This window comes from Rattus norvegicus, chromosome 2 (assembly GCF_021556685.1).
Source record: "Rattus norvegicus strain SHRSP/BbbUtx chromosome 2, alternate assembly SHRSP_T2T, whole genome shotgun sequence".
Taxonomy (NCBI): Eukaryota; Metazoa; Chordata; class Mammalia; order Rodentia; family Muridae; genus Rattus; species Rattus norvegicus.
In genome coordinates this window covers 33530536-33592483 of record NC_141535.1, presented here as the reverse complement: position 1 = coordinate 33592483, position 61948 = coordinate 33530536, and the positions used below count along the sequence as shown (strand labels likewise).

At 44.8% G+C, this 61948-nt stretch overlaps 2 protein-coding genes, 1 long non-coding RNA gene and 1 pseudogene across 14 annotated transcripts; 2 read left to right on the top strand and 2 right to left on the bottom strand.

The window, feature by feature from the left end:
- Window positions 1–4486: 4486 nt before the first annotated feature.
- On the top strand, window positions 4487–29388 carry Cdk7 (cyclin-dependent kinase 7). 2 transcript variants are annotated; one of them, NM_001398656.1, is given in 12 exon segments: window positions 4487–4658; window positions 4920–4979; window positions 10693–10726; window positions 12046–12113; window positions 14219–14287; window positions 17339–17449; window positions 18400–18518; window positions 21177–21276; window positions 22825–22911; window positions 26384–26533; window positions 28149–28296; window positions 29193–29388. In NM_001398656.1, coding segments are annotated over 12 exon segments (1041 nt in total). In that variant the 5' UTR covers window positions 4487–4592; the 3' UTR covers window positions 29222–29388.
- Window positions 16051–17020, bottom strand: Kti12-ps1 (Kti12 chromatin associated, pseudogene 1; annotated as a pseudogene).
- Window positions 29389–30748: 1360 nt separating the features above from the next.
- LOC148006643 (uncharacterized) lies at window positions 30749–35189 on the top strand. Its single transcript, XR_015673820.1, has 2 exons — window positions 30749–32585; window positions 32766–35189. It is a non-coding gene; the product is annotated as an uncharacterized LOC148006643 (long non-coding RNA).
- A 411-nt stretch (window positions 35190–35600) lies between these two features.
- Ccdc125 (coiled-coil domain containing 125) lies at window positions 35601–61235 on the bottom strand. Of its 11 annotated transcripts, none has more exons than XM_087630018.1 (13): window positions 60389–60515; window positions 56599–56724; window positions 54070–54382; window positions 52941–52999; window positions 50122–50208; window positions 49685–49762; window positions 48133–48218; window positions 45630–45712; window positions 42846–42958; window positions 40993–41100; window positions 39501–39672; window positions 38270–38400; window positions 35818–36728 (listed from the first exon to the last, which is right to left on the bottom strand). In XM_087630018.1, the coding sequence occupies exons 3-13, from the start codon at window positions 54365–54367 to the stop codon at window positions 36417–36419; spliced, it is 1527 nt and encodes a 508-aa protein (XP_087486144.1). In that variant the 5' UTR covers window positions 54368–54382; window positions 56599–56724; window positions 60389–60515; the 3' UTR covers window positions 35818–36416.
- Between the last annotated feature and the right edge of the window lie 713 nt (window positions 61236–61948).

Sequence of the window (61948 nt, the reverse complement as noted above, 5' to 3'; positions counted from 1 at the left end):
TGACGAAACAAGTCCTTATAATGACATAGATTATACCTTCTAAGGAAGTCATCCTTAATAATGAGTAGCTGTAAGCAGTAGACACTAGAATTGTTTACTTTCATTTTTGTTCAATTGTCCATGAGCTAATCTTGTTTTTTTCCTATCATTCAAGATTTTATTTTTCATATAAATTCTGTGCTACGAATAGGTTTACATATGATTTTAATAGTAAGGTATTCTGGTAACTAATGAAAAATATTCATCTTTTTGGGGTTTTTTGTGACAAGGTCACCATATAGTTTGGTTGGCCTAGAACTTGCTGCATAGACCAGGGTGGCTTCAAACTCAAGAGATCCTGGCTTCAGCCTCTGCAGTGCTATGATTCAAGCCATGCACTTATGTCTAGCTATGATTCACCTCTTTTTTTTTTTTTCCAAAGACGATTATTTGGGGTGAAGACACAGCTTTATAAGTACTGTGCTTGCCAAACAGTCCTGAGGGCCAAAGCTGAAGCCTCAGCACCCATGTAAGAAGCTGGGAGCAGTTATGTACTTGTATTTTACTACTGGGAAGGTAGAAAGGCAGGACCCTGGAGCAGTCCGGCCAGGCAGCCGAGCTGAGTTGGTGAGCTTAGTGAAATACTATCTTGGAAAAACAATTGGGGAGATTGAAGAAGACACCCAATACTGACTGTCCTCTGTTTTTCCTTCTACATATGTACCCTAAACTTACACCACACAGAAATATTCACAAATGACTTAGGGGCTGAGGATACAGCTCAGTGAGCTCTTCCCTAGCATGTACAAGGCCCTGGATTCAGTCCTATGGTTTCAAAACAGAAAGATGAATTTCTACAGCCTAAAGTTACAAAGTTCTTCCACAGGCCTCCCCAAGCATGGTCAGGTTGTCACAGGAATACCCCACTTCTGGTACCAATTTGTTTTAGTCAGGGTTTCTATTCCTACCTAAACATCATGACCAAGAAACAAGTTGGGGAGAAAATGGTTTATTCAACTTACATTTCCACATTGCTGTCCATCACCAAAGGAAGTCAGGACAGGAACTCAAGCAGGTCAGGAAGCAGGAGCTGATGCAGAGGCCATGGAGGGATGTTACTTACTGGCTTGCTTCCCCTGGCTCACTCTGCTTGTTTTCTTATAGAACACAAGACCACCAGCCCAGGGATAGCACCACCCACAATGAACCCTCCCTCCCTTGATCACTAATTGAGAAAATGCTGGATCTCATGGAGGCATTTCCTCAAGGGAGGCTCCTTTCTCTGTGATAACTCCAGCTTGTGTCAAGTTGACGCACAAAACCAGCTAGTACAGGTGTTTTTCTTGGTCCTAGGCAATGACAAAGGACTTCAGCAATAATAGCTAGCTAACCGGGTTGGGGATTTAGCTCAGTGGTAGAGCGCTTGCCTAGCAAGTGCAAGGCTCTGGGTTCGGTCCCCAGCTCTGAAAAAAAAAGAAAAGAAAAAAAAATAATAGCTAGCTAACCACTTTTCAGACATTGGCTTTTACCCATAAAAGTCACAAGCCTTCCAGAAGTGTTTGAGCAGATCCTATCAGAGGAGGAAACTTTGCGCAGATAGAAATAAGTTTAAGTAATTTATCTAGTAATTGAATACTGGTTGGCCAGCATTCAAACTCAAGCCACTACTAGATTATACTAGCATCTTTATTCTTTTAGGATTTATTTTATGTTTATCCGGACTTTACCTGTGTGCCAGAAGAAGGCATCAGATCCCATTATAGATGGTTGTGAGCCATCGTGTGGTTGCTGTGAATGAGATTGGGGACCTCCGGAAGAACAGGCAATGCTTTTAGCTGCTGACACATCTCTCCACCCTATACTAGCATCCTACTAGCATCTTAATAATCAGTCCTTGCATTCTGTTGCTGTCTCCAACCTACCTTTTAAGATTCCTAATGTTTAGAAACCTCAGTTGCCAAGAAAGCCATATTGACAGCTATTTCAACTCAGAACTTTGGGGTCAGCCAGTTAGATTTTTATGTGCCAGGGGTCAACATTGGTAACTCTGGTGAAGCCATCTATTTTACCACAATACCAACAGGCCTTCTTGATTTTCCTTGACCCCCTTTCTGCGTACAGTGTGGTCTCTTAGCAGCCAGAGCAAACCTTTTAAAATAGTATCTGGAGCCAGAGAGGTAAAACTACCATCAAGCCTGAAGACCTAAGAAGTCAGGTCACTGTGGTATCCCCAATATAGTCAATAATCACAATAAAATATAATAAAATTTAATGATTCTATTAGCATTTAGTGGACATCCAGTGGCATCTGTACTGGCCTATTTAAAACTGCAAGACACCATCTCCATCTCAATCCCTGTTAGGGTTATCATCATGCCTCATGTTTAACGTTTTTCTGAGACAGGATCTCACTATGTAGACTTGAATAGTCTGGACCTATTTTTTAATCTTCCACTACACAATGGGATGTCTTGTTAAAAGATATTTTTAGATCTATAATAATGTATGACACATAGAAAGCAATACATTTATTAAAATTAAAATGAAAGTTTTTTTTTTTTTAGTTGTTTTGAGACAAGGTTTCTCTTTGTATCCCTGACTGGCCTGGATTTCCTGAGTAGATCAGGCTGGCCTCCAGCTTGCAGAGATCTGCCTGCCTGTGCCTCCCTAGTGCTGGGATTAAAGTCATGTATGCACTTTAAATGAGTTTTTTACTGAGCATTATGAATTCTAATTACATAGGTATTTTGGATATAGGATTCTAATTATAACCTGGTTAGTTATGTAGTTGCTGAATTTTGTGAATCATGAACTGAGTAGAATTCAACCCAGGATTATCAAAAGAACTCCCAATGACCAATAGCAGAAGTTTTTTTTTTTTTTTTTTTTTTTGGGTGAGACTGTAGGCCAGACTTTCCTGGAAGTTGCAAGTTTCCAGTGCTGAAGTGTCCTGCCATGCCTGGCAGGACAGGGATGTGTAGGGATGGAACAAAAACACAGAACAGTATAGGGAGAATCTGATTGGTTAATTAAGCTCACTTTACTTTTTCATAAGGGTTAAAGCACTTCTTTATGTTACCTAAAACTGGCCAGCTTGGGAGAGCTGGCTGCTAGTTCCTTGGAACGTCAGATTAGTTTCTGTCTAGTATGGAGCTAAAGCATGCGTGGCTCCCATTTTGATACAGTGAATCTTGTGTGGATCTCTTAAATTTTGTTAACGAAGGTATTAAGGGGCTTGGAGATGGCTCAGTTTTGTTTTGTTTTGTTTTGTTTTTAACATTTATTTGTGTATATGAGTGCATGTATGCCTGCATGACAGAAGAGGGCATCAGATCTTATAAGCCATCACATGGTTGTTGGGAATTGAACTCTGGAATAGCAGTCAGTGCTCCGATATGCTGAGTCATCTCTCCAGCCCTTGGTTCAGCTCTTTCAGCTCTTCAGGTTCAGTTCCCAGCACCCACATAGTGCCTCACAGCCATCATTACAGCTCCCCGGGATCCAACACCCTCTCTTGACCCCTATGGGGACTGAACACATGGGATACACAGACATACATGCAACCAAAACATCCATTCACATAAAATTAAAAAGTTATTTTAAAGTAATGGTAATAAAACTGGTTCTTGCCTCCTAAGTAATTTTGTGAAGATCAATTCTTAAATCCACCAGGGAATTGAGGCCTCAACAAAACCACCCTCTACCCTGTATGCAAACTGGAGCGATGTGAAAACAAAAACATGACAAGTGGAAACCATTGCTGGAGCCAGTAGTTGATAGATAGGCTTTTATTAACTACATAGCAGACATTGTTACTATGTCTAAAGGCTCTACTCTTTTTTTTTTTTTTTTTTTTTTTTTTGGAGCTGGGGACCGAACCCAGGACCTTGCGCTTCCTAGGCAAGCGCTCTACCACTGAGCTAAATCCCCAACCCCAAGGCTCTACTCTTAATTCATTAATTTCTAATTTTTAGAAGACCAAAGGCTTATTGCATAGCATTCAGTAGGACTTGGTTTTTTTCCCCCCTGGTCCTGTTTCTTCATAAATCAACCTTGAAGAACTTGGAGGTGGGATGGGGAGGGGGACCCGACTGATAGAAGTGGGGCAGCGATGGGGATGTAAAGTGAGTAAGTAAATATATTAGTGGGGGGGGGGGGGGGAAAGGTGCACAAAAAGAAAAACAAAACAAATGGGTTTCTTTGGGAGGAGTTTGGTGTCCATGGAGACTGAGGCTGCACAGCAACGCAAAGTAAGGCCGATGCCAGGATAAGCCTTCCGCAGTCTTAGACTTCATCTACATTCCGAACTCAGAAACACCCATGTCAGAACGCTGACCTATCCTTGGAAGCGAAGAAAACCCACGTTCAAGACAAACTGACAGGACAACACAGAGCCCCAGGCCAGGATGTGCACGTGGCAGCCGAGGAGGGCAAGGTTCACAGCCCAGCTCAGCTTCCGTAGGGCTGGCCCCGCCCACAGCGGAAGTATGGGCGGAGTCAGTAGGTTATGCGCGTCCAGTGAACGGAAGTAGCTGTTGGAAACTTTCAGACGCTTTAAATTCCTGCGGGGTGGAGGGCTTAGTTTAGCTGCTGGACGCTGGCTTCTCACTCGTATGGCTGTGGACGTGAAATCTCGAGCGAAGCGCTATGAGAAACTGGACTTCCTCGGAGAGGGACAGGTGAGGCCTTGTGCTGAGTCCGGCCGTGCGGCTGTTCTCGCGCAGGCACAGCCTGTTCAGCGCCGGCTGCTGTCCCTTGTCACCATCCTTGAGTTTCCTCCCTTCTGGAGACGAGGCCTCCAGACCACGTAGCAAGCCGCAGCGAATTCCCTCCAGAACCAGGATTTCTTTGTTCTTAAGAAAAGGGGGTTGGGGGTGGGGATCCAGAACCAAGCACCAGATAAAGATCTTTCAGGATTTTGTTACTGTTTTCCTTTCTAGTTTGCTACTGTCTATAAGGCCAGAGATAAGAACACCAACCAGATCGTCGCCATTAAGAAAGTGAGTTACCTTTTTATGTTGTTTTCTCTCCAGTCTTTGTGTCTCGCTCGCCACATAGCCCTTACCGGCACGGAGTTCGCTATTTAGACCCGGTTGTCGTAGAACTTGCTGCAAGCCTTACCCTTCTGCTCCCTGTTATTTGGGGTTTGGGGGTTTGCAGGCATGCTCCACCACGCCAGACAACTCTTAGACAAAAATGCCTCGGCATTCATAGTTGATTGATGGCTGTCTGTCTGTGAGACAGTCTTGCTATGTAGTCCAGATTGGTCTCCAACTCGTGGAAATCCTCCTGCCTCTGCCTCCTGAGTGCTGGGGATTAGACATGGCTTCATTTTACTACCTGTAGTCACACTCTGATTGTGGGAGTTACACGAACTCTATAGACAATAGAATTTATTAGCGTCTGTGTTTCAAGATGGTACTAGAGCTGAACCAGTTTTTGTTCAAATGATATAAGACAAAACGTTTTGTTCCATAAAAGTTGGTTGTTGACCAAGGAGGCAAGTACGGTGTCTCTTTAGTCCCTTTGAATGGCATGGTTTTTCCAGGCCACAGGTCCATAAGATCTGTTATCTGTACTGAAAGGTTTTCATTGACATTAGCAATACTAATAATAGTGTATTTTCTAAGACGAGTTAAGTATTTTTAAAACTTAAATTCATTAACAACACTTCTGACATAATTTCTTAAGTGCCAAACACTTTTACTCACTCCCCCTACCTGCCCCCCACTTAATCTCCAAATAGCCTGTTAAGTAGGTAAAGGGGTCCTTCTTCACCTTTGAGGTACCTGAGTTAGATGACTTTAAGATCACACAGCTAGCAATGCAGAGGCCTTAGAAGGGAACTGTTGGTTGCTCTTTCTTCTGCTACTGAAAACTATAGCCAGTTCATGATGACTCTGTCTCCTCATATAACCTGGGGTCTGTTGTGGTTGAGCTCTGTATTCCTATGCCACTTGGAATCTGCTGTTTCCTTTGTAGTCTCATAACTCCTGTGAAGTGTGGATGATCATGCTTGCGTCTGGCAGCCTCCCAAGTACTCCTTTTCACTCACTAAGTGTTTGGTTTGCTGTCTTGTCAGGGATTTCTGCTGTTTGTTTTATTTTAAGGAATTACTTTTGTATCAATGTTTTCAGGCGGGGGCGCTTGTGTGCTACAACACATGTGTAGGATCCAGGAGAATAGCAGAGCCTGTTCTCTTCCCGCCTTGTAGGTTCCAGGGATTGAGCTCTGGCTTGGTAGCAAGTGCCTTCTCCAAGAAAGTCATCTTGCTGGCCCCTGTTTTATTTTCTCACTTCTCATTTTCTTGTTTTCTAGCTTGTGCTTTGTGATCTACTTCTATATCTCACTCTTTTGTCAAATTCTTCATTCTCTTGGCTGGGCGTGGTGGCTACTCCGAAAGCCGAGGCAAGAGAATCAAATGGCAGCATTTCCCAGCACTGGGGAGGTGGAGATAGGCACATCCCAGAGGCTGCCTCCATGCAGTCTATACATGGTGAATGCCTGTGAGAGACACTTTCTCCCAGAAGCAAGTGGACAGTTTCTGAGGAAGGCCTGCGTGCATGCCTGCACATGCTCACACACAAACATGCATACCTACATCTACATATGTGCTCCGTTAAAGACATACACACATAAAGTTCAGTACTTTCTTGGGCTAAAGAGTAAGTTTCAAGGCTAGCATGGGCAACTTAGTAAGACCCTGCCTCAAAATAGAAAGTAAAAATGAAGCCTGGACTCAGTGGTGGAAGCCCGCTGTTGTGGAAAACAAACACCAGAACAACATTGAAACACCAGAAGAAACAACAAAACACCAGAAAAGTTTCATTTTTTCTTGAGCCAGAAACTGTAGCCTAGGTTGGCCTGAGTTTTGGCCTGAAACTCACTATGTAGCCCAGGCTGACTTCAGTCTTCCTGTTCCAGCTTCTGGTATTTCTGGTGTGAGCTGCTCCCACCCTCCCCTCTTAGCTCTGCTGCTGTCTTTGTCTTTGTTAGTGTTGCCGCACTAACCTTTCTATTCTTTTTTTTTTTTAATTATTTATTATGTGTACATCATACAGCTTTCTGCCTGCATGTATGCCTGCAGACCAGAGGAGGGCACCAGATCTCATTACAGATGGTTGTGAGCCACCATGCAGTTGTGGGAATTAAACTTAGGACCTCTGGAAGAGCAGTCACTGCTCTTAACCACTGAGCCTCTCTCCAGTCCATAACCTTTCTATTCTTTAAACATGTTAGATTTGTTCTAGTCCCAGGATCATTCTAGTTTCTTTCTTTGGTTGCCGTGTTTTCTCTCTAGAACTTGGTGTGCTTAAATTCTATCTCATTCAGATGTCTCCTCCACCTAGAAGTGCCTTTTAGTTAGAGCAAGGCAGGTTTTCCCACTGCTTCCCTGTTCGCAGCTCTTCACTCTGCGTCACCCTCACACCTCTGTCAGATCCTGACATCCTCCACAAGAACCTACAAGCATTATACCTGGGCTATGGCCACCGCATCTGTGTGTGGGCATTTATTTGTTTGTTTATTATGTGCATGGGTGTTTTTGCCTGCATGTGTACCTGTACAGCTATGTGTAGAGGCCAAGAGTGTTTTATCCCCTGGGACAGGTGTTACAGATGGTGGTGAGCTGTCATGGGCACTGGGAGTCAAACCGAGATCCTCTGGAAGAGCAGTCACTGCTCTCAACCACTGAACTGTTTCACCTGTCCTGACTTAGCTGGGTACAGTGGAGGGGACAGGTCATCTGAGTCTAGGAGTTGAGGCCAGCCTGGAAAAAACATAGTACAGGCTGGTATCTGAATCAAAGAAAATCTTGAATCGACTGATACTATCTTTTCATATGGTTGACATATTGGATTTTGTAATTGTATGTACAAGTGGGTTTTCTTGCCTGCTTTTAACATTCATTAGGCTTAAGCATTCAGCCTGTCTTTCCTTTTTTCAAAGCCCTTCTGACCTGATTCCAAAGTTACTATGTGGAGGATGACCTTAAACTCCTGCATCTATCTCCCAAGTGATAGGTATCCTATGTCATTATAATGCTTCCTCCTTGAAGGTGACCTAGATATTTTTGCATTTTATTTCAAATTCATTTTTGTGGTTTTAAAAATTACTAATGAAGCAAAGGGTTTTTTTTTTTTGTTTGTTTGTTTGTTTTTTTTTTTTTTTTGTTTTTGGAGCCAAACCCAGGGCCTTGCGCTTGCTAGGCAAGCGCTCTACCACTGAGCTAAATCCCTAACCCCAAAGGTTTTTTAATATGCTATATTTTCTCTTGTTTTGGCTTTTCAGTTTCATTGACTGAAATTTATGTCCAAAACATTAGAGTGCTTGGTTTGTGGGTCTTCTCACAACTTAGAATCATTTGTATTTGTTCTGTGAACATTTGAGGATTTGGTTCTGTGAGCCTTCCATTTCCAACACTTGTAATTTCTACTGATACTCACTTGCTTATACCGTCTTTAATTGGACAAGGAATTAAAAGCCATCAAACTGCTTTTGCATTTACTATAACATGGGCTTCTTAGGTATAGCTAATGTGACTTAGCAGTGAAGAGCAGTAACTAAGGCACAAGTTTGGTTTCCAGAACTCATTTAGTGGTTAACAACTGTTTGTTCCAGGCAATTCGAGATCTTCTGCCCTCTACAGGCACAAGGCATGCATGCAATCCACAGACATAGATGCAGGCAAAACACAAAATAAATACTAGAAGAGCTAAGTTTTCTGTTTCCCAACTTGCTCAGCCAGTCTGCCTTGGGTCACTGTGTGTGTGTGCGTGCGTGTGCATATGTGTGTGTATGTATGTATGTATGTATGTATGTGTACGCACATGTGTGTGTGCGTGTGTGTGTATGTCTGTGTGTGTACGCACATGTGTGTGCGTGCGTGTGTGTGTGTGTGTGTCTGTGCGCGCACGCGCGCGCGAGTGTGTCTTGTAGGTGTTTGTGGTCCATACATGTGGTTGCTCAGGTCTGCCCGTGCACTAGCTGGTGAGACAAGGTATCATCAGTAGAACCAGATGCTTGTTATTGGGGACCTTTCTGTCCCAGTCCTCCAATGATGGGCTTTAGGCATACACAGCCATGGCTGCTGGTCTTTACGTGGGGATTTGATCCAGATTCTTGTGTGCAGAGCCAGTGTTGCTACTGTGTCATTTTCCCAGGACCCCTGCTCCATATTTAACTTGGAAAGACGGAAGGACAGCTAATTGTGAGTATCACATGCAGTTCTAGAATTTCAGAGGCTGAGATGAGGATTTTAAATTAAGGCCAACCTGGACTACATATTGTAAAACCCTTTCTCAAAAACAAAGCAAAGCAAAACAAACAAGAAATGCCCAAAACACAAACTTAAAATTAAAAAAGGAATAAGGTGAGCGGTAGTGGTGCACACCTTAAATTTCAGCGCTTGGGAGGCAGAGGCAGGGGGATCTTTGAGTTTGAGGCTAGCCTGGTCTACAGATTGAAATCTAGGACAGCCATTGCTACACAGAGTCTTAGTTACCCTGTGTCTTAGTTATGGTTTTACTGTTGTGATCAGACACCATGACCAAGGCAACTTTTTTTTTTTAAATTTATTTATATTATGTACATGAGTACACTGTAGCTGTCTTCAGACACACCAGAAGGGGACATCGGATCCCATTACAGATGGTTGTGAGCCACCATGTTGTTGCTGGGAATTGAACTCAGGACCTCTGGAAGAGCAGTCAGTGCTCTTAACCGCTGAGCCGTCTCTCCAGCCCCAGCAACTCTTATAAGAACAACATTTAATTGGGCCTGGCTTACAGGTTCAGAGGTTTAGTCCATTAGCATCAAGGCAGGAACATGGTGGCATCCCAGGCAGGCATGGTGCAGGGGGAGAGTTCTACATATTCATTTGAAGGCTGCTAGTGGAAGACTCACTTCCAGGCAGCTAGGATAAGGGTCTTAAAGCTCAAACTTCACAGTGACACACCTACCCCAACAGGGCCACACCTTCTAATAGTGCCATTCCCTGGGTGGAGCAGTACAAACCATCACACCCTGTCTCACACAAAAGCGGTGGTTGGGGGGCAGGGGAGATATAAAGGAGACAATTATTTTGTGCACATACATGTACCACAGCATGCTCTGAAGGTCAGAGAGTAACTTGTGGGAATTCTTAATTCCAAATTGTGAGCCATCATGTGGTTGCTGAGATTTGAACTCAGGATCTCTGGAAGGGCAGTAAGAGCACATCTCTCCAGCACCCTTCCCTGCTTTATAAGAGTTGAGATATAAAGGAATGTAGCCCCAGTCCCAGCTGTTTTGATTTATTTGATACAGAATCTTGCTGTATAGCTGGGGCTTTGCCTCCCAGGTGTTGAGACTATGGCATGCACCACCATGTCAGTCCTGCTTGTAGCTAAGTGTCTGTACATATAGATTATACATTAATTTTACACATTCTGAATTTTTGGTTGGTTTTATTTATAAAACATTTATTATTTTATGTGTATCAGGATTTTACTTCCATGTATGCCTGCGTACCACTTGTATGCCTGGTGCCATCCAAGGTCAGAAGTGGCATTGGATCCCACTGGAACTGGCAGTTGCAAGCTGCTGTGTGGATGCTGAGAATTGAACCTAGATCCTTAGGAAGCAGTCAGTGTTCTCAACCCCTGATCCATTTCTTCTATCCTCTACACATGGTTAATATATGTGTCTTGGTTTTGTTCTCCCTGTCTCTCCCAGATCAAACTTGGACACAGGTCAGAAGCTAAAGATGGTAAGTATCACATGTAATTTGATCACCCAGGAGATGTTCTGATATGAGGCCTGAGGAGAATGTCAGGGAGAGTTAATGAGAGTTCAGTAGAGTTATTGCAGTATCTTTAGAGCAGCAGTTCTCAACCTGCGGGTCATGACCTGTTTGGGGTCCCATAACATATTTACATTACAATTCACAACAGTAGCAAAACTACATTTATAAAATAACAACGAAAATAATTTCATGCTTGGGAGTCATTGCAACATGAGAAACTGCATTAAAGGGTCATGGCATCAGGAAGGCTGAGAACCACTGCTCTAGAGAGTAAAGCAAGTCTGGTTAGAAGCAACATGTAAGCATTGCGGGAACATTCAGATTGTAAGTGTAAGTGGGGCAGTGAGGTTAGTGCTTGGTCTGGATGCCCTCGCTACTGCTTCGGGTGCTGTACATCATTGCTTTTGCATTTCTGGTGTTCTGCTTGCTTTGAAAAATTCAAGGGTACATCTTCCTAGAATAACACAAAGTTCCTGAAAAATGGACACATTAGGAAAAGGTTTATTTCTTATTCTCAAGCCTCTTAGAATATCAGGTTCTGTTTGGCCATCAAGTAATAGTTATTATGAAATGTTATGGGCTGGAGAGATGGCTCAGTGGTTAAGAGCATTGTCTGCTCTTCCAGAGGTCCTGAGTTCAATTCCCAGCAACCACATGGTGGCTCACAACCATCTGTAATGAGATCTAATGCCCTCTTCTGGTGTGTCTGAAGTCAGCTACAGTGAACTCATATAAATATAATAACTAAATCTTAAGGGAAGAAAGAAAGAAAGGAAGAAAGAAAGAAAGAAAGCAAGAAAGAAATGTCACCATCGTTGGGGATTTAGCTCAGCGGTAGAGCGCTTGCCTAGCGAGCGCAAGGCCCTGGGTTCGGTCCCCAGCTTCAAAAAAAAAAAAGAAAAGAAAAAAAAAAAAAGAAATGTCACCATCAGAGAAAGTGCCAGCGCTGTTGTAGTTTGAATTTCGACCATTTGTATTGAAAAAAGCTATCGTTCGTGCTAATTTGCTATTAGCACGCATAGCCTTTCTCTGATGTTTGTAGGACAAGAGAAAAGGCCCTATTACCACATATTTGCTACATGTCTGTCTATGCTATTGTAATAATTTCAGAATGATATGTAGAGACATAAGTACTTTGCCATTTTTCATATACTGTGTTAAGCTACCTTAAAACAATGTGGAAAACACTTTCTCATAAAAATAGTTAAATTTGCCCTCTGTGTGTATGTAAAAGGTTTGAAATTTCATAATTGTTGTTCATTTTTTACATTCTTTTTTTATAGGTATAAATAGAACAGCCTTAAGGGAGATAAAGCTCTTGCAGGAACTAAGTCATCCAAATATAATTGGTGTGAGTATGATATAAGCTGTGTACCCCTTGGGGTCCTCCATCATCTGATTATGACGGCTATTGGTCAGAGGCTCAGTGTAGTGGATTGATGTAGATAACGTTGCAGACATTTGAGGATTGATTAGGGTGAAGTGTATTTTCTCTCCCACTTTTGCTGTGAGTGGTATCTTTAGCATTATACATATAAATGAGGAAAGGAATCAAATGTTTCCACACAGGTTGATTTTGTCAGAAATGGTTTTGAGTCCAACTGTTAAAAGTAGCAAATTGCATTTAAGTTGAGAACCTTGTTGCCTGCATGAGGGCTGGAGTGGATTTCAGTGAAGTTACTGTAATTAGAGTACTAACAGTACTGCAAGTATGTATCCTGTACCTGGCAAGAAGTTTTTTACAAATTTGCTTAGGAAATTTTGTTTGTTTTTGTTTTGTTCACGACAGGGTTTCTCTGTGTCTCCCTGGCTGTTCTGGAACTCACTCTGTAGACCCAGCTGGCCTCGAACTCAGATTTGTCTGCTTCTGCCTCCCACGTGCTGGGACCAAAGAAGTGTGCCACTATGACAAGAATTTTCTTTTAAACATTGAAACTTTTTTTTCTTTTCTTAAATTTGAGTGTGGCATGCGTGCTTATGTATACAATTTGCCTATGCATGTGTATTTGGAGGCCTGAGGTTCATATAAAATATCATTTTCTATTACTTTTCTGTCATATTCACTGAGGCAGGGTCTCAGTCAAACCCAGCACTCAGTGACAGGGACAGTTTTTAGCTAATGTGCCCTAGAGAACTCCTGTCTTCCGTCCAAGGCTGGAATGGCAGGCACAGCACTCTTCCTGCCTGGCGTGTGCATGGTTTCTGAATCTGAACTTTGGTGTAGTCCTTAACATTTGGGAGGCGGGGGCTTTTACTCCCGAGCCAACTGGAAACCAAGGTGAAATTTTCTTTTCCCTTTTTTTTTCTCCAGATTTATTCATTTAATATATATAAGTACACTGTCACTGTCTTAGACACACCAGAAAAGGGCACCAGATCCATTACAGATGGTTGTGAGCCACCATGTGGTTGCTGGGAATTGAACTCAGGACCTCAGGAAGAGCAGTGAGTGCTCTTGACCATTGAGCCATCTCTCTAGCCCTCTTCCTTTTTCGAGACAGGGTTTTCCTATTTAGCCTTGGCTGTCCTTGAACTTGCTCTGTAGACCAGGCTGGCTTTGGACGCGGAGATCTTCCTGCCTCTGCCTCCCAAGTGCTGGATTACAGCCATGCATCACCACTGCCGGAGCTGTGAAATTTTCATTAATTTATTTATTCTAATTCTTGGACTTTAGGAAGAGGAGTTTTTTTTTTTTTTTTTTTTTTTTTTTGGTTCTTTTTTTTCGGAGCTGGGGACCGAACCCAGCGCCTTGCGCTTCCTAGGTAAGCGCTCTACCACTGAGCTAAATCCCCAGCCCCGGAAGAGGAGTTTTTAAGTTTTTAGTGAATTTGTTAAGTGGGTTAATGTTTTTGCGCCAGAGAGTACGAATTCTTGTTAACAAATGGGGCAAATGTTGAGTTTAATGAAGGAGTCTCAGTTCACAGGAAATTTCCCGCAGTTTAGGAATGTAAGCCAGGCAGTACACGTTTGTGTTACTTATTTATAATCACAGGGGAGGTGGAGGCAGAAGTAGGATTGAGTTGAAGGCCAGCCTGGGCTACATAGCAAGTTCTAGGTCAGCATGATATATAGTGATGTCTTATCTCAAAAATCCAAGGACTGGGGCTGGAGAGATGGCTCAGTGGTTAAGAGCACCGACTGCTCTTCCAGAGGTCCTGAGTTCAATTCCCAACAACCACATGGGCTCACAACCATCTGTAATGGGATTTGATGCCCTCCTCTGGTGTGTCTGAAGACAGCTACAGTGTACTTATATATAATTTAAAAAAAAAAAAAATCCAAGGACTGGCGGATGTATCTTAGTGGTGGAACACTTGCCTAGCATTCTGAAGGCCCAGGATTTACCGGTAGTGTGTGTGGGAAAAGCAAACATAATTTTTAAAAATTATTCCGACAATAAATTCCAATGTTATTAAATAGAGAGTAACAGTTTGACTTGATTTTTCTTCTTTGCAGCTCCTTGATGCATTTGGACATAAATCGAACATTAGCCTTGTCTTTGATTTTATGGAGACTGACCTAGAGGTAAGATAGAATTCCTGGAGATATCGCTCTACTTAGTGGAAGCAAAACCTGCATACTTATTCTGCTTTAAGAAAAGACTGATGAACAAAAAGTTGCTTAATTTTGCAGATCTCTAATTTCTTTCCTTTTTTTTTTTTAAAGATTTATTTATTATGTATAAGTACACTGTATATTGCTGTCTTCAGACACACCAGGAGAGGGCATCAGATACCATTACAGATGGTTGTGAGTCACCATGTGGTTGCTGGGATTTGAACTCAGGACCTCTGGAAGAGCAGACAGTGCTCTTAACCATTGAGCCATCTCTCCAGCCCAGATCTCTAATTTCTTTACATTTAATTGTATTTCTACTAAGAGGTATAGATTTTATTGACATTTTGCCAAGTTCCTTTTAACTTACTGACATTTTCAGGCACATTAGACCTGACAATTTTATATTCATCCCCATATTATCTATCAAAGGTTAATGTCTTTTAGAAAACCAAGTTTCTCTGTAAAAGTTGCAGGTTTTTTTTTTTTTTTGGTTCTTTTTTTCGGAGCTGGGGACCGAACCCAGGGCCTTGCGCTTCCTAGGTAAGCGCTCTACCACTGAGCTAAATCCCCAGCCCCGCAGGTTTTTTATTAATTAAATCCCCCAAACATTAATAGTTCCAAGTTAAAACTAAAATTCTTATACATTGCTGGTTTGAATCCAAATTTTATATTCACTTTGGAAAGTAGTACAGTTTGTCAAAAAATTAAAGACACATTTACTATCAGATCAAAGGTAAAAAGGATTTTTATGACTGCATCAAGCAGGCAAAGGAATGCAGGACGTACAGCCTTAGTCTAATTACCTCTGTAAGGAAATGCTTAGTCCCTTTAATTCTACCACACTTGCTTGGGTTTCTTCCTTCCTTCCTTCCCTTCTGTCTTTTTTTTTTTAAAGATTTATTTATTATGTATATAGCATTCTACCTGCATGTACGCCTGCAGGCCAGAATAAGGCACCAGATCTCATCATAGATGGTTTTGAGCCACCATGTGGTTGCTGGGAACTAAACTCAGGACCTCTGGAAGAGCAGACAGTGCTCTTAACCTCTGAGCCATCTCTCCAGCCCTGTCTTTCTTTTTCTGATATAGGGTTTCTCTGTGTAGCCTTGGCTGCCCTGGAACTCACTCTGTAGGCCAGGCTAGCCTTGAACCCAGAAATCTGCCTGTCTCTGCCTCCCAGGTGCTTTGATTAAAGTTATGTACATCACCACCCAGCGTTACTTGGGTTTCTTGATTGGTAAGTAGGTTTTAGGTCATAGGTCATGTGTCTGTTTTTTTTTTTTTTTTAATTTTTTGAAAATTTTATTAGAGGAAATATCTAATGGTTGTCGTACACAAATATCGGTTTCTCAAGGACAGAACAACAGATTTATCTGTGTTTGAAGTTCCAGCATAGATAGCAAGAGGCACTGTGCTCAAACATACTTGTAGTATGAAAGGGCCATCATGAGTACAAAGCTGTTACCTTCGGTTTCTACTCACAGTTGACTTAACAATTCTCCGTCCCAGCGGAGGGAACAGAGGATGTAGTACCAAGTGGCCAGCCGCGGCCCCTGGTGCTCAATGCCTCAGCTATGCTGCACACTCAGGGTACAGCAGAGGCAGCTAAGGGAAGGAGTGGGACTTAGCACTCCAGTTCCTCAGTACGCTTTGCAGACCTTCGGACTCTTCTTCCTAGACAGAGTACAGTGGGATTCAGGCGAGAGCTAGCGCTGCTGACCACTACCCCATTAGTGCAAACTCTAGTTCAGATACTGAAGAATCATGTTGGCCAATTGAGGCAGGTTCTCTTGTAGGCGCTTTAGTGTAAGACAAACTGGCATGGAGGGGACTCCATTCTGCCAAGGTCAAGGGTTAGTATATTGGAGGTGCCCCGTGTTGCCAAGAAGCGTTCAGTCTCCCGTACAGCGCTCTTCTGTGCTTCCATCACAGCAGTCAGCACCTGGCCCTGGCCTCATCCAACTGGTGCAGAGAGCTGCCAGAGGCTAGGGGCTGGGACTGCATAGACTGATGGGGTGGGGGAGCCCGATTCTCAAACAGTGCAGACCGGAGCTGAGCCAGGGGCGATAGCTCTTCCAAACCCACCACGGTGAACAAGGGTAGATCTCAGCGGACTCCACAAGTCTGGGAGGAAGGGCAAGGCGCAGTCTCTGCCGATTTCTCAAACTCCAGAGTCATTATAGCCGGAGGATTTGATGGCAGGATTTCCTCTGGATCCAGTGCCTTGGGGACAGCGACCAGGACTCCCCCATTTGCTACAGGACTGGTGGTGTGCTGTTCCTTTCGTTGTTCTCAAGCGTGGCCTCCGGCTCACTGACAGCAGGGTCTAGGCTCTTGGAGGTGCCAGCCACCTGAAGCCCGCCGCTCAGCCAGCCTGGCAGTATGCAGTAAACTAAGCAAAGCAGCAGAACCCCTTGATGTAGTTCATGGAGTCTAGGATGACCACGTCCTGCAGGCTCTGCTCTGCCTCGACCTGCAGCGCAGCATGTAGAGGCTCCCTACACTGTTGAATCCTGCGCACCTAGCACTGAAGTGTTGTCCACCACATGCACCATACGGCTCTCGCCGGTGCCCGACGTAACTCGCATCTGCTGGCTCTTGCCGCTGGACAGCGGCCCACAAACCACGACAAGCGGCATGTTCTCTAGGGGCATCCATGTGTCAGTTCTTAAGCTGCCTTTTTCCTGCCAAGAGGCTACAGTGTGGAGCTGAGGTAGAGATCAGGAATGAAGTGGTTTCCCAAAGTGTGCACTTGTTAGAAGGGGCAAGTGAAACCACAGATACTTGATACTTCTAAGCCAGAGTTGTAGGACACAGTATTGCTTTCTCCCCAGACCAATGATACTCTTTTTTTTAACCACCTAATTCTGGAAATTCATACAATGCCTTTCAAAGGAGAGTTGGATAATCTCCCATAGACTTGTTGAGGATGAATACATTGATTTTAAATCTTTATGTTATTTGCTGACATTCACTGGGAATAGTCAACCAGCTGTGTGTTGCCTGTCTACTTTTCAGGTTATCATAAAGGATAACAGTCTCGTGTTGACCCCATCCCACATTAAAGCCTACATGCTGATGACTCTTCAGGGCTTGGAATATTTACATCAGCACTGGATTCTACACAGGGTAAGACCCTAAGGGATGATCAGTCTGTATTTGACAGGTCTTGCTTTGTATTCCAGGATGGCCTGGAATTTGCCTTGCAGCCCAGTTGGCCTCTAATTCATGATTCTTCTGCTATGGCTCCTGAAGGCCAAAAAGTTATGGGCATGTTTTCCATATCTGACTTTTAATGTTGCTGCTTAAGTTTGATTAAACTTTTTGTCAGTGGTTAGTTAAGGTTTTGTTTTACGTATTTTAAGTGCATGTGTCTGTGTGTGGGTGAGTGCAGGTGCATGACTGTAGTTGGGTATTGCCACAACATTGTGGAAGTCACATGACAGCTCCCAGAAGTCAGTTCTTTCCTGCTACTTTGTGGGGTTTGTGAATCAAATTAAGGTCATTAAGTGTAACTGTGAATGGCTCTGACTGATGAGCCGCCTTGCCAGTCAGTTGGTTGTTTTTGTTTTGACTATAGCACCTTCCCCTGTACCCTAGGCTGGCTCTGTGCTCGTGATAAGTACAGGTGCATGCCATCATGTCCATTTTGATCTCTCGTTGTCTAAAGTCCCCCCCCTCCCCTTTAGCTTTTAAGAGAACTCAGTCTGTAGACCACACTGGCTCTGCCGCCCAATGCTGGGATTAAAGGCGGGCGTTACACCTGGCTTTGTCCTCTGAGTTTTAAATTTAACTGGTACTGGGCCATAGCTCAATTGGGAAGTGGATGCCCAACATATATGAAGTCCTGTGTTCAGTCCTCAACACATTTGGTAAATCCTTAATCCCAGCACTCTGGGGTAGAGGCAGAAACATTAGAAGTTCAAGGTCATCCTTTTTGATGACTTAGTGGATTCAAAGTCAGACTGGGCTACTCTGTTTCAAATACCTTACTAAGTAAAGCACGCCAACTAAATGTATCCCCGTGTTTTTCTCTAATCCCACTTAATTTTGTCTGTTTTGATAACTGCTTGATACAGGATCTGAAACCAAACAACTTGTTGTTAGATGAGAATGGAGTTCTGAAACTGGCAGATTTTGGCCTGGCCAAATCATTTGGGAGCCCCAATAGGGCTTACACACATCAAGTTGTGACCAGGTAAGAACACACAAACGAGCAGACTTCTCTGAAATACCTTTTCAGAGCTCAGGAGCGGGCCACTGTTGTGTGTCCTCAGAGTGCAGCCTTTAGTAGTATGTGCACTTTACCACAGTAAACAGATCTTTCAGAGAAAGTCTAACTCAGTCCTTCCTGCATATTTTTGCAGGGCTAAGTATTGGGTCCTGTAGATTGTTGTTTATACACAGGTGAGGTCAGGTGACATCTTAGGTAAGGCTGGAGTGTGTGATTGGGCAGTGGAAAAAGAAGGCGGAGCTGAGAGTTTTAGAGGGGACAGAGACACAGACAGGGGAGAGAGGGAGACAAGAATCTATAGGAGAAGACAAACCATATGTCCTAAAGAGCTACAGGTAACTATGGATATCATAGAAGGACAATAGAATAATGTCAGGTACATTTGCCCCGTCTAGGTTTGTACCTTGTATTTATATCAATTGAGTTTTGAGTTCTTTGTGTGGGCATTTTGGGGGTTGAAGATTTACTGTTATAAGTCTAGCTGCTAAATTACAAGCCACTGGATTTTTCATTTTACTGGGTTATGGGGATTTGCACAAGCAGCAGCCAGCTTTTCTCCCAGCTAGCCATGGGGCGGTTAACCTGGGAAGATATGGGGGGGTGGGGTCTGCAGCCCACTACTTCAGGGAAACATGAGGGTGGGTGAAATTGCTTTTTCTTATGATTACACCCTACAAAATTTTTAATTAAAAAAGTTATTGTAAACTGGGCATGGTTTTGAGCACCACCAGGCCTGACCTGCATTTGATAATTCCTAAGAATTTAAAGGATCTGAAAAAAAAAAAAAAAAAAAAAAAAACAAACCACAGATTCTTCTATAGGCTATTTTGTCGCCTTCTTCCAAATAAAACTAAAAGTTAACTGGACCTTGGGTTACAAGTGGAGGGTGTGAGCTCTGGGAAGATCCTGGCAGCAGGTTACCAGAGTGGGTATCATTGATGAAACTGACAGAAATAGAGCAGTGGGGATAAAGAGCCAGGTTTTAAAAGGTCATGGGGCGGGGTTGGGGATTTAGCTCAGTAGAGCGCTTGCCTAGCAAGCACAAGGCCCTGGGTTCGGTCCCCAGCTCCGAAAAAAAGAACCAAAAAAAAAAAAAAAAAACCGCCTAGGACCAACCAAGATACCTGAGACTCAGCGCCTTGTTACTCCACGTGTCCTACAGCACAGACATCAATAGATTGCTCTGGACCAACAGCACATCAAGAACAATAAGGAGGAAGCTGCAGAATAAGCCAAACTTCTGGTCAAGAGAAGGAAGGAAGTCAAAGATGCTAGAAACAGATTGCCAACAGAGTAGCTCTCCTCCCTGTGCCTGCCTCTAAGTCTGAGTTCACCCAAAACATCGTTAATTATAACAGATAAATGATCAGACCTTGAAAAAGAAGTGGATAAGAAGAGCTTAGGGGCCAGACGCGGTGTCAGACCTGAAATAGTCAATACCTGGAATGTAGAGGCAGGGGATTCAAGAATCCAGGATGAGCCTTAACTATAGTGATCTTGAGACCAACTGTGTAAGATCCTGTTTGAAAAAGTATATAAAAATAAATGTAGGGAAGAATGAGAGAGAAAGAATTGGGCACAGGTGGCTTTTAGAGAAGTAATGTATTAGCGTGTTAAGGGGAGTCAAATAGAGAGCAAAGAGTTTATGACAGAAAAGTGGAGAGGGTTTTAGCAATTGTGTTCTTGAGAACTGGAAAGACTGTAGACTCATGGTGAGTGGTGGGATCTAAGAAATGCAAGGATACTTCATCTTTCAAAAGTTAGGCTTCCTGGGCATGGTGGCCACACCTTTAAAACCAGCACTCGGTAGGCAGAGGCAGGCAGATCTCTGATTTCTGAGGCCACCCTGGCCTACACAGTTCCAGGGAAGCCGGGGACACACAGAGAAACCTCTAAAAGTATCTTTTATTCATGTGATGTAATTGCCGTCTCTGGAGGCTTATTGTCTCCGTGTGCTAAACTAGGCCTAGTCCTGGGAGCTTCTAGCTTCTGTACAATCTTATCTAGGCCTAGAGTATTTTCAGCCTCTGAGACTTGCTGCTGAAAGAGCTCACCCCTTCCTAGTTCTTATTACTGGCTGACTGATTCAACTCGGCTGTTCTGGTTCATGCTCCTCCTCAAGCTGACTGATTCAATCTGACTTCTGTCTTGGCCTCATACTCACTCTGGCAGTCTCTTCTAATATTCTGGCCCCTTATTCTCTGGCTTGCTCTGTTTTCACCTGTATCTAGCTTGTTCTTGCTACAACTTGTCTCTACCACTGTCCCAGTAAAACTGCCTCCTCTCCTCTCTTCCTCTCTCTTTACTGCTCTCTTACGTAACTTCCCTTTCTTCTTGTAAGAGTTGGGCATATCCTGTTCTGTCAAATCTTTCTCTGATGCATCTTTTTGTCTGCCTTTCAGTTAGCACCTTTCAAACATGGGTGCTTCCTTTTACCAGCTAATTTTACCCTCACTGTTTGGGATTAAAGGTGTGTGCTAAGGTTGAGCCACAGCACAACTGGAAATAATGTTTCCTGGTAAACAGCACAAGCTTGGAGTTCCCAGTGTCACTGTGATCCACAGAAACGCTGCCTTGAAATACACATTGGGTTGTCATATGACTCTTTCTTATTGTCGTCAGGTGGTACCGGGCCCCCGAGTTACTGTTTGGAGCTAGGATGTACGGTGTGGGAGTGGACATGTGGGCTGTCGGTTGTATCTTAGCAGAATTGCTTCTAAGGGTGAGTCCTAAATCCATGCACACCTTTTAAGTATTGTTGATACAGTTCTTATAATTGTCTAGGAGTCTTTTTTTTTTTTTTTAATCATGAGCCCTATAGCAAAAAAGATTGACAAGCAGAGTCAAGTTTGTTAAATAAAAGTTTCAACAGATACATGTGGGAAGCTGAAGCAGGAGGACCACTGAGTTCAAGAGTACGTAGTAAAACTGTATCTCATAAAACAGAAACAGCCTTCGCTTCTTGGGAGGAAGAAGCAGAACATCGTTCTGATAAAATGCCCGAGGAGTCCTGTTGAGGTAGTTGGGTTATTTAGGCTCACAGCCTGAGGTATATCCTCATGACAGAGAAGCCATGGCAACAGGAGCTTGAGGCCCTGTGATGTCACATCCCGTCCGCAGTCAGGGAGCAGAGGGCAATGCTGGTGCACTGCTCACTTTTGTTTAGCCCCTATAATGGTTCCTCCATTAGGGTGCCTCTTCTCTCTTTAAGTCCCACAGTTTAGAAACTGCCTAACAGTTATGCTCAGAGGTTTGTTTCCATGGTGGTTGACACTAAGTCTCATCAGGCTGACAAGATTAAGCATCACAGAGGCTGGAAAGGTAACTAACTCAGTTATAAAGTGCTTTCTGCACAAGCAGGAGACAGTTCTGAATTCTCTCTGGTAGACCTTGTACCAACTGTGGGTCCCGTTAGAAAAGAAACCACACATCGTTTGTTCAGGAACATTTAAGAATAATGCAAGGTGTGGTGGCTTACATTACACCTGTACTCCTAGCTAGCACTTGGGAGACTGAAGCAGAGAGAGTCACCGAGGATTGGAAGTTTGCCTGTGTTGCAGAGTGAGACTGTTGCACCTTCTCCCACTGTCTTTCCACACTCAGCTGTGGTGGCTTGGGAATAGGAAGGACTGATGCCTAAAAGTGAGCAGCAGTCACCACTGCCCACCACTCAGGTCAGCCAGGGCTGGAACCTGAAGGGGAGGTCTCTTCAGTAACTTGGCAGAAGTCTGCTTTTGAGGGGCTGGGCTGCTGCCTCAGCACTTAAGAGGACCCAGGTTCGAATCCCAACACCTGGTACATGGGAACCACTGTAACTCCACATGTGGGGACTTTGATACCCTCTTCCTTCCAAGCTAGAGGATGGCACAAACATGGAGCAGAGGCATACATGTAAGCAGATGCTCTTACATATGAAGTAATAAAATAATAAAATTAATTTTAAAACTCTGCTGTTTGGAGTATGTTAGAAATCTCCTCTAGGGTACTGAGGGAAACTCTTGAAAAGTGTATGCCTGGACCTTCTGAAAACCGCACAGATAATGCTTTTTATAGAGAGGGCAGAAGGGGATTTTGGAATGGAAAAGCAGTGAGTTGATAGTGGAAATCAGTGCTTTAAATGCTGTTAGGGTTGTTTGTGGGTGAAAGCTCTCTCAAGCTCTGTTGGAGTAAGTTTTAATGGTCCCAGAGCTTAGGGATTTTTATTATAGCATTTTTTTTAAATGTAACCACTTTCACTAACAACCTTGAAATGTTTGTTTCTTATTTTCAGGTTCCTTTTTTGCCTGGAGATTCAGACCTTGATCAGCTAACAAGAATATTTGAAACTCTGGGTACACCAACCGAAGAACAGTGGCCTGTAAGCCTTTATGCATTCACTTTGAAATGCACTTATATTCTGTGGTGTTATTTTGTTATGTCTGAGTGCAGCTGTATGTGCACTGAAGAAGCTACTTAATTAACTTTGCAGTGCTAGAGATTAAGCCAAGACCTTTTTCCTTTGCTGGACAAGGGCTCTGCCAGTGATCTAACTTAGAAACTGTGGTGGCACATACTTTTAACTGGGAGGCAGGACAGTCTCTGAATTTGAGGCTAGCCTGGTTAGCATAGTGAGTTCCAGGCCAGCCTGAGCTATGTTATGTACCGACATCCTATCTCAAAAGGGTAAATAAGTAAATAAAAGCAAGTTCTCCTCATTACTGTAGATAACAGGGGAAATATAGAAAGGAGCATTAAACCATGGCCTTCATCCATCAGCTCATGTATGTACAGTCCTTTCCAACCCCAGTGTCTGTCCTGGGCTAGTCACTGCCCTCAGGTGATGGGAAGCTGTCTGTCTGTGGTGTGCACTCACAGACATGCATTCCATTTTCTGTCTTTTGGATGTAGCTCAGGGGAAGAGTGGTGCTTGCTTTAAAGAGCTCGGTGCCCCTGGCTCAGGAAAGCACTGAAAGAACAGCACCGCAGGATTCTTCTTTGATCGTTTGTGTCCAGCAGCTTCAAGGGTTTTCAGTTTTTGTTTTTTCCTCCAAGACACCATCACCCCCAAGACACCATCACCCCCAAGACACCATCACCCGGGCTTTTTCTTTTTAACTTAATTGAGGCAGGTTTTGCTATGTAGCACTGGCTTGCCTGGGACCTCCTACGGATACCTTGTATTACTACAGAGATCCATCCACCTCTGGTTCTCCAGTGCTGGGATTAAAATTGCCACTGTGGGGGGGGTTGGGGATTTAGCTCAGTGGTAGAGCGCTTGCCTAGGAAGCCCAAGGCCCTGGGTTCTGTCCCCAGCTCCGGAAAAAAAGAACCAAAAAAAAAAAAATTGCCACTGTGCTGGGCTAGCCATTTTTTTAATGACTGAAAATATATTCTCTCTCTCTCTCTCGATTTTTTATTTGTTTGAGACAGGGTTTCTCTCTGTAGCCTAGTTGTCCTGAACTCTTTGTGTAGACTAGGCTGGCCTTGACCAGGTCGGCCTTGAACTCAGACTTGCCTACCTCTGCTTTCAGTGCTGGGATTAAAAGTGTGAGCCACCAACAACAACTGAAGAATACTCTCATTTATGGACATTTATGTTAATTAACTAATACCTAGATTAATTAACTATTAGTTAATTAACTAATTAATACCTAGATTAAGTATATATGTTTATTATATCATATGCAATTATTTCTGTTTTTATGAGCACTTTATCCCAGCAACCAGATATGATAATATATCTCCGTAGTCCCAGCTAATAAGAAAAGGAGACAAGAGGACTGCTTGGGCTCAAGAGTTTTAAGTGTGCTGGGCACGACACATCTCTTTTTCAAAACTAGATTACTAATCTGTTATCAGTGTTATGGAGGCACAAGCCTTTTGATCCTAGCAGTCAGGCATAGGTAGGAGGATCTCTGTGAGTTTGAGGCCAGCCTCATCTACATCACAAGCTACAGGACAGCCAGGACTACATAAAGAGACTGGGGGATTGAGGCGGGGGGGGGGGGGGGGGCTTAAGCCAGCAGCAGGCCGTTCTTCAGTGACAAGTTCTTGAGAGGACCAAGGGATGAAACAAAGAAGACGGGAGAGTTTGGGGTCAGGAGGTCTTGCACAAGCTGATGATTCATGCTAGTATTTCATTATCTCACCTACAGTTTGCAGGGGCAAATGGGACAGAGTCAGAGTCATAACAGATTAGCAGGAAACCCATGGGGCAACGATCCACAAATAGAATTTAGGAATCTCAGGTGTCTCCTGGACCAGGTGCTCAGGAGCCAGTTTCTTTGGGGGTTAAAGTCGGGTTCCTAGAGCCCTTAACTTCCTCAAGCCCAGGCTCCAGCCCCAGAATTGAGTCTGTCCCTCAGCAAGGATGCAGAACTCTCTCTGTCTTTTTGTCTGGGCCTCTGAGAAAGCCTTGGGTTGGCTTGGCTTTCAACAACAACAACCTGTTACTATTTACCCAGATTCTTTTTTTTTTTTTAAGATGTATTCATTCATTATATATAAGTACACTGTAGCTGTCTTCAGATACACCAGAAGAGGGCATCGGATCTCTTTACAGATGGTTGTGAGCCACCATGTGGTTGCTGGGAATTGAACTCAGGACCTCTGGAAGAGCAGTCAGTGCTCTTAACCACTGAGCCATCTCTCCAGCCCCCTTACTTAGATTCTTAAAGTTGAGAAGCTTTTGGCTTTTTATTCCCATTGTAGTCCCAAGCTCTGAGGAGCAAATAAATGTGAAGAAAATGAATTCTGGGGCCTGTAGACATGTCTTAGTAGTTAGGAGTACTTACTGCTCAAGCATGAGGGCCTGAATTCCAATATTCAGCAACCTTAGAAAAAAAAGAGAGAAAAAAAGTACAGCATGCCTTGACCCCATTGCCGTGGGCACAGCCCTGTGGGCACAGCCCTGTGGGCACAGGCAAGGAGACTTGCTGGTTGGCTAGTGCTATAGCCTAACTCTAGATTCAGTCAGATAGCACAGGCATATAAACACCACACAAGTTCTTGCTTCCCTCTCTCACCAAAAAAGGAAGAAAGGTGGACACTTTAAGCAGAATTTTTATCATCTTGTTAAAACTATAACAAAAATATCCAAAGCTAAAGTTAATATCTAAGGAATGTCTCATATTATTTCTCAATTTCCTAAATGAACGTTTTGGTTTTGGTTTATTTGGGGTTGGTTTTCTTGTTTGTTTGTTTGATTAGGGCCTGCAGCTTCCTATGTGGTCTTTGCAGTGGTGGGATTATGGAGGGCATTACCTTACCTATCCCGAGCTGTACTTTCGTGCTTGGTGTCCACATGCTGCAGCACTGTTTGTTGGAAAGGCTTGACAGAACTCCTTCATGCCTTTCCAGAACTGTGCTTGGCAGATACTTGTGGATCTTGGGTTCGCTGTGTACTCCACTGATCCCCCTGTCTCTCCATCACTAGCACACAGTATGAATTGAAGTTGCTCTGTTGGGTCTTAAAATATGTACATGTAAGAACTAACACTAGTTTCTTTTCCAAATTTTTTCAACTAACTAGACTTTTACTTCTGTATATAAAATTCAGATTAACTTGTTTACATGTGTAAAATGTCAGAATTTTAACCCTGTTTTTTGGAGAATCCATTCTTTCTTGTGTTCACATGTTTGTTGTGGGTCTGTAGAACTATGATTTTAAGATACATTTATGCTATGTCTTCTACTCTTTACATATTACCAGTTCTAATTTGTTTTTCTCTATGAGTAGTTTTCTTAGGATTTTCTACACAGACTATCTTAACAGGCCACATTTTGTTACTTTCTTCCATTTCTGTGTCTTTGGATACGTTACTTAAATTTGAATCCTACTTGTCTTTCAGGACATGTGTAGTCTTCCAGATTACGTGACGTTCAAGAGTTTCCCTGGCATCCCCCTGCAGCACATCTTCATTGCAGCTGGAGACGACCTGCTTGAGCTCATACAAGGCTTGTTCTTATTCAACCCATGTACTAGAATTACAGCTTCACAGGTACTCAGCAGCATTAATAAAACAAACTCAGGTTTCTAAAGTTTTTAATATCCTTAAATACCAGGGCGAGAGGTCTATCTTTGGTGTGTGTGTCTGTGTCCTTTCCTGAAGCTATAGACAGTGTCTGGCTGATAGGAAGTCTTGTTATGCAAACATCACATAAGAGTTTACACTTGTTAGAGGTGTGTGTGTTCTCACGCCACTGACAGATTTCAGATGGATTGTTTTAATTATGTGTATGGATGTTTTGGCAGCATGTATGTTTATACACCATGTATGTACAGTGTCCATAAAGGCCAGAAGAAGGCATCAGATCCCCTGACTCAGACTTACAGAAGGTTGAAGGGCGGATGTTGGGAACCAAACATAGGTCCTGTGGAGGAGCAGCCATTGTTCCTAACCGCTGAGCAATCTCTCCAGCCTGCTTCATTTGAGCTCTTTATTTTTGAGTCAGGACCAAGTTGGCCTTGACTTCAGTATGACATAGTTGGAAATGGTAACTTCTTACCTCTTTCTTCCTTTTGAGGGGGAGGGGGAGTTGAGGCAGGGTCTCTCTCTCTGTCGTCCTGGCTGTCCTTGAAGTCACTCTATAGACCAGGCTGTCCTGCCTCTGCCAAGGTGTGACACCCCCTCTCCCTGCAGTTTGTCAGGTTTGGGTTTTTGTAAATTTTTTGTTTGGTTTGGTTTTGCTTTTGGGGTTTCTTTGTTTGTTTGGTTTTTAGAGACAGTGTTTGTTTCTCCATGTAGCCCTGGCTGTCCTAGAACTCACTTTGTAGACAGGCTGGCCTCAAACGCACAGATCCACCTTCCTGTGCCCTCTAAATACTTGAGATTAATACTTCATTTTGTTTTTGTTTATTTGTTTTTGAGAGAAAGTATGAAGATGGGTAGGCGCAGAGGAACTGGGAGGAGTTGGGAAAGGGGGGGAATATAATCAAAATATTATACTTCAAAACATTTTATAAATAAGAGTACCTGATCTTCTTGACTGTTGGAGAGAGTCTAGAGTAAATAAATCACTGTGGCTGTTAACAGTACTGGCATATTATAAATAGGTATTAGTTGACAAACTTGTCATTTGAGAGGAAACCACTTTTATATAAAACTGTAAATTCTAGAACATTATACTCTAGTGGTTAAAGCAACCTTGGATTGGCCCAAACAAGTTTTTACCATTCACAGTAGATTATTGTTTTGTAATTTATTGGTTCCAGTTTGGGCTTTGTGGTTGTACAAATGTTAGAAGGGAGTGTGCCACTTCTATCCTCCAACCACATCCCCCGCCAACAGTATCAGCCAGTTGCAGGATACTGGGTGTTTATTTATGTATTGTGTCCAAATACTTGATGCTAATTTTTTGTTTGGTGCTATAAGAGTATTTGCATACTATTTTTAATGCTGTCAACAATTTGGGACTAGATTTTCCTACTCACAGTACAAACATTTAAAGCACCCCTTTTGAGCTGGGCATGGTGGTACATGGCTATGTACCCAGCACTCAGAGACAAGTTGGAGGAAGACAGCTACAAGTTACAGACCAGCCAGTGCCCCACAGTGACGTCTTGTCTCAAAATAGGACAAAAGAATAAGACCTTGCTTTCTTTTCTTTGAAAAGGCGTTGAGGACCAAGTACTTCAGTAATCGTCCAGGGCCAACACCTGGATGCCAGCTTCCAAGACCAAACTGTCCAGTGGAAGCATTAAAGGAACAGTCAAATCCAACCATGGCAACAAAACGGAAAAGAGCGGAGGCCTTAGAACAAGGTAACAGTCCCCATCGATAAATGACATCAGAAAGCTCTACAGCTCATTATCGCTGGCACTGGAAGCCACTTAGGAAAAGAGCTGTTCAGTTGTTTACGTAGGAAATAGAATGTGTTCCTCTTCTCTTCAGCCAAGGACACTTGAGGCACTTTGAGTATGCCTGAGAGTTCTAAGAGCTGTCCTTGATGTGTGCCTTCTATCCTGCACCTTTGCCAACCCGTTTATTTTTTTTTTTTTAAATACACTTTTGTGTGGCTGTGTGTGAATATATGTTATATATGTGTGGAGGCCAGAAGAGGGCTTCATTCAGTCTGGAGCTGGCACTGCAGGTGGCTGTCAGGTACATTTGTCCAGGAACCAAATTTGGCTTCTCTGGAAGAGCAGAAGTCCTCTTCATTACTGAGCCAAGTTTGTAGCCCTCCCCCCACACGCATCCCCATCCCCTTGGATACAGGCTCTCACTGTATGTCCCCGACTGGCCTGGAACTCACTAGTTAGATGGATCTGGCCTTTTTGAACTTTGCCTCCTGAATGCTAGAGTTAAACATATATTCAGCACATGCAGTTGGTTTTGTTTTTAACTTCGTTATTTTTAAATTTTTTGTCATCTATTTTTATGTGTATGGGTATTATATGTCTGTACCACATGTGTGCAGTCCCTGTGAAGGTCAGAGAGGGCATCAGATTCCTGGGACTGAAGTTACAGATGCTTCATGCTACTGTGTGGTTGTTGAACCCAGGTTCTCTGGGAGAGCAATGAGTGCTCTTAACCTCTGAGCCAGTTCTCCCGCCCTCTATGCTGCAGTTCTTACTCTGTGTTAATGTTTAGCAGTGCCTGTAAATCAGAGAATGTGCTGGAGTACAGTGAGTGAACAACCTTTTTGTTTTACTTTCAGGAATATTGCCCAAGAAGCTAATTTTTTAGTTGCAGCGAACAATGGACAGTTTCACTGCTGAAAGAAATGATCCAAAGGCAAATAACGGAAAAAAAATAGGGAATATTAAATACTATATAAGAACTTGTAAATACTCTACAGATGTAAAATATGTAAAGCTATGGGTTATTTTTATTAAATGTATTTTAAAATAAAATATTTGTGATTTATGATTAGAGTACAAGAATAACTTCAGTTCTCTAAAATGTAATTCACAGTGTATTAGGAGAGACTTAACCTGCAGTTACTGGTTATCCTGCAGCTCTGGATGATACACCGCTTAAGGTCATTCGGTACAGTGTTGAAAACAGAAAGATGCTGTTAGCAGTTTTGCAAGTACCTAACCCCACTCACTACCCAGAGTAAATAGCCTTGACAAGGCCACACTGACCCCCCTCCCTTCATGTCTCCCACCTCGAGCTCACTGTGCCTTCCTGCATGCGCAGCCAGGACTCGACACTTCATTCCCGTCCTTTTTACCCTCCCCAAGGAAAAGGCTTCGGGGAGATCTGTGTTTGTCTTCCATGGTCTTGTACTGTTACCTTAAGAGAACTCCATCTTAGCTTTCAGCAGTCGATGCCTTTTATCCTAGCATGTATGGGCAAATGGGTCTCTTAAGAGTTTGAGGACAGGGGTTGGGGGTTTAGCTCAGTGGTAGAGCGCTTGCCTAGCAAGCGCAAGGCCCTGGGTTCGGTCCCCAGCTCTGAAAAAAAAGAAAAGGAAAAAAAAAAAAAGTTTGAGGACAGCCTCATCTACACACTGAGCTCCAGGCTAGCCAGAGCTACATAGTAAGAGCCTGTCTCAGAGGCATAAACAAACAAAGCCCTACTACAGCTCATACTGTTGTTTTCTGTTTCTTACTTAGAAACTTTCTTTCCATATTAATAGAGATTAATTTAGTTGATTTAATTATCATATGATAATATGTAAATAATGTTATTTACCTGTGCTTTGCTTATGGACTATTATTCTATTGCTGTGCAAATTTATGATGAAAATAGCCAGGCATAATGGTGGATTGTCCTGTCTCAAATTTGGGAGGCAGAGGTAGGTGGACCTCTATGAGTTCAAAGCCAGCCTAGACTTCAGAGTGAGCTCCAGGGCTACATAGTACGAATCTCAAGAAAAAGAGCACTGGTTTGGGTGTAGTTTGGTGGTAGTGCATGTCCTAGCATATCTGAGCACCTGGCCCCTGGCCCTGTAATGACACATTACAGGTGAGATAACTAAGTGGCAAGGCTTCCCTCCTTTATAAGTGTCAAGCCAGCCTGAACAAGGTGACATGGTGCTGGTCATATGAGCATTCCTGGTGCCCATGGAGGCCAGAAAATGGCTTTGGTTCCCCTGGCACTGGGATTGTGGATGCCCGTAATCCACCATGAGAGCTGGAAATTGCTCCGGAAGAGCAGCCAATGCCTAAATTACCACATCATCTCCCACCTCACATGAGCTTTCTGAATGGAACCTTTGGGAGAGCAAAACCTCACTCCTGGCCTGCATTCTCCTTGAGTTTCATAGGGACTCAAAAATTGTGATTGATATCAAATTCACAGAAGAAAAACTTTACAAATTTATGTAATATCCATCTATATGGGGCCAGGTTTGGCTGCTCACACCTATAATACCACACTTGTTAGGCTGAGTTATGACTGCCTCAACTATAAATAGTTCTCCGCTAGTCTGCCCTCAGAGCAAACTCCACCAATCTCAAAAAGCAAAACAAAAAGTAGTTTTGGGCATGGGAGCCTCACAAAGACATAGAGAACCAGCTAAGAGTTGGCTGCTTCACTGGGTGTGCTAGGCGAAGGCAGACAGATATCTATGAGTTTGAGGATAGCCTGATCTAAAAAGAAAGTTCTCAGGCAGCCAGGGATCGAGACCCCGTCTCATGAATAAAGCCAGCGACGTATTTACTGTACTGGAAAAGAATAGTAAGTAAAGGAAAAGTGCTAAGGCCAAATGGCTTGGTCCAGAAAGTCAGCTTGGAAGGGAACCAGCTAGGGAAATGAGGGTTAACAGCTGGCTACACTAATCTCATCAGCGTGCTCGCCCTTGGTGCTGAAGATGCATCTTTTAACCCACAGGGAAATTTTATCTCCATCTTTTTAAACATGTTTGTGTGGATGAGAGGCTTGCCTGCTTGCACATCTGTGTCATGTGCGTGCTGGTGCTACCAGGCCAGAAGACGGCATAGAGTCTCCTGTATCTGCAGTTAGGTAATTGTGTTCTGCTGTGCAGGCTCTAGGTAAACCTGGGTCAACTGGGAGAGCCACAGTGAGCCGTCTCTGCACCCATCATCTCATGCCTTTAAGAACTACCAGTGATTATTGTCTTTTGTGTCTGGTAAGCATGCACGTGTGCAGTCTTGCCACAGCCATGTGTAGAAGTCGATGGACAACCTTGTGTCATTTTTTATCCGCCACTGTTTTTGAGGGAACATGTCAAGTCACTCTGCGTGCCCAGGCTTGCTGGTGTTTGAGCTTCCAGAGACCCTTTGACCTTACCGTAGATCCCTGGGACTGCAGATTTATGCTATCTCTGAGCTTTGGCTAGAGTGCTAGAGCCATCTTCCTGTCCCCAGGAGGAATCTTTATACTCACTGGCTTTTGGGTGTCTTCGGCAGAGTAGTGTATTACTAACTCCTTCAGAGCTGTCTCAGTTGTTCTGTTGGCCATGATACAGCACCCCGGCAAAAGCACCTTAAAGGAGAATTCCATGGGAATTCAGTCCATCATGGTGGAGAAGACTGCAGCAGGCAGGGAGAGCATGGCTGCAGGAAGCTGGCTGGTCACACATACGTGTCCTCAGATGCGGGGAATGAGCAGGAGTCGGGTGGAGCCAGGCACAGTGACACTCAAGCCATAACAGACGCTTTAGGAAGAATCTGCTACTAAGCTCACACAGTGTAGTTTTGGACAGAGCTGTCCTGGAACTCACTGTGTAGACCAGGCTGGCCTCGAACTCAGAGATCATCTCCCTCCCTCTCAAGCGATGGGAGTAAAGGTGTGCACCACCACACTGGCCTTCTTGTAGTTCTTGGAAATTGTTTGGTGCTGGGATCACGCCTAGGACTGTACACATAATTGATAGACACCAAACCACAGCCCCGTCCCAGTTCTTAGTCTTAATAGAGTGCCCTGTTGCCTGGCTTTCGGTGCTGTTATCTCCCAGCTTGATTTTTTTCTTTCTTCCCTACATGCCTATGCAGGTAATCTCAGGCTAGCCTTGAACCTATCCTCCTAAGGACCTCCTGAGTAGTCAGGATGACGCCATGACAGTTGGCATGCTCCATTACTCTAGTGCTTGATTTTTGTTGTTGTTTTGGTTTCTTTTTCTTTTTTTTTTTTTTTTTTGGTTCTTTTTTTCGGAGCTGGGGACCGAACCCAGGGCCTTGCGCTTCCTAGGTAAGCGCTCTACCACTGAGCTAAATCCCCAGCCCCGTTGTTTTGGTTTCTTAAGACAGGGTTTCTCGGGGCTGGGGATTTAGCTCAGCGGTAGAGCGCTTGCCTAGGAAGCGCAAGGCCCTGGGTTCAGTCCCCAGCTCCGGAAAAAAAAAAAAGAAAAAAAGACAGGGTTTCTCTGTGTACCTTTGGCTGTCCTAGAATTTACTCAGATCTGAGTGCTGGGATTAAAGGTGTCTGTCTCTTTGTTTTTTAACATAGCTCAAGTTTCTTTTACTGTGAGGCTCACTTTCCACAAATTGGCAATGATATGATTTTCAGTGTCTACCTCCCTACAGTGCAAAGGACAAACCAGAGTGAGATTCTGGAGTTCACGCTGGGGAACTCAGGGAGCTTATGAATAAGGCTTCTTTACAAAGCAACAGCCGAGAGCTTATGAGCAGGAGCACACAGCAGGAAGTCTGCACCCAGCATGGATGTGACTCCCATAGCTGAGTGGATGGAGTCCCTTCCTCTCGTCCCCTCCCACAGACCTAAGGCCATGAGCAATTAGGGCAGAACTGTGTATAACCGATGGGGCCTGGTGATGTAGTAAAGTCACTGGCATGGAGGAGAGTGGTATACAGCAGCCACTAAGGGAAAGTGTTTAAAAACAGAAGAAGGGGCTGGCGGTGGGGTCAGGATGTGTCTGCTGCTCTTAAAGAGGACTGGGGTCAAGTTCCTAGCACTGACGGAGGCAGCTCCCAGCTATTCGTAACTACAGCTCCAGCCCGTCTGATGCCCTAATCCAGGCTCCTCGGGGATCTGCACTCACAGAAACACAAACTATTGTTATTTTTACTTAAGACAAGTTTGGGGACTGGAGGGATGGCTCAGTGGTTAAGAACATTGACTGTAACCTAACTGGCCGGGAACTTGCCATCAGAGAGCTGCCTACTTCTGCCTCTAGGGCACTGGGATTAAAGGTTCACACATCATCCAAAATAAATATTTTTTTAAGATTTATTCATTTATTATGTATATAGCATTATGTATGCCTGTAGGCAGAAGATCTCATTAAGGGCACCACAGGACAACAGAAAAAGTCAGTGCTCCTAACTGCTGAGCCATCTTTTTAGCTCCCCATAATAAATCTTTAAAAGTAAAAAATAGTTTCTCACTGGTTAGCCGTGTATTAAGATAAATTCATGTAAGATGTTATTTCATTTTAAAAATCTAGGGTCTGTGGGAGGGGACAGATTCTTTTTAGGTAGAGGACAAGAGGAGTGGACTCCATCTACATAGCTATGGCAGAGTCACACCCATGTTGGGTTCATATGGTTAAATTTCACAGCAGTTGACTTTCCTGGATATACTGATTGAATCAAAGAAACCCTATCTCAAAAACAAACAAAGAAAACATCTATTCCTTTTAGAGACATTCAGATACGAAGTTGCCCAACTCATGATGTATATTTTATCAAAGACTGAAAATAGCAGAAGCTGGAGTTGGACAAGCTGACTCTAAACGGGCTGAGCTGATTGAAAGCCGCAAGAAAGACGTAAACATCCCCTTAGTGGAGAATGGGCGGTTGACAGAGGTTCCCCACTGTTTCTGCACTGCTAAAAGCCGAGGTGACAGTGCCCAAAGAACCCGTGACACTTAAATGTGGCTAACAGATTTTCTGTTGTTTGTGTGTTTTTAGGTATGGTTGTCCTGTGATGCCTTGGCTGCTCTAGAACTTAGGATCCCTTTCCTCCTCTTTCCTATGAGCTAGGATTACTGGTGCACGCCCCCATGCCTGGCTACTTCCTTACTGTGTTTAGGGATTACACTGTACAGTACATAGCCCATTATATCGTTATGTTAAACCGCTGGTTTTTTGTTTTTTTTTTTTTTGTTACTGGTTTATATGTGCACAAGTGTATGCATATGTGTGCACACAGACTATAGAACGTGTGGGTCGGGACAGCTTGTAGACGTTGGTTCTTTCATTGTGTAGCATAGAAGGACCAACCTCAGGTAGCCATGCTTGGCAGCAAGCACCTCTACCAGCTGAGCCGTCTCACTGCAGACTCAGTTTTTACTGCGTTCTGGTTTGAAACAGGGTCTCTGCAATATATAGCCCAAGGTGGCCTCAAACTCTGCCTCCCAAGTGGGATTCCAGGCATGCGCTACCACGCCGGGCTGCCAACAGGGTTTTATATTGCTTAGAGCCCCGTGAACACTCAGGGCACTGCGTTAGCCTTAACACATCTGCATGGGATTCCTGCCTGTGCGCAGGGTAAGATCCCAGCTGGATCAGGTTTGAGCTCTGCAGATGTTTTAACATTTAAAAGTATCTGTATAAAACACACATGCCTTTTGTGCTCATTAATTGTTTTCCTTTGATCGGTAGCATTTTTCAGTGGAGAAATGTTGATGTTCGACAGTGACCCTCTGTTCCCTTCACCTGTGTTACACTCTCTACCCCAGACTTGGTTGTGTAGTCTTAGTGACTTTCCTGTTGTACACATGTGTGCTTTATGTGTTAATACGTTAATGTCTTCCCTGAATAAAAATGACGTTTCTCTCGTGTGGAGCTTGTCCTTGGAGGTTCGTATGGAGTGTTTCCCACTTAACAGGTTCATGGCTGTGCCTTACTGTTTCCCCCTCAAGCTGTAGCCTGGCCTTTCTGCCATTAGTTTTTATTTTTTAATAACGCAAATAGAATGAGGACCTTTTTTTTTTTTTAAGTAAAAATAAATCACATTATTTTTACCAAATAATCACATGCTCGCATACTACCACTTCATGGTAGCGAAGCCATAGTGAAGTTCAGAGGTCAGAGGATGACTCTTGGGAGCTGGTTCTCCCACCTTGTAGATGCTCGGCATGAAACTCAAGTCACCACTGCACCATGCCACCCGCTCTAGTTCTGTTTTCTGAGATAGTTTTTGCTAGGTAGCATCCAGGCTGTCCCAAGACTTGCAACCCTGAAGCACCCTGAGTGTTGGGTTTACAGGGATGCAACACCATATGCAACAGATTAGTTCCTAAGAGTGTGCATGCCCACGGGTTCACACACAGGTTCGCGCACACATGCCCACCTGCCCACCAGAAGTCAGCCTGAGGTATTACTTAACCAGCTGAGCTATTTACCCAGCTCCATAAACCTTCCCAAGGTTGAATATTTGTTTATAAGCTATTAACATTGAAACTGCCATAAAATAATAGAAATTCATTTATAAAAAGCGTCAACACAAACACTAATACATTTCTTGAAGGACATGTGTTAAGGGTTTGATTGCTTAAGGGATGTGACTAAAACACACATATATTAATACATGTATTAAGATATCACAGTAAAACTACTTTGTAAATTACTATGCTAATAAATTTTTAAAACATCTTGAAAGCATACAGCTTCTTAATATTGACATTTATGGAGTTGTTTTTCTGTTTTGGCAATAGTCTTAATGTAATCTAGTTACCCCTCAAACTCAAAATAGTCTTCCTGCCTCAGCCTCCCAAGAGCTGAGATTTTCCGGCATGAACCTCCAGACAGAGTCTTCGCAATGCTGAACATCAAACCAAGGCCTGTTTTGTTTTCGAAGACAGGATCTCCTTATGATGCATTTGTCCTGGAACTCACTCTGTAGGCCAGGCTGGCCTCAAAGTTAGATCTGCCTGCCTCCTGAGTGCCAGGGTTACAGACGTGCACCACCGTGCACTGAGCCCATGCCTTACGCGCCCAAACCAAACGTCTATCTGAGCTCCATTTCCAGCTCCCAAATCTGATTTTTAGCATCTCCAATTCTAATTTCAAGTGGTCAACTTGTAAAATACATTCGATGGCAAAGAACAGGATCGCTTAAGAGCTCTCGAGCAGCCTGAAACTTTCCGAGGATGTCGTATTGAACAAACGCAACGCACAGGTTCAGAAACGTGGACGTGTGGATCACGCAGGCCACAGAGCTCGGCGGCCTCCTGCCAGGCAGTTCCGAATGGGGAAATCTGGCTCATGGGAATTTTTCCTTTATTCTCTTTTGAGGCAGTGTCTTTGTCTTCCAGTGCCCGGGCAAGCATGTAACTGACCTTTCTTTGATGAGCCAGGGCTTCTTCTTTATCATTCAACTGTAAACACAGACGTTAGAAACGGACCGGTTAGTAAGTCACGGGATAGAAGCAGAAAACGAGTATTACATCTCGTGAAAATACCGCATCCTAAATGTTAGATTAATAGTATGTTAGAATACTCTTGAGTCAAACGCTGGGGGACTTAAGATTTAGAAGTGACTGTGTATTCATGGCTGTATATGTGAGTGCTGTGGACTTTGTGTTGGGGTTGGAGAACAACTTGCTGGAGACCAATCTTTCCTTCTACCGGGTGGGTCCAGGAATCGAATTCAGGCAGTCTGGCTTGGCAGCAGGCTCTTTTTTTTTTTTTTTTTTTCTTTTTTTTTTTTTCGGAGCTGGGGACTGAACCCAGGGCCTTGCGCTTGCTAGGCAAGTGCTCTACCACTGAGCTAAATCCCCAACCCCAGCAGCAGGCTCTTTACCTACTGAGCTGTCTCGCTAGCTGAATTGTGCTTTCCCTCCCCTCCAAGTTAGGGTTTCTCAGTGTAACGGCCCTGGCTGTTGTGAAATTCAGTTTGTAGACTAGACTGGTTTCAATCCACTTCTCCTCTCCTGAGTGTTGGGATTAAAAGCTTGTGCCACCAGTGCCTGGCTCGTGTTGTTTTTTATTTTAAATTTTTTTGCGTGAGTGTGTGTGCCATGTGTGTGCAAGCGTCCAGGAAGGGCCAGAAGAGGGTGTGTCAGATCTCCCAAAGCTGTATTTACAGGTGGCTGTAAGCCACGCAGTGCTGATGCTGGGAACTCAGGTCTTCTAGAAGAGAAGCAGTGCTCTTAGCTAAGGAGGAGCCACACTGAGTCTCTCCAGCCCCAGGACTTTTCTTAAAGGTGGCAGGAAGGTTGGATGCGGGGGAAGGGGGTGGTAATGAGGAAACTCATCAAGTAAAAGTACTCGCCAGGCAAGCTAGGTGCAGAGTCCAATCCTTGGAACTCACATAGAAGTGGAAGGAAAGACCTGACCCACAGAGCCGTCCTCCAGAGTGCTGTGGCATGCCCACACATACTTCATACATACAAGAACAATAAACGTTTCTTTAACAGCTCAACAAGTTAGTGTTACTTCTACTTCGCCCTGTAAATCACCAGAGACGGGGAAGATTGTGTGTGTAATCCCAGCATGTACTTATTCCTGACAGAATATTTAAAATTGTTTTTATGTATTTATATACAAATAAATATGGCATCACAGTTAAAGTGTGTTTGCTGGAAGTCCTAGAGTCAGTGTCTTAGTTTAGCAGCTATCTGCGGAAGGGCTGTGTTAATAATGTAAGGTCATTGTGACAAAGTGCCTGGAACAGGTCAGTGCCCAGAGCTACACATGAATGCAGCAGCTGAACCGGCTGGAATATCACTGACCCACCCTCCCTCTAGAGGTGGACCTTTAAGCCTGCACAGAAAGGGTCTGCATGGATGTGGAAACGGTTGGCAGGGAGATGGTGGAGAATGGTACCCGGTGGAGAAGAGGATTTCAGAGGCAAACACGGCGCGGATTAGCGCGACTGCAGCCCCCAACAAAAAGCAAGCAGAGGTCTAGTACTAACCAAATCTAACAGCATCTCCAAGACTTCGTCCTGATTGTTTCGGTCTTCAGCGCTCTTGGAACTGTTTTCCAAAGGGAGTATCCCCAGCAGTCTTTGCCCCAAGGTCTTCTTTCTCCTTTGTGCTGGATACCCTAAGGTTCAATGAGAGAATCCGGCTGAGAAAAACACACTCCCTGATTGCGGTAAAAGCAGTACTCTGCGCCCAGGCTAGGTAACTCCTAAGTCCGTCCAGAGGTAATTCTCACAAAAGCACAAGGCCCACTGCTGCAGGTGGGAGCAGTGTGGATTTCATGCTGCTGGAAGCTTGGTGCTCAGGCCCCATGTCACCACAGTCTTCAGGAGCAGCAGAAATCCAGGTCTACAAGTGAGTTCCCAGTTTAACATGTGCATCACCACCCACGCCGAGCACTGCGCAGCTGACAGAAGAGCGCCTTTGCCTTCTGAGCTACGTTCAGCCCCCAACCCTTGATAAATTTAAAATAACAACTGAGAGAGAGTTTTAAACTAGCTCAAAACTCAGCAACAGGATCTGACTCAGGAAGACAGGACTGGTGCAGACTCACTGACCCTCCGGATGTCACCGGACGTGAGTAAATGAGTAACGAGTTCTGTTCTGCCCGTGATGTTTGTTCAAGCCCCCATTGTGCCCTACAGATAATGTTCCAGCCATTGTGCCCTGCAGATAGTATTCCAGGAAACTGGGGCCGAAGCCTAACCAGATGTGTATCAGATGCAGATGCTTCGTCAACTCTGACAAACATTTACCCTAAAGGACAGGAATCAAGATCTGTTCTCAGGAGAATGAGGGCTTGACCTTTCCCCTGATTTAAACCCTAGAGTCTTAAGAACAATCCTGTGATTTTGAGAGTTTCCCCTTGTGACATTTTTGGTATTTCCTTTTGACGTCCCCTCATCTCCTGGGGCTTGTGACTTCTTCCTTTAAATAGCCCTTCTCCCAGCCGCTCAGGGTTGACACCTCTGTCTCCTGCATGGGATACATGTCGACCTGGAGCTCTCCGTATTAAACCTCGCCTCTGCTTATTGCATCAAGATTGGTCTCTCATGTGTCTGGGGTCCGAGACTTCCCGAGACTTGAGTGAGGGTTTCCCTTCGGGAATCATTCACAGCTACATGAAAAACCTCAATCATATCATTTCCTGTGCTCCACTCCACCTTATAATATCCCAAAGCAACTAAAGCCCCCTCCTCTTGCCACATGCGCCCCAGGTACCATCTTCTGCCATACGCTGCCCGTTGACCCACGTTGCCGCTCTTCTGCACACATCCCCTCGAGCCAGTCGCAGGGCCTGGTCGTTTTTCCTCGTTAATTGCTGCTCAAAAGCGATTCTGAATGCATCTGCTGTTATGTGTGCCTCTTCCTTACTCTTCTGCAGAGTTTCCAACTGAAAGCATCGGGGAGGTACCAGAAATGAAGCTGGGATCAGTTCTGCATTCTAATCTCTGCGTCCCTCCCCTCATCCCACAGTTTGTCTGCCTAAATCAGCACCTGCCCATTCTGCCAGCACTCAGGCCTGGAGGCTCTACTCCCTGCCAATCCAGCTCTTGAAACTCATTACCCCCGTTTGGCCCTGTGTCTGTCCTGCCCAAATCCTGGAGGAAGGACACTTTGTAATACCTCCCTACCTGAACCTCAAGAGTCTGATCTATGTGGTTACTTTATGTGTTTTACTTAAGGGGTAGCTAATGTTTGGCAGTCAGCCGTCCCGTGTGGTCTAAAGGCTTTAAATCCCCTATCTTCAAAAAGTTAAAACTGGGGCTGGAGAGATGGCTCAGTGGTTAAGAGCACTTGACTGCTCTTCCAGAAGTCCTGAGTTCATTTCCCAGCAACCACATGGTGGCTCACAACCATCTGTAATGGGATCGGATGCCCTCTTCTGGTGTGTCTGAGGACAGCGACAGTGTACTCACATACATGAAATAAATAAATAAATCTTAAAAAAAAAAAAAAAAGAAAAGAAAGATACAACTGGCCAGGCATAGTGGTGCATGACATTAATCCCAGCACTGGGGAAGCAGAAGCAGACAGATCTCTAACTAGCCAGAGCTACACAGAGAAACTCTGTCTCAGAAAGCCAAAAGGAAAATAAAGGTAAAACTTTTTAGAATTATGCTAAATCATACATTTGGTTTATAAACATATATATAAAGAAAGTCCAATTATAAGGGCAACTGTCAGTTGATTAAATGCCTGGCCTGTTGACATTAAACATGTCTTTCCTCCATGGTAGTTATCCTGCTAACCCGTGAGGGAACTGAGGCCACTTAGACAGCAACAAATGAATGGTGTTAAGGCGCTACAGTGGGCAGTGCAGTCCAGTGCACAAAGGCTCCTTGTTCGTGTCCACTACCCAGCGCTAACTACCGATTCTAAGTGTAAACACACCGTTTACTCTCTGCTGAGTCTATTACTGTGATCTGGGGACCATGTGTAAATGAGGAAGTGTGACTTTAAGCACTGTAACTACACAGGCAGTCAACGACTTTAGGTGGCTTCAGACTGCAGGCCATGTACCACGTGTACTTTGGAACCACACTAAGGAAATCGGGTGCACGAGTTAATGCTATCACATAAAACCAAGCCTACATTCCACGGCCGGTGACTAAGATGAAATTCACTATGTCAAATACTGCCATGTGTTCTACTGCTAACAAAGAAACTAACTGAGGCACAGCCTCTGCTGTCACGACGATGTGACACATACCTCATGTCTGAGCTGAAGGACCAGTTTCCGAGTGGATGCTGCCATTTTGGCACAAGAACAGGGGCTCCCTCCAGGACCCTGACACAGGCAGGCTCCAAGGACTGCAAGCTTGAAACCGGAAGGATCACCTGTTACCAAGTGCGTCATGTTGTCTTTCTTCCTTTTTTCTTTTTTTTTTTTTTTCTTTTTTTCGGAGCTGGGGACCGAACCCAGGGCCTTGCGCTTGCTAGGCAAGCGCTCTACCACTGAGCTAAATCCCCAACCCCGCATCATGTTGTTTTAACCACATATAAATAGCCCTCCGCATGCTACTCACGTCTCTGCGCCAAAAAAGCAGAGTGTGTGTGTGTGTGTGTGTGTGTGTGTGTGTGTGTGTGTGTGTGTGTTGTGTGGTGTATGGTGTGTGTATAATATTTTATATTTAATTATAGTAGATACATATTACAAATGATGTGTATGATATATATTTTATATTTTTAAAGAAAGGTAAGATGAGGAGTTCATGGTCTGAGTGGAAATGACCACAGACCAGACATCATTCCTTGCTACAAAGACTTCCGAGAACTCTACCTTCCTTCCTCCTCATTCTCAATACCTTTGATCCTGGCGTTCATCCCTAGTAGTTTTGAATGTGCAGCCAGAATTTAGCCTAAGCAGATAGTTAATAGTGACACTCACTGTGTGTGCTTCCGGTGACACACGCGCCTCGCAGCCAGCATTCACTGTGTCCCCCTCCCTCCAACAAGACCGCTCAGAATGAAGAGGGAATGTTATTTTACCCCTGGGGAAAGCAACCATCCTACCACTCTTAAAAACAAAAAAGGCTCTGAATTCATGCTCTACATTTTAAAATATTTCTTGGGGGGTTGGGGATTTAGCTCAGTGGTAGAGCGCTTGCCTAGGAAGCGCAAGGCCCTGGGTTCGGTCCCCAGCTCCAAAAAAAAAAAAAAAAAAGAACTAAAATATTTCTTAGGTAACGACGGTGGTGAAGTTACTGTAGCCCCGCCCCCTCAAAACTTGACTAAGGCTCACAGGAAAGAAACAGGCTCATTCTTGATTGACCATTGTGATTCAAAGAAAAGCAAGAACCTCGCGTTTCGCAATCATTTTAGCAGCTAGGCACACTAATTTTACAGGGGTCGTCTATGTATTTTAAAGTCTCATAAGGAACTTACTATATACAATTATCTAAATCCAGTCTGCCGAGGTATAAACGACTCACCATGTGACAGAAAATGGCAACATGTGTGATGGAGAGCTTGAGCCAGACTGTAAAGGTTCCATGTGTCATTCTCAGTTACTTCCTAAGGACACGGGAAGGCTCGTTCTTGGTAACAGCTTGGGTTTTTTTCTTCTGGGTCCTCCAGTGAGTGGAAGCCATGCCGCTTATAAATCCCAAAGCCCTTCGTCCCTCACTAGCTAAACTTCCGCACTGTAAGTCACAGACAACACCTCAGCAGATCTTTGTTCTGAACTTGGGTAAGCCACAGGCTCCGTTGACACTGTGGGAAGGCAACTGTATCTACCCAGCCTTAGTCGGATGACACCCCTCTGTAGCCCTTCAGTGAGGAGAATGTGTGTACGTCATTGGAAAGATCCAGCTGCACCCAGCAGTGAGGCACGGCTCGGGCTCGTGTGCTGAAAATGAGTGGGGTGGAAACAGCCAGCTCATCCCCCAGGGTCCAACAATTGTGTCTCTCAGACATAGTAGAAAGAGAAGGAACCCCTGGCAACCCCGTGGGCCTCATGCACCCTGGTCTGCGTAGCTAAGTGTGTTGCTGTCCCAAAACAAGCAGCAGGGAAAACAGACAGGCCATGTCCCTCCCATTCACCTTTCCTAGGTGCATACGTACCTCGAGACCTGATACCTCTGTAAAGCCACTCTCCTCCGCCGTGTTCTCCTGAGCCACCTTCTGCTGTTTGATATCGAGCATGGCGAGGGCCTCCAAGTACCGTTGATTCAAAACTAGGAAGGGCCACATGCGACAGCGTTAGTTCTGAGGCCAGGACTATACAAAGTTATACCAATGCCACACACTCATTTCTTCTAAGCAGCACACGCATCAGACATCACCCACAAGGTTGGGCTCCATCAAGAAAACCTTCCTGATGAAATAGCAGGTATCATGGGAGAAAGGAAACTTTTATTTTCATGTGTGAGGGTGTCTGACCCTCTGGGACGGGAGTTACAGTCTGTCGTGAGCTGCCATGTGGGTGCTGAGTATTGAACCAGGTCCTCCGTAAGAGCCGCTAGCGTTCTGTGTGAGCCGTCTCTCCAGCTCTGTGATAGCTACTTCTGATGGGGAAGCCTCTTTACTTTGCCACCCAGGCCGGCGGTTAGTTTGCTCTAGGAAAGTTTGCAGAGTTTTGGGTGGGTGGGCGGGTATTTCAAGACAGGGTTTCCCTATGTAGCCCTTGCTATCCTAGAACTCCTTTCGTAACCAGGCTGGCCAGGAACTCACAGAGATTCACAGAGATCTGAGTGCTGGGGTTAAAGACAAGCACCACCATCACCACCACCACCACCGGTCAGCAAATTTTTTTTTTTAAGTGAACAGGGAAGGTAAACTATTTTGAGTCTTTGAAGGTTGCCCTAGGAATCTTTTTAAAATAAGCACTCTAATACCAATGGGACTGGAAGGGATGAGACCTCACCTGTGAACCAGCCAGGAGGGTCTAGTTTGTATTCTCATTTGATATGCTAAAGGTGGGCGGAGGGCAAGGGCTGGAACGTGTGGTGATTGCTAAGGGCAACAATCCATTGTTTCAACTCTTCCTCTGTTTAGGCAGCAAGTGAAGTTATGGCTGCCAAACAGGCAGCCGTGCTTAAATCAGTAAATACATCAGCAAGCACTACGTTAATAACTGGTCTTTTCCTATCTCAGACTATGAGGGGACTGGTTAGTAAGACCTCCTATACTGTATTCATATCAAATGTGCAAGTTACCCAAACTCAGGGCTGGAGAGATGCTCAGGGGTTAAGCGTACTGACTGCTCTTGCAGAGGTCTTGAGTTCAATTCCCAGCAACCACATGGTAGCTCACAACCATCTGTAATGAGACCTGATGCCCTCTTCTGGTGTGTCTGAAGAAAGTGGCAATGTACTCACACATATAAAATAAATAAATCTTAAAAAAAAATTCCGTTAGATTTTTTTCTTTTGGGAACTCTTGAGTCAGGTGTAGTAAGTAGCACACAGTTTAATTCCAGCATTCGGAGGCAGACAGGCAGGCAGATCTCTACAGACTGACTTCCAGGGCAGTCAGGGCTACACAGAGAAACCCTGTCTCGGATTAAAAACCAAAAACAAGGGGGCTGGAGAGATGGCTCAGTGGTTAAGAGCACTGACTGCTTTTCCAGAGGTCCTGAGTTCAATTCCCAGCAACCACATGGTGGCTCACAACCATCTGTAATGGGATCTGATGCCCTCTTCTGATGTGTCTGAAGACAGCTACAATGTACCTATATATAATAAATAAGTCTTTTAAAAAAAATCTGGAAGAAAATTAATGCCACCCTGCCTCTTCGCAGCGCTCATAACATGGTTCATTATACAAGGGGTTTGTAACATGCAGAGTTTACATGTGTGAGTACACACGCATGCAACCGTATATGCAACGAGCGCACACACACACACACACACACACACACACACACACACACACACAGTTTCCTTAGCATCATGGTCTGCCATTCTATTTTGCTTTTGGGGGGGAGGTTCTTACTCTGTAGTCCTCATTGACCTAAAATTCACTGTGGAGCCCAGACATTGCCGAACTCAGGGCAATCCTCTTGCCTCAGCCTCTCAAATGGTGGGCTTAGAGGTTGCACCACTTTCCTAACCCTTTATATTGAAACCGGGTCAAAAGCGATACTAGAAAGAAACTGATTCATAAGCACAGCCTTTACTTTGGAACATCAGAAAATCGTGGAACTATCTGAGATCGTAAGTGCACAGTACATCAACACCGCTGAGTTAAGCACTTTTACTTATTTTAAACTCCCTTTTGTTGTCCTGCTTTCCAAGACAGGGTTTCTCTGTGTAGCCCTGACTGTCCTGGGACTCAGTGTAGACCCAGCTGGCCTCGAACTCACAGAGATCCATCCACCTGCCTCTATCTCCCAAGTGCTGGGATTAAAGGTGTGCGCCACCACCATCCTGCTTAAAGATATTCTTATATTTTCTTGAAAATTTCAGACCTATACATGACGTATTGGATCACATCCCCCTCCCCCTCCCTCCGCCAGCCCCTCCCAACTGCTGCTGGTCTTGAGACAAGGTCTCCCCATGTAGCCTTTGGCTGATATCAAACTCACTCTGTAGCCCAGGCTGGCCTCAGACTCCTAGAGATCCACCTACCTTTGTCCTAGGAATTACGGGTGAGCACGGCTGTGGCTGGCCCAACTGTTTATTTTCAAATGATTAAGTTTCTGTTGTATGGGTTTCGCCTCCATAGTCTTATTTAGGAAATAAAAAAGAAAACTCTGAAGCAAATAAAAGTTCTCAAGGATGCATTTCTTTTCTTAAATTTTCCCTAAGTGGTATGACTTCACTTTGTCTGTATTGGCATGAGTGTTTTTGGTACAGTGCACTTTGTATCTGCCGACACAGAGAATCACCGAGATAGAGCACTCACCAGCATTTTCAGACTTGAGCATCTTTACCTCTTCTGTTCTCAACTTCAGAGTCTCTCTGAGGACTGTATTGTCACAGTTCAGCCTGGGGAAAGAGAGCCTGACTAAATAATTAAAATAGTAACACCTCCTCGCCGAGCAAAAGCATCCTAATTTCTGCACTTTATTACATTTTTTTTTGTGGGAGGCACAAAAGTACACATGTAGCCAAAGGATTCTTTGTGGGAGTAGGTTCTCTCCTGGTGGGCAAGTGTGTTATCTACTGAGCGATCTCACTTCCATGCACACGCTTAAAGCTTCTGTAGACTTAGTTGAGAAGGAGGCAGAACCAGCATTCGTGTTCACTCACAGTCTCATTCACGTTGACATGGTTTTAATCCAACTTAACCATTTGCATGGGTCCAGGGTAGAACCAGTGGAGTAAGCTGGCAGGGATGCGGCTGATGGGAGGGATGCTGATGGGAGGGATGCTGATGGGAGGGATGCGGCTGATGGGAGGGATGCTGATGATGGGAGGGATGCTGATGGGAGGGATGCTGATGATGGGAGGGATGCGGCTGATGGGAGGGATGCTGATGATGGGAGGGATGCTGATGATGGGAGGGATGCTGATGATGGGAGGGATGCTGATGATGGGAGGGATGCTGATGATGGGAGGGATGCAGCTGATGGGAGGGATGCTGATGATGGGAGGGATGCTGATGATGGGAGGGATGCTGATGGGAGGGATGCTGATGATGGGAGGGATGCTGATGATGGGAGGGATGCTGATGATGGGAGGGATGCTGATGGGAGGGATGCTGATGATGGGAGGGATGCTGATGGGAGGGATGCTGATGATGGGAGGGATGCTGATGGGAGGGATGCTGATGATGGGAGGGATGCTGATGGGAGGGATGCTGATGATGGGAGGGATGCTGATGGGAGGGATGCTGATGATGGGAGGGATGCTGATGATGGGAGGGATGCTGATGATGGGAGGGATGCTGATGATGGGAGGGATGCTGATGATGGGAGGGATGCAGATGATGGGAGGGATGCTGATGGGAGGGATGCTGATGGGAGGGATGCTGATGATGGGAGGGAGGGAGGGATGCTGATGATGGGAATGATGCGATGATGGGAGGGATGCTGATGATGGGAGGGATGCAGCTGATGGGAGGGATGCTGATGATGGGAGGGATGCTGATGATGGGAGGGATGCTGATGATGGGAGGGATGCTGATGATGGGAGGGATGCTGATGATGGGAGGGATGCGGCTGATGGGAGGGATGCTGATGATGGGAGGGATGCTGATGATGGGAGGGATGCAGATGATGGGAGGGATGCTGATGATGGGAGGGAGGGAGGGATGCTGATGATGGGAGGGATGTGGCTGATGGGAGGGATGCGGATAATAGGAGGGAGGCGGATGATGGGAGGGAGGAGGATGATGGGAAGCTATGTGTTGGGGAGGGCATATGAGACATTGCTGTACCTCCTGCTCAGTACTGCTTTAATCCCCTTTTAAAAAAGATTTATTTAGGGGCTGGAGAGATAGCTCAGCGGTTAAGAGCACTGACTGCTCTTCCAGAGGTCCTGAGTTCAAATCCCAGCAACCACATGGTGGCTCACAACCATCTGTAATGGGATCTGATGCCCTCTTCTGGTGCGTCTGAAGACAGAGACAATGTAATTAATATATAACAAATAAATCTCAAAAAAGATTTATTTATTTATTTTATGTAGCTGTCTTCAGACACACCAGAGGAGGGCATCAGATCCCATTACAGATGGTTGTGAGCCACCATGTGGTTGCTGGGATTTGAACTCGGGACCTCAAGTCAGTGCTCTTAACTGCTGAGTCATTTCTCCTGCCTGCTCTAATTCTTTAAATAAAATAAAAAAAGGTAACTCAAAAGTCCTTCACTGAGGGATGGGGCAAGAGAATACACCCACGTTCCTAGCACCATTACTCAAAATGGCAGAAGCAAGCCCAAGTTGGCCATTTAGGATTGAAGGTGTAAACACACACACACACACACACACACACACACACACACACACACACTCACTCACTCACTCACTCACATCAATATCAGAATGTGCCTGGAAGAAACTAGATATCCTGGAAAGAAATCCAGAAACATTTACAACATGGAGGAAGCTTGTAGGACAACTGAAAAGGACAAATACTTCATGATTCTGTAAAACCAGAATCCCAAGGGCTAGAGAAATGGCTCAGGTGGAAAGCACACACTGTACATGCAAAGGACTGGCGTTCAGGTCCCAGCACTTGTCAGGCAGAGAGAGTTACATTCCTTGTATGTAACTCTAGCACCAGGGGACCCTCTTCTAGCCTCTGTCGCCCTCTGCACTCATGTGCACATACCCATTTTTAGATATATATGGGTATAATTAAAAATAATAAAAGTAAAACTTAAAGGCTGCCCCTCAGTTGTAATGTAACTGTACACCATACACAAGGCCCTGTGTTTAATTCTCAGGGCCATAAGTATACAAACCTGTCATATTTTTGGATCCAAGATTCTTCTATATTTTTAAATCTATCCTGATCAAATTCCATTTCCCACTGCAAGGCATTTATTTCCTAGAGAAAGAGAAATATTACCTTCTGATTTTAAAAAAGGGGGCATTTCATGGAAAATTATCAGTATGAGTCATTTAGAAACACTGAAGAGTGAAGTAAGTCACTTAATCATACAACAATTAGAGCAAAAGGCCTCTCAGAAGGGTCTGTGGCATTTGTACACTGAATAGACTTCTTTAGCACTCGGAAACACTCTGCCAAAGCTCACTGAACACAGAAAAGAAATTTTAAACTGTTTGGGTTGAAAATTAGCTGTACTGCTGGGCAGTGGTGGTGCACACCTTTGATCCCAGCACTCAGGAGGCAGAGGCAGGTGGCTCTGTGAGTTCAGCCTGGTCTACAGAGCGAGTTCCAGTACAGCCAGGGCTACACAGAGAAACCCTGTGCCAAAAACAAATGAACAAATAAAAACCAAAAGAAGGCTGGAGAGATGGCTCAGCGGTTAAGAGCATTGACTGCTTTTCCAGAGGTCCTGAGTTCAAGTCCCAGCACCCACACCCACGCGGTACCTCAAAATCATCTGTAATTATAATCCCAGGAAATATAACATACTCTGCATACAAAATATCCATATACATAAAACACATAAATAAGTAATCTTTTTAAAAAATCACTGTACCGGGGTTGGGGATTTAGCTCAGCGGTAGAGCGCTTGCCTAGCAGGCGCAAGGCCCTGGGTTCGATCCCCAGCTCCGGAAAAAACTTAAAAAAAAAAAAAATCACTGTACCGAGCCAGATTTCTTTTTCTTTTTTAAAAAGATTTGTTTATTTTATTTATATGTAGCCGTTTTTCAGACACACCAGAAGAGGGCATCAGATTCCATTACAGATGGTTGTGAGCCACCATGTGGTTGCTGGGAATTGAACTTAGGACCTCTGGAAGAGCAGTCAGTGCTCTTGACCGCCTGAGCCATCTCTCCAGCCCGGGTCCAGCTTTCTTAGTGCCTACCTCTGCCTGTGTAGAAACCAGAAAGTAAATTTACACTTGGAAGTCTTAGCCCGAATGGCCCTATGAAGGAACCATACAAGAAAGAGATATTGGAGCTGAAGAGAGGGCTCAGATGTTAAGAGCACAGGCTGCTCTTCCAGAGGTCCTAAGTGGTCCTAAATTCAATTCCCAGCCACCACATGGCTTACAACCATCTGTAATGAAATCTGGCGCCCTCTTCTGAAGGCGCAACGCAGTATAAATAATAAGTAAGAGAAAAAAAGAAAAAAGAAAAAGAAAAAAAGGGAAGTGCCAAGTTGGTAGACCTTCTCTACCAGAAAAAGGAAGTAAAGAAACCATACTTTACCCATGTGGCAATCTGTTTTAAAATGTAAGTGTCCAAAGGGAAAACCATCAAAGATTCAAGTACTCCTTTGGAGAGTACCGTGAACAACACACCCATTACAGTGGTGAGCCTAAGAAAGTTATATTTAAATATTATCAGACCGACTGCGCCAATGCTAACAGTTGCAAATACCTTCTCCAAAGATCTCTTTTGCTCTATGGTTTTTTGAAGCATTGTCTGTGTGTGGCTTGTGGCTTTGCCAAGCACTGCCTATGAAAGAATAAAAACAGCGTCAGTAAAATCAAGGGTTTTGTTTTATTTCTGTTTTTTGTTTGTTTTGAGAATGTGCCTCAAACTGAAGAGATCCACCTGCCTCGGCCTCCCCAATGCTCAGACTAAAGGCGTGTGCCACCGTGGCCCGGCTAAAATTAAGTTTTAAACATTCGAACTCGTACATGGTAACATCTATGCGCATGGACCCAAGTGCACGTTTTATTTTTTAAAGATCTATTTTATTTTCAGTATGTGTACTTCTGTGTGTCTGCGCGTGTGTTCCTGAGAGCCAGGATTACGATGCCACCGACTATTAGAATATGCTAAGTGACGAATTTTCAGAGATAAATTCTCACCATGCTTTGAAGGATTTTCAGTGCTTCCTCTTTACCTTCAAGTTGTCTTTGAGATGCTTCGAGTTCCGTCTTTAAAATCTCTACTTCCTGAAGACAGAGATATCGTAAGCTTCAGTGTTTGCAAGGCTCGTAACCCCTGTAACTGACTGGAGCGGCTAGTCCACACTCACCCTTGAGCAAGGCTGTGAGTTCCTACAGATGCTGAAACCGCACCGGAACTTACTAGCAAGCTCCAGTTGAAATAAAACCTGTCTCTTGCTTTTTACCCTGGTGGGCACTTGCCTACTAATTAGAAAAAGAAAAGTCGGGCTAGAGAGACGGCTCAGTGGTTAAGAGCACTGGCTGTTCTTCAAGAGGTCCTGAGTTCAAATCCCAGCAACCACATGGTGGCCTCTTCTGGTGTGTCTGAAGACAGCTACAGTGTACTTACAAATAAGAAAAAAGAAAAGAAAAATCTTGGTGTAGAACCGTCTAATGACTTCAAACTTCTTACAGAGGATGACCTTGAACGACTGTCTACTGCCCCCTCCTCCCAAGTGCTGGGGTAGAAGATGTGCACCACCATACACACAGAGAGAGAGAGAGAGAGAGAGAGAGAGAGAGAGGGAGAGAGAGGGAGAGAGAGAGAGAGAGAGAGAGAGAGAGAGAGAGGAGAGAGAGAGAGAGAGAGAGAGAGAGAGAGAGAGGATCTTTAGACCACAGAAAATAAGCACGTGGCCATCAATACAACTGTACTGACTACTGTGGTTTGTTTTGACACCTGCCTCCTACTGTGCTCAGTATTGTTGTGGTCTGCCCCCTGCCCCAGCATAGCTGTAGCCCTCTTGTTCCATGCCCCCAGCTCTTTCCTATTGTTGTTGTAATACGCCTGCCAGTCACTGACACAGAGAAATAACTTGACTCAGAGCGAGGTCATGATCACATATCCTCTTATGTTCTGTATGAGGCTTGCGAGTCTTAAAAAATTCCACAAAGCTTAACGGAGGACGGATCAGATTGAAGGTCACTATGAACTGTCATGCCTAGAGTGGCTTGAGTCGGAGCGGACTGCCTGCCAGGCAGCTTTTCCTACACCTGCAGAAGAGCTCATTGTGGTTTTTCTTCCTTTATAAGCTGACAGAGAAAGATGTCTGTGGTCCTGGCTCAGTCCCAGAATTCTGAGCTACAGTTCTAATGGTGCAGTATCAAGCTGTATGTTCAATAAACCATCCCTGTCTGAGATCGGTGTTTGTGATTTTGTGATTTGTGGGTGATTCTTGGACCCGCAACAAGTACCATGAACATGAACTTACCTAAAAAGGGAGGCTTAACAGGTAAGTAAAAAAAAAAACAAAAAAACAAAAAACAAAAAAAATGAAACCAAAAATACTTCCTCCTTTAAGGCAATAGATTAAGTCTATCTAGGCCAAGACCACTCCTTCCAAGCCTTTCCAAGGTGAATCGGCTGAAGAACACCACATGCATTGTGGAAATGCAGCATTTACAGAGAAACATGCCCAAGTGACGCTTGCTTTCCACGTGTTTACCTACTGTGATACTTAGTTTAAGGATATAATCCAGTTGCAATGATACTGTATCAGATTAAGGTGGGCCCCAATCCAACCGCAAGAGAGCCTGTGGAATAGGTGGCACCTTGGACTTGGACGCAGAGAAATAGGGGGCAGAGGAGGGGGTGGTAAGACAGGACTGGGGACAAAGCCCTGCAATGAGAGGCTGAGGCAGAGACTAGATGCTACAGCCTAGGCCTAGGAACGCCATGGGCTATGGCAGCCTTCGGAGGCAGCAGGCATTCTAAAACCTTGATTTCAGACTTCTTCCCTCCAAGGCTTAGAGACAGCAAGTTTATGTTCACGCCTCCGCCTGTGATATTTGCCTCAGTAGTTCCAGTTATCTAACCTTAGAAAGCAGGGGTCCGGTTTCCCAGAAAGGTGGCAGGCCTCTCAAAGCTGCCACACCCATAGGGGCGGGGCTCAGGAGGGGATCCTCAGATCACCTGGGTTACGGACCCTCAAACTGTCAATCAGGCCGTGAATGACCCTGCTGTCTCTTCCCCCTCTGTATGGAGCAAATGAGAAGCTCCGCTGTGGCCTTGCAGCACCTCCTTCCCCCTCATATTACAGGATAAGTCACGATCCTACCGAGTGCCTGCTTCAGTGTCCCTCTGCATGGAGGCTAGCCCAGGCTAGCTCATATGGTGTGGAGCATCTCTAAGCCCCTGAAAACTTAGGACTTGCACACTCTCTCTGTTACCTGGGATCGAAGGCTCTCTCCCTTCAAGGCACATCACATCATGAACATGGCCTCTCTTTTCTAGTAATTCTCTGGTCTTCTGACTTCAAGGGCATTACATTAAGACAGAATTTTCCAGCCCCACATAGAGGAAAAGCTTAAGGAATTAACCAATTTTCCCAGTGGTTCAGAGGGATAGACAGGGTTGGAGAAGCCGGAGAAGTGGTGGGTTAGCCTGAAGGGTCGAGCACGCTTCATCACAGGGCTTTTCTAGAGACAAAGACAGGGTGCGTGGGGGGTATGGGGGGAGCCAGCAAGATGGCTCAGCGGGGTAAGGAGCTTGCCTCCAAGTCTGACCACCTAAGTTCAATCCCTGGTACCCAGAGGATGGAACGAAAGAACTAACTCCAACAAGTTGTTCCCTGATGTCCACATGTGTGCCGGGGCAATATAGACACAAACGAGGAAGAGAGAGAGAAACACACGCGTGCGCACATAGAGAGGGGACGGGGGGGGGGGGGGGATGAAGGGAAGGAGAGGTCTGTTGGAAGAGGCAGGGACAGCGCTCCCTCAGTATCACGAGGACGTACCTCTAAAGCTTCACGAAGACACCGCCTTAATTGCTCATCCGACAATTCTGAATTAGAATCTGTTGGAGGAAAAAAACGAATACCTTCTTTAGCTAAAACCAGTTATTTAGCTCGGCACGATGCCATGCTCCTTAAATCCTGACACTTGGGAGGCAGGGGCACGGGAATCTCTGTGAGTTTGACGCCAGCCTGGTCTACATAGTAAATTCCAGGGCAGCCAAGGCTATGTAGAGAGACCCTGTCTCAAATGTGCCCCCTCCCCACCCCGGCAAAGTACAGGGTTTACAAACTACGAAATATTTCGTCCCTAAATTGCAAAGTGAAAAAAATTATTATAACTAATGATAAAAATACAAACCCTTAAATATCCACAAATTAAAAAATAAGTGGGTTTGAAAACACAGCTTCTTAAAAAAAAAAAAAACCATGATACGAAATGTATGCTAATGAATGGACTAGTTAACTCGCAAATGTGTAGGAAAACATGAACGTTTAAGTCAAATAAGTGGATTTTGGAAGTTAGCTTAAGTTTAATCGATGTGGTAATAATAATAGCTAGGAGCTAAACTTTAACTTCTTTCTAAGAACAGTGCCCAGCCGGATGTCTTCTGTCACTTTAACTGCACAATTTATCCATTATTATTTCCAGAACCTAGACCTGCACCTGACTCCCAGGAACTGTTGACTGGGGTGGGGGTGGGGCGGGGCATAAAACTCTGTCACGAAAAAGGGAACCGTGGTAAGCAGCTACCCACATATGATGTTAGAGCGGACTAGCTACTGTGCCTTTCGATGCCTCAGTACTGGGAAATAAAACATGAGTGACTTTTGAGCTCCACAAATTCACGGGAATCAGAGGTGGGCCAGTGAGGTGGCTCAGCAAGGACTTGAGGTTCTACCCCGGGGACCCACATGGTAGAGGGTAAGAATTGGCTCCTTCGAGCTGTGGCGTGCCTTGGCATGTGCTTGCACTCCCCCCCCCCCGCCCCCCATAAACAGATTTAATCTCAAAGATTAAAGAGATAAAGATGAAAATCTACTGCTGTTATTCATCGTCCTGTGCTGAGAGAGTAAGGGCCCTGATTATACATCCACAGGGGAGGGAGGGCAGAAAGCCCAGTGGTCTTACCAGCGCTGCTCTGTCGTCTGTAGCCGGATGCTCTACACCCGAGAGCGCAGGTATCCTGAACGCCCTTGCTCCTGGAATACTGGAAAACGGTTTCGCTTCTTTCTTCCCCCTTTCTTGGAAATGGAGGAGGGCTTGGGTTCTTTCCATCTGACCTTTTCTTAGATGTCGTCGAACAGGGAACTTCATAAATACCACCCGGTTTCCTTCTGAGGCCATAGCCTAGGTCACCTTCGGTCATGTCATCCTCTGCCTCCCAGATGTCCTCTGCCTCGCTCGATGACCTCGACACTCTGCTCATTAGCCAAATGCTGTCCTGGTTATGACCGAAAACAGGCCAAGTGTAGTTAGGGAAAACAGTGGTTAAAAAGCAGTCAGCAAAAGGAAGAAGCTGGAGGCAAAGGAAGAAGGGGAAGTGAAAGGGGGAGGATGGACAGATGGCTCAGCGGTTAAGAGCACTGGCTGCTCTTCCAGAGGTCCTGAGTTCAATTCCCAGCGACCACATGGTGGCTCACAACCATCTGCAATGGGATCTGATGCCTTCTTCTGGTGTGCATGAAGACAGCTACAGTGTACTCATATTAATTAATTAATTAAAAACAGCAGATGCATCAATGCATCTTCTGGGTCCCCCCCCCACACACAAAAGAAATGAAAACATTTATGTCAGAGCGATGCCTAAGCGTGCCCGCACTCTGCTATGCTCACTGTCAGTAACTTAAAATGAACACACAGAATGGAAATATTCAGTGTTAAAGAAAAAAAAAGATAGGGGCTGGGGGCTGGGGATTTAGCTCAGTGGTAGAGCGCTTACCTAGGAAGCGCAAGGCCCTGGGTTCGGTCCCCAGCTCCGAAAAAAAGAACCAAAAAAAAAAAAAAAAAAAAAAGATAGGGGCTGAAGAGATGGCTCAGCAGTTAGGCGCACTGGCTGCTTGCAGAGCACCAGAGTTCAATTTCCAGCACCCACACCAGGGGGTCACAACGACTCATAACTCCAGCTGCATAGATCCCATACCCTCTTGTGTCCTCCAAGGACATCTGCACACAAGTGATATACATGCAGACAAATAAGCACACACACACACACACACACACACACACACACACACACACACACACAGAGAGAGAGAGAGAGAGAGAGAGAGAGAGAGAGAAACGTAAATAAATGTTACAATTAAAACAAGACAAAAACCGAACACACAAATGCCCCTTGCAATATCCAACTCTTCCCTCAAAGACCGAGGTGAATTGTAGAGGTTAGGAAGGCTGAACTTGAAGTACAGAACCCTAGCGATCAGGGAAGGGTAGAGCAGTCAGTCCACTGAGGTGACAGACACTTCAAATGCAAGCTTATAGAGGGAACAGCAAGTCTGAGAGTGGTACAGCATTCGGACGAGTGTGAACGAGCCTTCGCCTGACCACACTGCTACAGGAAGACTCTGCCTCCTGCCTTTGTCCATTACCGCAGGGTTAAAGGCACTCTGGGCTCCGTGTGGCTGGCACACAGTAAATCGGTGAGGAAGGCATCCCTCTCAATTCCCTCCTCGTCTTTCTTTCTTAAATTACACTGTCACGTGAGTAAAAACCAAAGCCTGTGCAATGGCCAAGGGCCCAGCTTTCCGTCCATCTCTACCCATCACCCAAGGCTCTCTGCGGCTCTTATGTGGACAGGACATTGGCACCCAGAGCTCTGGGCTTTTCCTCCCCTGCATATTTGGACACCTGTCTCCTCAGCCTCTTTGGGTCATTCCCTCAGTGCCTGTCATTTTAGTGGCCTCTCTTGGGTTACCGTCTATATCACAGGCTTGGAAGCAGTATACCTGTGTCGCATGCATGTGGCCCCAGGTTCTATTCCCAGCACTGCAAAATAAAATAAATCAATAAGGTTGCAAGCCTCGGAAGGACACACCAATGGAGGCACAGGCTTGTAACTTCAGCGCTTAGGAGACAGAGGCAGGAAGAGGCCAGCCAGTTCGCGCTCAGCCTGGGCTACACAGGAGAGCTTGCCTTATAACATAATACATAAAATAAAACTTTGTAACATAGTCCTTCATAGTTTACTCACGTCTCATATTATGCCACCAATCCGTTTGATAAAGCGGGAGAGGTTAGTGAAGCACAAGGTGGCTCGGGCCTCCTCATGCGACTCCTCACAGTGTGTATGTGTTAGGCTAGGTCAGTCACCTGCATATTCTCCTGTCACAGCCGAAACCGGCCGAAACCGGCTCCAAACACCCTCACACAGAATGGACGCGACAAACAGGTATTCCTGTCTGGCCCACCACAGTACTCTAGAACTTAACTCCATTTCTAAATCACAGCTGTTGCTCAATAAAGATTTGTTTACTAAACAAACAAAAAGAAGGAGAGAACACACAACTATAAAACACTTGCCTCTAGGACAAGGGCACACAACGGTCATGGTTCCGTAGTAGGCACCACAGGACTTGCCCTCTTTCCCAGGAGAAAAGCATCCTAGAGAATGCGCCTTCCCTGAACCCATGCAGTCCCCGGACCACGGGGGTCACTTACTTGGTCACAGGGAGCAACTGCTGTATGGACAGGACACTCAGACACTCAACCTCCTCTCTTCAGGATGGAGTGCAGGGATCTCAGGCTTTCCACACTGGGCATTTCAAAACAGTGGCTTTGCCGCAACTGTGTAGAAATGTTTTACCTGCTATTTTTTTTACAACTGTGAGTTAAAAAAAAAAAAATCTAGTGCCAAGCTTCAATTCAATGAGAATAAAATATAATAAATAAATGTATAAAAATACAATCACAGTATCAATCCATAGGCAGATGAGACTGAAAATTAAGTATCCCGCTGCTTAAGCAGATGCTTACTGGGATTTTCAAAGAAACTGAACCAGTCTTGGGCTTTTTGCTGAGATAACTCTCTTATTTTCCACCTTTAAAACCACACACTGGGGTGCTAGAGAGATGGCTCAGTGGTTAAGAGCACTGACTGCTCTTCCAGAGGTCCTGAGTTCAAATCCCAGCAACCACATGGTGGCTCACAACCATCTGTAATGGGATCTGATGCCCTCTTCTGGTGTGTCTGAAGACAGCTACAGTGTACTCATATACATTAAATGAATAAATAAATCTTTTAAAAAAAAAACAAAAACAAGGGCTGGGGATTTAGCTCAGTGGTAGAGAGCTTGCCTAGGAAGCGCAAGGCCCTGGGTTCGGTCCCCAGCTCTGAAAAAAAAAAGAACCAAAAAAAAAAAACAAAAACAAACAAACAAAAAAAACATACACTGGCAGTGGCGGGACACACCTTTAACCCCAGCACTCCTGAGGCAGAGGCAGGTGGATCTCTGAGTTCAAAGCCAGCCTGGTCTAGAGAGCAAGTTCCAGGACGACTAGGGCTGCATGGAGAAACACTGTCTCAAGAAACAAAGAAAGAAACAAATGAAACAGATACCATATAAATCTCATATATGAAGATTTTCTGTTGTTTTTAGCTTCCTAATACTTTATAATTCAATATTACTTGTCAGGGGATTGCAAATTGAAACCACGTTAAATTTCATCAGAGACTCCTGATCCCACGTGCTGCCAAGGCCATGAGGCAATTCAGACTCATGTACTGTGAGTGGGAGAATAAAACCATATAATTCTATGGAAAATGGCCCAATGACTTCTTTTTCTGGCTTTTCTTTTCTTTTTTTTTTTTTGGTTCTTTTTTCCGGAGCTGGGGACCGAACCCAGGGCCTTGAGCTTCCTAGGCAAGCGCTCTACCACTGAGCTAAATCCCCAACCCCTGGCTTTTCTTTTTTATTGGATTTTTTAAATTTACATTTCAAATGTTATCCCCTTTCCTCCACCCAACTACCCACCCCTTCCTGCCTCCCCACCTGACATCCCCCTATACTGGGAGGGTGCAGCTTTGGCAGGACCAAGAGCTTCTCCTCCCATTGGTGCCCATCAAGGCCATCCTCTCCTACATATGCAGCTGGAGCCATGGGCCTGTCCATGTGTACTCTTTGGATGATATTTTAGTCCCTGAGAGCTCTGGTTGGTTGGCATTGTTGTTCTCATGGAGTTGCAAGCCCCTTCAGCTCTTCAATCCTTTCTCTAACTCCTCCGATGGGGACCCCGTTCTCAGTTCTATGGTTGGCATCTGCCTCTCTATCTGTCAGGCTCTGGCAGAGTCTCTCAGGAGACAGCTATATCAGGCTCCTGTCAGCATGCACTTCTTGGGCAAGACAGGGTTTCTCAGTGTAGCCCTGGCTATTCTGGAACTTGCTCTGTAGACCAGGCTGGCCTCAAACTCACAGACTTGGTGGTATATATGACCAGGCACTCAAGAGGCTGAAGAAGTTGAGACCAACCTGGGCAATATTGTAAGGTCCCCCCCCCCCATCCCCAGAAAAGGAAGAATTTGTATACCAGTCTATCTACTTATTGAGTGAGATTACAACATATAAATTAAAAAAATTTTTTAGAGGGCTGGAGAGATGGCTCAGCGGTTAAGAGCACCCGACTGCTCTTCCAGAGGTCATGAGTTCAATTCCCAGCAACCACATGGTGGCTCACAACCATCTGTAAAGAGATCTGATGCCCCCTTCTGGTGTATCTGAAGACAGCTACAGTGTACTTATATATATAATAAATAAAATAAATCTTTAAAAAAAATTTTTTTAGAATATTAAACTTGTATTTCTGTATCAGCAAATTGCAAAGTATATTCCATGGACCATTTCTCCACTTTAATAAATAAACTTTATTTATTTCTAGAAATAAAAGGGTTCTTTTGATTTTGTTGAGAAATGTTTTCCTATTCCAAGCATACATGACTTGCCTAAATACCACAGGTCAGTATAGCCAGTCACTAGAAATCATCCCAGTCCTTGTCTGGCCCTCTGGACACTTGGGGAAGGGCAAGTATGAATAGGCTGTCAGCAATCTTCCTATTTTTCACTAAAATATCTGAAAAATAGTGACCTAATTGCTGACACCAAGATCTAGCCCTATCCCCAAAGCCTCTAGGAGCTCTGTAGGAGCCATGACATTTTAACTTCCCACTTTCGGTCCCTGGAATACCAGGGCTTCTCAACAAAGCAACAAACCAGCCCCTGCTCTTTTGCCAGGAGGAGCGCCTCCCTGCCTTCCAGGGCTCCTTCTCTTCCTCTGGTTCCCCCTGGACAGGCTGCCTTCCACAAACACACATTTCCAGCTGGACATTCTGTCTGTAATTCAAACACAACTGAAACCAAGTTCATTATTTTCCCCATCCCTCAATCCAGGACTCTTCCTGAGTTCTGTTTTTTCAAATTCATCGTCTGTGTTCCTAAGCCATTGAGTGAAAAACTTTGGAATCAATTTCCCCTTTTTCTCTTTGAAACCTCACATGCCTTCAATCCCCTCACTCTTCAAGTCTCACAAATATCTCAAGTCATAGAATTTCTAATAGCTTCTTCTGGTCTAAACCAGTAAAGCTACACACCGTGCTGAGTCGATACCTTTTAAACAGATCTAAGGATGTCCCCTCTCTTGCCCTAAGACATTCCATGGCTCCCATTAGTTCAAGGAGTATGTCTCACTCACATCTAACAGATAGATTCTCCAAGTTATTTGTGGAAGAGAATTAGGAGAGGACAAATTCCAACAGGAAAGACTTAGGCAGCAGGATCTACCCCCACCAGCCTGACAACTTTGCTTTAGCAAACAAATTGATCAAACAGCTACCTACTTCCTGTCCGGCTTGGGGGCGGAAAACCAACATAAACCCTCCTTTGTGAATCATGACCTGCTTCTCTTTGCTGTTAACTTTTAACTTTAGAATAATTTTAGATTTACAGTACGTTGCAAAGACTTAGACCCATACGTCCTTCACTTAAATTCCTCAAAAGTTAGCATCAGGGTGCATTTATCAAAAATTGGGACGAAAACACCGGTGCAGGTTAAACTAAACCACACACTTCCGTGGATTTCCTGTTTTTTTCTCAAGGGCTTTTGTTCGTTCCTTTTTGTTTCAGGACACTGAAACCAGGATATTGCATAGTACTTAATGCCTTACAGCTTTATGGCTCAAAATGACTAGCTAAATAATAGCGAGAGAGAGACAGAGTTTTTGAAATCGGTATTCTCCGGTGTCAGACGAGGCCATTAATGGCTGGCTCTACCTTGGGGAGGGAAGGAGCTCGTTTGCTTATCTGACCACCACAGTCACTTTCCACTCCTGAGCAACCCGACTCTTGACCCTTCCCACCGCGGGTTCCCGGGGTCCTAACCTGAGGCTGGCACTCTATTCATCTCCCACCAAGGATCGAACCTTCCACCGCGCAGCCCGCGCGCTCCTTCAGTGGCTCACCCCGCTCCGCCACGCGTCCTTGAGCCGCTTGACTGCAGGACCACCGCGGGGGACCCGAAAGGGCCTCCAGGTCCCGGAGGGTCAGCGGCGCGCCAGCTCTCCTGAGCCCAGTTCCGTGCCTCCGTGCAACCGGATGTTAGCCGCCCTCCTCCAACTTCAGCTCCAAAGCCGGATGGACAACCGATGTAGAAATAAAAGCCTGAGATTTAGGCTTTTATTCAGACTAGGGCAAGGTGAGCGTCAACATACGGAAAATTAAAAAGCCCCAACCTCGGGACTTCAGGAACCCCTAAGAGAAGAATGCGGCCGAGGCGAGGTTCCCGGGAGTGGTAGATCCTGGAATACAGACTTTCAGTATTAGAAAGCCCAGTTAGAAACCCTGAGGGCACCCCGGGCCAGAGGGAGTGCTGAAGGCGGGGCACGAGAGAATGCCTAGAGAGCGCGGGTGGCAAGACACTGTTCACCTCCTATCACAGGTACTCCCTCGCTCAGACCCATCCGCCATAATGGGTCAAGTTCATTACCTTGCTGAAATGGTTGTGAACTAATTCCCTGTCCAGTTCTTCAGTGTCAGCACATTGAAGGCTTTGTTGTTGTCAAACACTTTCCCAGGCTTAAAAATTACTCTGGTAGAAAGAGATCCTTACCTTGAAGTAACTTCGCAATTCTTCTCCAGAGCCCGTTTGTATTGTCCTCAGTTACTTTGACAGGAGGGAAATTCGTCTTGGGGGACCTATGGCCTCTGCCATGATCTGTGTAGAGTCTTTCTCATAAACCCCGTGCAATCACCTAGCGTCTGTACCTGATTCTACACCTGTATTGAAACTAGTGAACTACTTCTAGGGGTAGCTGGGTGAATTTAGGGCTCATTAAAAAGCAAACGTGTTTAAGACTGCCCAGCATAGTAATTTATGTTATCACTCATGTGTTTGTGATAGTAAAAACCTGCAAACATGTTCACCAGAAAATTGATTAACTCAAAACTAAGAAATCGGGCTGGAGAGATGGTTCAGTGGTTAAGAGCACTGACTGCTTTTCCACGTCCTGAGTTCAAATCCCAGCAACCACATGGTGGCTCACAACCATCTGTAATGAGATCTGATGCCCTCTTCTGGTGTATCTGAAGAGAGTGACAATGTACTTATATATAATAAATAAATCTTAAAGAAAAAAAAACACAAAATACTAAGAAATCAGGAGTCCTAGAACATAGGGGACAGGGAGGAAAGAGGACAGCTGGTGTGAACTGCTAGCCTCCTTTAACATGTGCACACGTGTACTTTCATGCCTCTGTTCTACAAATACGCCACACACAACTCTTTGAACACATGTGAGCTTCATCTGTTCCTCATATGCAGTGCCCTTGGGATGCTTTGGATGAGAAAGGCTCCTACAAGTTCCTATCTTCGAATGCTTAGTCCCTGGTTGGTGGAACTACTAGGTTTGGGAACGATTGGGAGGTGTGACATTGTTGGAGGAGGTGGACTTCGAGGTTTCAAAAGTCCAAACCAAGACCAGTATCTCTCTTCAGCTCGTGGTGGATCTTAGTAAGCTCTTAGC

Coding starts and splice junctions, on each gene's coding strand:
- Ccdc125 (XM_087630029.1), bottom strand. CDS start 54,367: ATGAGCAGAGTGTCGAGGTCATCGAGCGAGGCAGAGGACATCTGGGAG. Junction 45,713..48,132: donor TGGATCCAAAAATATGACAG/GTTTGTATACTT, acceptor CTCTTTCCCCAG/GCTGAACTGTGACAATACAG. Junction 38,401..39,500: donor GCAGCGTATGGCAGAAGATG/GTACCTGGGGCG, acceptor ATTGAACCTTAG/GGTATCCAGCACAAAGGAGA.